The following is a 72,089-nucleotide window of genomic DNA, read 5'->3' on the forward strand; positions in this document are numbered from 1 at the left end:
ATTTTGTAACATTGCTATTCTTAGCCACTTCCATCACTTCTCCTGTGATTAGTCAGTTCCTGCCTTAAACATTATAGACAATAGACAATGGGTGCAGGAGTAGGCCCTTTGGCCCTTCGAGCCAGCAACGCCATTCAATATGATCATGGCTGATCATCCAACTCAGTACCCCGTTCCTGCCTTCTCCCCATATCCCCTGACTCCGCTATCTTATGGTCATATGGCATGTAAAATGTTTAATAATAATAAAACAAAACATATAGCAAATCAGGCAACATCTGTGGAAAGAGAAACAAAGTTGATGCTTCAGATTGAGGATTCTTCATCAGAATTGGTTCTTGTAAAATTATGTATATATAGGAGTAGCATGGTGGTGTAGCGGTAGAGTTGCTGCCTTACAGCGCCAGAGACTCAGATTCGATTCTGACTACGGGTGATATCTGTTCGGAGTTTGTACGTTCTCCATGTGACCACGTAATAATAATAATAATGGATGGGATTTATATAGCGCCTTTCTAATACTCAAGGCGCTTTACATCGCATTATTCATTCACTCCTCAGTCACACTCGGTGGTGGTAAGCTACTTCTGTAGCCACAGCTGCCCTGGGGCAGACTGACGGAAGCGTGGCTGCCAATCTGCGCCTACGGCCCCTCCGACCACCACCAATTACTCACACACATTCACACACATTCACACACAGGCAAAGGTGGGTGAAGTGTCTTGCCCAAGGACACAACGACAGTATGCACTCCAAGCGGGATTCGAACCAGCTACCTTCCGGTTGCCAGCCGAACACTTAGCCCATTGTGCCATCTGTCGTCCCCATGACGTAGGTCATGTACAGGTGCTCCAGTTTCCTCCCACACTCTAAAGACATTCAGGTTTGTACGTTAATTGGCTTCTGTAAATTATCAATTATCCCTAGTGTGTGGGATAGAGCTAGTGTACGGGATAATTGCTGTTCGGCCTGGTCCTGTTTCTCTGCTGCATCTCTAAATCCCAAAGTTTGCCAACCTTAGTTTTAAGTTTAAATATAAACTGTAAACTATAAAGACATTTTCATTTACAAACAAAAATTGTTCTGTTAGATACCTTGACGTTCCTTGTTCACACAGTTTCCAAGATTTTGATGAAAACAAATAAAACTTTGGAATAGCTTTCAGAATGACTCAGAAATGAAAAACATTTTAATTAATTTGAACCTAAAATGTGGAGAGAAACATCTTGTAGTGATTGTCAATGGGGGGAATAGAATCATCATGATTCACCTTCCAGTTTTGTTTAAGTAACTTAAACCTAAACAAACATTTTTTTTTCAATTTATCAGCTAAGATAAACAAATCACTTTTATTTTGAGGCCTCCTAATTGATACCAGGCTACAAACATTAGCTTCTGAGGAAAGTTACATAAACCAGTCACATTTCCTTGATTAGGAATGGCTTCATTGGCACTTTTGAAAAAGTTGGATAGAAAAAACTATTTTCAGTTGAAGAGAGAATTTAGGAGAAAAAGATGTATTGTTCAGCGGAGAGGTGGGAAAGACTTTCTCACATGCAAGATTGCAGATACGTGGAACTCTCTCCCATATGGACCTGTTGATGCTAACTCAGTAGATCATATTAAATGTCATAGAGTCAGAGAGCCTTACAATGTGAAAATAGGCCTTCGGCCCAACTTGCCCACACCGGCCAACATGTCCCATCCACACTAGTCTCACCTGCCTGCGTTTGGCCCATGTACAATACTACCAGTCCCAACTACCTGCACTGGCAGCTTGTTTGATACACCCACCTGTTACCCCTCAGGTACCAATTAAAATTTCCCCCTAACCTTAATCCTATGTTCTCTGGTTTTTTGGGAGGTTGATAGAGTTTTGCCAGCCAAGGCTATTGGGGAAGCAAAGCTGGGTGGATGGAGTTTGGATATAAATGATTCTGATGGAATAGGCTTGAATGGTCGGTCCATATATTACCCTTCATTAATGTTTTGCAACAATGACAAGTCACTTATTATCTCATAGCTACTTTGTTTTAAATATCTATTTTTTGCTTCCACAATTTACAGATTACATTAGCACTATGATTATATCAAGGCATTGTGATCTATGGAATAAAGTCGATTCAGGTTCTAATATATGCCACCTGCAAATAGACAAATATTGTATGTTTTATGGAATAATTGGATTTCTATGCACTGAAAAGAACATTTTCAGCTAGATTGTGTGCGATGAAATTCACATTTTTATTTGTGATCTGCATAAATGTACCTCTTGTCATTAATTTTAATATAGGCGCTACGACTTCTGAGAGAGAATGTGTGGGTTTAAATCCCACTCTGGAGACATGAGCACAAAATATATGTTAACACGTCAGTGCAGAGTTGATGATGCATAGTTGGAGGAATAAGATGTTCAACTCAAGCCCTTCCTTATTGAAAATCGTGTATGTGTATTAAACATCCCAATTAATTTGAAGACCAAGAGAGTTATCCTTGGGTTCCAGGCAAATCTAGCCATCAGAGCATGAGAAAACAAGAAATATATAAGAATGTACAAGGCATGATTAGTAGATGACACTAACATGGGTAGTATTGTAGACAGTGAAGATGGTTATAAAAAATTACAGCAGGATTTGATCAGTTCAATGACAATGATACTTTATTGTCATCTAGCCTAGGTACTGTGAAATTCTTTATTGTTGCATACAATCCGGTGAAATCATACAGTAGACCTCATTTCGGCAGTACACAAAGTGTCACCATGTTTCTGGTGCCAATAAAGTTACAAAATGTTGATTGAACAGTCTGTATTTCATCGCAGGGGCAAACTATGCCTGCCAACGCATAAGACAGCAAGCACCCCTTCGATCACAGCGGCCCCCCAAAATGTGTTGATTTTGAGACGTTAAACCAGGGCAAGACCCTCACAGTGAATGGGCAGTGCTCTGGGGAGTATTGTAGAGCAGCGAGATCTAGGAGTGCAGGTATGTGGATCCTTGAAAGTGGCATCACAGGTAGTTAGGGTGGTTAAAGCAACTTCATTAGTCAGGGTAATGAATATAGAAGTTAGGATGTTATTTAACAGTTGTACAGGATGTTTGAAGCATTGTGTTGGAAGGAACTGCAGATTCTTGTTTCCATCTAAGATAGACACAAAATGCTGGAGTAACTCAGCGGGACAGCCAGCATGTCTGAGTATTGGAGTATTGTGATCAGATTTGGTCACGGTGCTATAAGAAAGACTGGGTTAAGTTAGAAAGAGTGCAGAGACGATTTGCGATGATGTGCTAGGACTTGAGGCCCTGAGCTATAGGGCAGATTTGGACTATTCCTTGGATTGCAGAAAGATGAGAGGTGATCTTATAGAGGTGTATACGATCATGAGGGCAATAGATAGGGTAGATAAACAGTATCTTTTACCCAGAGTCGGGGAATCAAGAACCAGTGGACATTGGTTTAACCTTTTACCCAGTGTCTTTTATCATCACTGATAGTTTTTTGTTTAAAGCGTCTGTTATTCTTCCTGCTGGCAAATAACTTCACATTTGTCCCCCGTTATGTTCCATCTGTCAACTTCTGGCTCAACTTCTTTAATCTAATTAAATCATTCTTCAGAGGCTTTGCAACCTCCTCACGGATTCCTTTCATATCTAACTTTGTGCCATCAGTAAACTTAGACATATTACATTTTTGCCTTTTCATCAGCCATTGTGAATAGCTGATGAAGATTTGTTGTAGCCTTCCAGTTATAGTCTGCCAACCTGAAAAATATATGGTTATTCATTCTTCTGTCTTTTTAAGTAATGATTACCCTCCCAATAAATATATTACTCCCAACTCCAATGGCATTTGCTTTAGGAGATATCTTACACAATACATTTAGATATAGATAACAACATCCGCCAGTTTCAATTAAATACCCTTCTGGCTATGTCCGCAAACAAAACCTCTATTAGATTTGTCAAATCCAATTTCCCGTCTAAAACATTATGTTGACTTTGTATAATAACCATATGATTTTTAAAGAGTACTGTTACCATGGCCTTAATAATACATCTCAGCATTTTGTCAGCAACTGATGTCAGACTATATATATGTTCTATAGTTTCCCATTTTCTTTTTCTCTCCTTCCTTGAACAGTGATTACATTCTGTTTACAATTCACATCACAAAACCAATCATCTTGTTAATATTACATTGCTGTTTGTGGAACATGCTTTCTGTACAACAACAGTGACCACATTTTAAAAAAAACTTTCTTTAACCATAGAGCACATCTAGATGATCCAAGGTCAGGAGTTATAATTGGAAGTCTTTTTGTACCAATTGATAAGACCTGTTGGTATGTTATACCTGCAGATAAATGTGTCAAATGGCAATGGCAGGTAGACCGGACAGCTCTTGAAGATCGAAAGGATTAACTGAAGGAGAGTGAGTTACTAGATATGGTTTCAATTTTCTCTTAGCCAGAGGCATGAAAATAGGTTGGGTTCCTGTTCCGGATCATTTAACAACAGTTAATTCTACCAGGAGATAAAGCAGATGTCTATTGCATGAGATCACGATTAAGCAACACAACAGAATCAAGGAATGAATAACCTACTTGTTTTTATTGTGCAGGAATCTTGAATTTTTTGAAGAGGTTACTCGGGAAATTGATGAGGGTAAAGCAGTGGATGTTGTATATATGGACTTCAGTAAGGCCTTTGACAAGGTTCCTCACGGAAGTTTGGTTAAGAAGGTTCAATTGTTGGGTATTAATGGTGGAGTAGCAAGATGGATTCAACAGTGGCTGAATGGGAGATGCCAGAGAGTAATGGTGGATGGTTGTTTGTCAGGTTGGAGGCCAGTGACTAGTGGGGTGCCACAGGGATCTGTGTTGGGTCCACTGTTGTTTGTCATGTACATCAATGATCTGGATGATGGTGTGGTAAATTGGATTAGTAAGTATGCAGATGATACTAAGATAGGTGGGGTTGTGAATAATGAAGTAGATTTTCAAAGTCTACAGGGAGATTTATGCCAGTTGGAAGAGTGGGCTGAAAGATGGCAGATGGAGTTTAATGCTGATAAGTGTGAGGTGCTACATCTTGGCAGGACAAATCAAAATAGGACGTACATGGTAAATGGTAGGGAATTGATGAATGCAGGTGAACAGAGGGATCTAGGAATAACTGTGCACAGTTCCCTGAAAGTGGAATCTCATGTAGATAGGGTGGTAAAGAAAGCTTTTGGTGTGCTGGCCTTTATAAATCAGAGCATTGAGTATAGAAGTTGGGATGTAATGTTAAAATTGTACAAGGCATTGGTGAGGCCAATTCTGGAGTATGGTGTACAATTTTGGTCACCTAATTATAGGAAGGATGTCAACAAAATAGAGAGAGTACAGAGGAGATTTACTAGAATGTTGCCTGGGTTTCAGCAACTAAGTTACAGAGAAAGGTTGAACAAGTTAGGGCTTTATTCTTTGGAGCGCAGAAGGTTAAGGGGGGACTTGATAGAGGTCTTTAAAATGATGAGAGGGATAGACAGAGTTGACGTGGATAAGCTTTTCCCACTGAGAGTAGGGAAGATTCAAACAAGAGGACATGACTTGAGAATTAAGGGACAGAAGTTTAGGGGGAACTTCTTTACTCAGAGAGTGGTAGCTGTGTGGAATGAGCTTCCAGTGAAGGTGGTGGAGGCAGGTTTGTTTTTATCATTTAAAAATAAATTGGATAGTTATATGGACGGGAAAGGAATGGAGGGTTATGGTCTGAGCGCAGGTATATGGGACTAGGGGAGAATACGTGTTCGGCACGGACTAGAAAGGCCGAGATGGCCTGTTTCCGTGCTGTAATTGTTATATGGTTATATGGTTTATATAGGAAGAAAGGCCAAGTAAACACTAGGACCATCCCCACAACCAAACTCCATCAGGATTCAGATTTGGCTGAGAAGTAAATGCAAGAACATTGTAAGAGAGAAATAGAGTCTGAAGAAGGTTTCCGACGCAAAACATCACCGATACATTTTCTCCAGAGATGTTGCCTGACCCATTGAGTTGTTCTATTGTGTCTATCTTTGGGTATATACAATAGCACATACATTCTATCGCACTGTAAAGAGAAGTAAGCCCGGAAGCGAAACATTTAAAAGTCAACACTGACTGCAGAATTTTAAATATGCAACAGTCAATGTAGTCAATAAATTAACAAGATGGTAATAAGCACAGGCAGCATTGTACATCATAACTACAAACTCCCATTCAGAGCCCTCTATTACAAAAGCTGACATTAATTTACTCAACACTAACCATGAGGAAGCTCCTGAATATTTACTGAATGTCTCTGATACTGGCACTCCATTGTATTGTGTCAGGGAAACAAGGGTAATGTAGGTGAATTATAGCAGGGGCAACATGACATAAGAAGTCATAACATGATGAATGAGTGTTGCAGAGTTACTACTAATGGTCCCAGAAAATATATCTGTGTGGGAATGATGATTAATTCATCATTAGAGGCTCATTTCTTGTCATTCTGCTGTTATCAGATTTCACAATGACCACAATTCAAAGTGGTAATGATTAAAATGTGAACGGCAGATCAAAAAATGCACTTGTAATTTTCTGCAGGTAGGTTTATGTGGAACATCCCTTTTATTAAAAGCTCTTTATTTTGGCTGACTGTTACAACGGAGATGCTAAAGAAGATTTTAATTGTTACTCATTTTATGATGCCAGGGCATTGCTGGAGAAGGTGCAATTTATTGCCTGTCCTTAATTCCCCTTGAGGATCTGTGGTGAGCCATCTTCTTATATTAATACTGAAAGTAATTCAAATTGACGATGAGAGTTGACAGAAATAAAAAATATTTATATAACAATTGCAGATTCAGACATAACTGGGCATTGACTACTGGTGCTTAAAAGGAGTATTTGATTAGAAATTATTAATTTTATCGGGCTGCTCCAAGAAATTGTCCAGAAAGAAGATTCATCATGAATAATAAATAGGACTGACATCAAAGAAATAAAAAATATTTCACTTTGCCGTCAATATGATTTAAAATGTTATCGTTTCTTTGTGGTGCCGAACAAATATGTTAATTTAACTAGAAACACCCAATTCCCAAACTTCTACCAGCTTGGCCAGAGAGGATTTTTAAATTGCTATATGAAGTTTCTGCTGCAAACCAGCAGAAGTCCCAGGGAAACGATGGAAAAGGTCATTTTGTAGCAGAATTGATGTCAGAACTACAGCAGAGAATTAGGCAAAGATCAAGCTATTAATTTTGTGCTGCCCATAAAAAACAAAAAGGAAGTGGGAGCAGGATGGGGGAGAGGGTGAGGAGGAAGAGAGAGGGAAGGGTGGGGCAAACTAGAAAGGAAAAGTACATTTTTGGTAAAAGGTATGCAGCTCAACTATTCCCCAACTATTCCTTCTATACTGGCACGTTACCTTCCCTTTCCCGTTACCCACTTACAGTCATATTGACACCCGATATTCTATTATTTGTTCAGTAATCTCAAATAATAATAAAGCTTTATTTCAGACACAGGTCCATATAACACATCATACAGTATAAGGAGATACAAAAATACATTAAAAATTGCATATTAGCCTATAAAATATATAAGCTATTGCACCAATGCCGTCTTAGCCTAGAAGTGAATCTATAGCAGCTTTTCAGAGGGCTGACTAGGGCTTAAATTATATGGTTCTCTGACTTGTCCAGGCGACACATAAAACTAAACATCAGCTGTCTTAAGAGTGCCTCACAGGTTGGCACTCTAGTGGACACAAACAATTGACTGGCACTATGCCACCTAGGGACACGAAGTAGCAACCTCATTGCATCATTGTATGCAACCTTGAGCCTCTGCATACTCTTTTTCTTATAGTTAGACCACAATTGAGCAGTATATAACGGTGTGATGTAGGTTCTGAACAGGGAACACTTCACAGAGTCAGAGCACATATAAAACTTCCTTATAAGCATGTTAGCTTGAAGATAAATTTTACAGCGCTGTCGGTAGAGGTCTTTGTCATCCGTCCAGTCATCGGATATGACATGACCTAGGTATTTAATTTCCTCACACACAGCAAGAGGACTGTCTGACAAATAAAAGGACGGAAAAGTTGATTTCCTGTCCTCAGCGCTTCTAACTATCATTATGCGGCTTTTCTTAGCGTTATACTTTATGTCATAATCAAGGCCATACTGAGAGCATACCTTCAGCATCTGCTGCAGCCTAGCACTATATGGACAGAGCAGGACCAGGTCATCTGCATACATAAGATGATTAACAATAGTGTTGCCCACAAGACAGCCAGTTTTTAACCTATTTAACTGATTTGATAATTCATCCATATAAACATTAAATAAAATAGGAGACAAAATTCCTCCTTGCCGCACTCCGTTACTAACACAGAATGGAGCAGATGCAACATTGTCCCATTTAACCTGAAACGTTTGATGGGCATACCAAAACACTAAAATTCTCACTAAAAATTTAGGGGCACCTCTATCTAGCAATTTTACAAACAATTGTTCATGATTAATTCTATCAAATGCCTTGGACGCATCAATAAAACATAGGAATACAGATGAATTCAGGCTTGTGTACCTGAACACAATCTCTTTAAGAGCATAGATACACAGGTCAGATCCATGTTTTCTTTTGAACCCAAACTGGTTGTCAGTAGTAAGGACATACATTTCTAGCTTTGTTAACAGTATTCTCTCCAGTACTTTAGACAAGATACTGGCTAATGCAATAGGTCGATAATTGTCAATACTGTTGAGCTTACCAGCCTTGTCTTTAAGCACAGGCACTAACATTACAGACATAATAGCATTTGGCAGGACACCATGAACCAGACAACCATTAAAGCACATGGAAAGCAAAGGGCAGAGCTTATAGCTGGCATATTTTAGATGTTCTGCAGTAATGCAGTCCATACCGCAGGCTTTGTTGTTATCCAACATGTTAATGGCATCATAGACATCTGCTGCCCTAATTATCATATCTGCAGATAGATCAATATGTTCATGATTGATTCTAACTGGGTTACTTTTAACTCAATTAAAAAGAAGCACTTCAAGGAACTTATGCTTTGCATGAAACATTGCCTTCAGAATTCAGAAATCATTTTTTAATTAAGATCCTTTGATTTTGAACTATTTAACAGCGTATTAGGCCAGGAGAATCACAGATCTCCAGGAAGCTTACATCTTGGGAGGCAATGATTTGACCTTTTGAGTCCATGTCAGATCAATTTAGAACCCACACCCAGCCCTCTATCCGTATCTCTGCAAATGTATTCTTCTCAATTTGTTATCCAATTCTCTTTTGATAGATACAATGGATTCTGCCTTCACTGTCAATTACATGTTCCACTTAAGCTCATACACATTCCTGACTTGGAATTGTATCGACAGTCCTTCGCCTTCCTGGTGGAACTGGCACAGAAGAGGAAATGAGGCCCAGATCGGATTAGCAAAAATCAGATTGAATGGCATTGAAATCTCACACGACTGCCTGCTCCTATTTTCTCATGTGTTCTTCTGTGCCACTGGGTTTAAATCTTGAGACTCCGTTCCCAATCACATGGTGGGAGTATCATAATCAGAAGGATTGTTATGGTTCAAGAAGGAAGATCATACAACAACAATACAATACAATACAATACAATACAATACAATACAATACAATACAATACAATACAATACAATACAATACAATACAATACAATACAATACAATTTATTGTCATTTGGACCCCTTGAGGTCCAAACGAAATGTCGTTTCTGCAGCCATACATTACAAACAAATAGACCCAAGACACAACATAATTTACATAAACATCCATCACATTGCTGTGATGGAAGGCCAAAAAAACTTCTCTCTCCACTGCACTCTCCCCCCCCCCCCCCCCCCCCCCCCCCCCCGATGTCAGAGTCAAAGTCAAAGTCAAAGCCCCCGGCGGGCGATGGCGAATTGTCCCGCAGCCATTAAAGCCACGCCGGGTGATGCAATGCCGCACACCGGGTCTTGGTGTTAGAGCCCCCGGCGCGCGCTCGCAGTCCCGCAGCCATTTCAAGCCACGCGGGGCGGTGATGTAAGGCCCCGCTCCAGGAGCTCTTCAACCCCGCAACTCGGGCGGGAGAAGTCGCCGTTGCGGAAGCCCTGAAAAGCGGTCTCCCTCCAGGGACCCGCGGGCTCCCGGTGCCGCCCGCCAAACCCGCAGTTGCAGCCACCGAATCTCCAGGGGTCGGGCCGCAGCAGCGTCCACCACAGCTCCACCCGCTCTGGACTCGGCCAGCTCCGCAACGGTGAGGTGAGTAGTCGGCACCACAGCCCCCGGTCTTCCTGTTGGAGGCCGCTCCTCGTTGCAGCCCCAACGACAACGGAGACCCGACAAAGAAAAGGTCGGGTCTCCCGTGCAGGGAGAGATTTAAAAGTTATCCCCACCCCCCCCCCCCCCCCCCCCCCCCCCCCCCCACACACATACCCCAACAAAAATAACAAAAACTACATAAAAACATAAGACGTAAAATAATAAAAACGCAGACGGACTGCAGAGGCCGCTGCTGACGAAAGTCGCGCCGCCCACCGATCATCAACATCTTCTCAAAGGCAATTAAGAATGGCAATAGATTATGTCCTTGTCCTGATCCAAAAAGGATGTTCATTTTTATCACATCCTCAACATCTACTATATTTGCAGGTACTATCTCAACGTTTAATAAACATTCACAGGTACATGAATAGGACAGGTTTGGAGGGATATGGGCCAAACGCAGGCTGGTGGGACTAGCGGAGATGGGACATGTTGGTTGGCGTCGGCAAGTTGGGCTGAAGCGCCCGTTTCCACGCTGTATGACTCTGACCCTATATCTTCAAGACTCAGTGTCAATTTAGTTCAATAATTAGCCTTTAACATGATTCACATTGATTTTTTATATCCAAACTCTCTTCCGGTGAATGTTAATTTTGTCCTTAATTATTATTTCTGAGAGGTTAGTTTTGCTGTAGGGTTGATCCTTACACATTTATGTAAACAAGAAGGAAACATTTGCAATTATTCAGTCTTCAAGCGCCACACCCATAAAAAATGTTTGGAACCATATTTCCTGAGCCGAGTAATCCATCCATTTTAAGCACAGCGAACCTTTTTAATGACTAATCTTGATCAAGTTTCAGTCCATCCAATATCTCAAGTACATCTTCCTTTACTAAAACTACAGCATCATCTATATAATTAAAAGCCTCATCTTGACCACTTCCTGTCTGCACTGTATTTTGATTTTAGAAAAAACGCTATCATATATCGCTATGATTTTTTGGCCATCTTACTCACAGTCCTCCTCCGCTGCGCGGGCCCTGAGGATTTTTCCCATTGATGAAAAATAAAAAGGTTATGAGTTTTTAAAAATCCTTGAGATCCTCTCGCCTGTCAATCACTGAGATGAAGGTAACGCCCCTTCTGGGGGGGGGGGGGGGTGGGGGCAGGAATATATAACCCTGGAAGCCTGGACGTGACTCAGTCACTCTGCAAGATCACGAGGGAGAGGCCACGACTCTCGTTCTAAGCTGTGAATCAACTGAACTGTGAGTCTGCAATGTACTTGCAATAAATGATTTGTTAGCCCTTAATGACAATGCCATTAGTTCTTTGGTCTGCTGAACTGCCTGTGCTTGAAACTGTAATGCTTTATTAGGTCCAACTGTGTTTGGAAGAAATAAATGCTTTATTAGGCCCGACTGTGTTTGGTTCAAGTCCCGCTCATTTCATGACTTCCCCTTAGTGGACAGGTCGCGCTGATTATGTAATTTCCAGTGAGTGCAGAGGTCACGCTGATTGCAGAAGTGCCGCTGACTGCGGAAGCCCCACAGTGGAGAGGCCGCGCTCAGCCGTGTGAGTATTCCAGAGTTTACTGCCATATATATGGTGTGTGTGTCAGTGAGTGTGTGTGAATGTGTTTATGAGTGTGAGTGTGTGTGAATGTGTTTATGAGTGTGAGTGTGTGTGTGTGTGTGTGTGTGTGTGTGTGTGTGTGTGTGTGTGTGTGTGTGTGTGTGTGTGTGTGTGTGTGTGTGTGTGTGTGTGTGTGTGAGTTTCCATACTAGCCCTCTGGAAACCAGTTCCTTCGGCCCACAACATCATGCTGGTGCTCCAGAAAGCCCCCCCCCCCCCCCCCTCCCCCACCTCACAGGCCAGCAATATTGGAATTGGTGGAGAGGTGGAATTTTGCTTTGGAGGGCCGGCCCTCCCGTGTGTCTAGTCTTCTGTATTGGCAAAGCGAGTCATAGAATCATAGAGTCAAAGGGTCATAGAGTGATACAGTGTGGAAACAGGCCCTTCGGCCCAACTTAACCACAACAGCCAACATGTCCCAGCTACACTAGTTCCACCTGCCTGCGCTTGGTCCATATCCCTCCAAACCTGTCCTATCCATAGACCTGTCTAATTGTTTTTGAACGTTGGGATAGTCCCAGCCTCGACTCCCTCCTCTGACAGCTTGATCCATACACCCACCAACCTTTGTGTGAAAAGGTTACCCCTCTGATTCCAATTCAATCTTTTCCCCTTCACCTTAAACCTATGTTCTCTGGAGCTGAGATGTGGCGTAGATAGTTAGTACCTTGGCTATGCTCCCTGCCACAATGAACAGATATTCTTTTAAAAACGTTTTCACCCAGAGAGTTGTGAATCTGTGGAATTCTCTGCCACAAAGGCAGTGGAGGCCACTTCACTGGATGTTTCAAGAGAGAGTTAAATATAGCTCTGAGGGCTAACGGAATCAAGGGATATGGTGAAAAAGCAGGAACAGGGTACTGATTTTGGATGATCAGCAATGATCATATTGAATGGGCCGAATGGCGTACTTCTGCATCTATTTTCTATGTCTATGTTTCTATGTTTCTAAATCTCTTACCAGCTTTGTCCATTTGCTATCTATTTTCCAAAAGACAGTTTTTAATTTCTCTTTCATGACTCCGACCTACCTTTTCTTGTACTCTCTCCGCACTATTCATATCTTTTTTAAATGTCATCTAAAATGTCTTTAATCACCCTGGTTCTCCTTTGTGTTATCAGGTTGACATCTGTCACATGTCTTATTTTAATTTACATATTACTTATGTAATTCTATCTTCATTACATTTGTCATCTGAGGAGATGTGACTTTAATTGCCCTTCCTCCTTTCGTGGTGGGAATATACCTGAACTGTACCGTACCAAATTATTTCTAAAGGCTGCCCATCACCTAACAACCTCTGAATCTAATTTTGCCTTTTCCAGAATTATTCTAATCCCAGTGAAAGTGCCATTTCTCAAATTGACTACTTTTACCTCAGAATGATCCTTATCCTTTTCATAATTATTCTAAACCTTCCTATATAGCCAGCATATGATCAGATTTTAAATCAGGCTGCATTTTAATGATACAATTGAGTTGTGCTATTCACTGACCATCTAGAAGTACTGGAATCTGTCTTAAGTTAAGAAACTTACAACATTCTTAAGCGGCCTTTTCACGGGGCGACTTGACGCAAGAGTTAACCGGAGTTTAACATCGTGGGAACCTCGTGCGATAACAGTACGGCATTCGTGGACCACCGTGGACCACCGAAGCGCTAACGGCAGGTCATCGTGTAACTTGGTCACTCGGGAGAAAATTCAAGAAAGTTTGAATTTCTCCAAGATTGACTTGTACACTTGTGGTTGAGTATTGCAACATTATATGAACGTAGTGGCCAGTGCGATATCCGTAATAACTCTTGCGGGTACCGTGGGAACTCCTGCGAACGGTGAACCCGGAAGCTGGACAGAGGGAACAGAAGGTGAGTAAAAATTATCTTATGTGGGATTGAATTTAAAAAATAAATAAAAATAAAGATTTGCATCCGCATATGGACATCAACTTATTCATGAGTTATGTTAATGAGATTCAAGAAAATAACTATAATCTTTAAAAGGGACTTTAAAAGGGACTTTACTGAAAGGTTACGCATTTTTATGGTCCGTGAGAATTTTTTCACATGTACTTCTTTGAGAGATACAGGTCGGAGTCCTCGGGTCCAGGGGTCCGGAACGCTACCAATCAATGTTGTACAGAGACCCGTGTAAGGAGTGAACTGTACATGCTGGTTTAAACCGAAGACAGACACAAAAAGCTGGAGTAACTCAGCGAGTCAAGCAGCATCTCTGGAGAAAAAAAGCTGATGTTTCGGGACGAGACACATCTTCAGACTCAATTCCGATTAGGCTGTCTGAAGAAGGGGGTGTTGGGGGAGTCCAGAACCAGGGTCCCAGTTTTACAGTCTACCGTGGGAACTCTTTAACTCAGTAAAGTAAAGTCGCCTTTATTGTCATATCAGCGCACAGGCAGCAGTTGACTGTTGCTCTATTCAGTTTCCCAGGGGGTCGGGACGGGACTGGAGTTGGGAGAGAAAGGTGGGGGAGTCGAGGGAGAGGAGGGGGAGACAGATGGGGGTGTCTTCATTTACTGACGGCGGGTGTCTGTCACTGAAACAGGCAGGTGAGATTTCACATCCACCTTGTGTGTGCCTCTCTCTCTCTCTCTCCCTCCCTCTTACACGGGCTGAGAGACTCTGCCTCTGTGAGTGTACGTCTCTTTCTCCCCCTCTCCCACACACAGTAAGACCGAGGTACTGTGCTCAGTCCATCTGTGTCTCCCACATACACAGTAAAATATGTCTCCAAATGAGCCAATTCAACCAAGGGAGGATATATATAGTGTGTGAAAAAAAAAGTTACATCATTTGTGTCACGTGTAGTTCACGATGTTCATTCAAGATTTAACGGGAACGCTCGGGAAACGGACAAGTCACTCGCACAAATAGCAGAAATGCCGAGTACCGTGGGAACTCTTTATCTACTGCCGTTATATCGTGCGAGACTCGTGCTGGACCACGACCTCTTCACTCTGGTGACATCTTGCGTCAACTCGCCCCGTGAAAAGGCCGCTTTAAGGGGTTGGACAGGCTAGATGCAGGAAGATTATTCCCGATGTTGGGGAAGTCCAGAACAAGGGGTCACAGTTTAAGGATAAGACGGAAATCTTTTAGGACCGAGATGAGAAAAACATTTTTCACACAGAGAGTGCTGAATCTCTGGAATTCTCTGCCACAGAAGGTAGTTGAGGCCAGTTCATTGGCTATATTTAAGAGGGAGTTAGATGTGGCCCTTGTGGCTAAAGGGATCAGGGGGTATGGAGAGAAGGCAGGTACAGGATACTGAGTTGGATGATCAGCCATGATCATATTGAATGGCGGTGCAGGCTCGAAGGGCCGAATGGCCTACTGCACCTATTTTCTATGTTTCTATGTTTCTATGCTAAATTCAAGCAAAATAAAGGAAGGAAAAGCATTTTCCTATCTGACCTTTCCTTCATGTTTCTTTGAGTATTTTACAATTGCTTTGCCCTTTTTACATATTTTATTCATTGTTCCTATTTATATGAATGGTTGTTCATAATGCTCCTTCATTTTTTTTTTTTGCTATATTTTATCCCATTTTTCTTTAATGATGAGACTAAAAATGATCTGGGAAGGGTTGGAAATGTAAGTAATTTAAATATAAATGAAAAGTGTATTTTACGATATTAAATTAGGCAATAATTAACATATATTTTAAACAACTATGCTTTTTTCAATTAGTGTGACTTATCTCTTTGACTGAGTCGTATAAATAAAAAACTCTCATGGTGAATTTCAGCTCCAGTATCAGCGAGTCAATATGTATTCAATTAAGATTTATTAAGAATCAATTTAAAGTCAGGGTAATATCCGTCATGGTAATTTATTTAAATGTTCCACTGTTCCCCATTGATTAAATTGGAACATTGACATTTTCTTTCCTGATCAGGTCAGAAAGATCTCACAGGGAAAGGGCAGCACAATAGTTCCATAGGCTTAGGTAATACAGTTTCCATCTGGATTTAATGAAAGTCAGTATCTCTGCCTTACAGCTATTTGTGTTTTAAGTTCATTCTTAGCCACGTAAACAATGTAATGTGAGTGAAAGTAAGGGTTGTGGGAAGATAATGTTTAGGTTTATAACATTCACTAATAGATGATTGGGGCTCTCTTTTACTTAGTTTATCAAAGCAAATTCTGCAACAAAGGTAAATTAGACCAACTTTGATGGCAATTGGGAAGTTTCTCCTCTGCCCAAGCACTATTTAGTATAAGGTAGACAGAAATGCTGGAGAAACTCGACGGGTGCAGCAGCATCTATGGACTGAAGGAAATAGGCAACGTTTCGGGCCGAAACCCTGAAGTTTAGTTTAGTTTGGTGTTGCTTGTACCAAGGTACGGTAAAAGCTTTTGTTACGTGCTAACCAGCCAATGAAAAGACAATGCATGATTATAATTGAGCCATCCACACTGTACAGATACATGATAAAGGGAATAACATTCAATGCAAGATAAAGTCCAGTAAGGTCTGATTGGAGATAGACCGAGGATCTCCAATGAGGTAGAGTGTAGCTCAGGACTGCGTGTTGATAGAATAGGTCTGTTGCCTGATAATAGAATATTATCAGAATTATATATCAGAATTATCGTAGAGAATCAGAATTATTAAAATAATTATTAATGGAATTATTATATAGAATATTATCAGCACAGCTATAGAAAGAAATCTGTGGAGAAGGGTGCACGTATTCGGTTATAAACTTAAAGACAGAGAAATGCATCTATGGACCCACTACCAGATGTTGTCCTTTATCTGTAATACGCGATGCAGGTGGAGGCCAGGAAGAGACATGTATCATGATTCCAATGGTGATTAGGCATTGCACTCATGTACTAACCCCTTGGTCATCAAGTAACACAATACTCACAGTAATATATCTCAGTAACCTTTCAGCCCCAGCAAATTAAGAACAAATGACTAAATAGGGTAGAATCTTACTTCATGTTCTTCTCAGCAATGTACTACAGATTCTGAGAATAGCTTGTGCAGTGCTGAAAGCAAAGTATGTCAACTCATCATTCTTAAAGGAGGAAAACACCAAAGGGAAATTGGACAACTTAATGAACAGAAAACTGCAATGAACATAACAGCAATTTCAGAGGTCATGCTACCATTAGCTGCTGGTAATGTCCAGGATTCACCCACACGTTAGACAGGGACACAGCTTCAACTGGGCTTTCTGACGTTAAACATACATGATATCTTCACCGTGAAATGTTTTGTTCAGAAATACAACGTAAAATGGGCCCTTCACCGCACCGAGTCCACGCTGACCAACAATCATCCAGACACACAAAATTTCACGTCTAAAAATACAGTGACCATTTTTACTGTTTATACAACTATGCAATAGCTATAAGACCATAAGGCAATATGATAAAGGAGTAGAATTAGGCTCCACAGCCCATCGAGTCTGCTCCGCTATTCGATCATGACTGATCTATTTTTCCCTCTTGACCCCTCTCCTGCCCTCTCCCCATTACCTTTGATACCCTAACTAATCAAGAATCTATCAATGTCCACTCTAAAAACTATCTGGAACTCCATCTACTTATCTTCCACTTGCTTTGGCCCTTGCTCCAGATGTAAAAATTAATATCTTGAATGCTCCCGCCATTTTTCATGTTGTTTTAGTGAATTACTCATTTAAATATTTTTTAAATTCTATTTATTTCAAAGGCATTTTTCATTTTAAGAGTAAATTTCTAACTTAGTTTTAGTTTGGAGATACAGCGCGGAAACAGGCACTTCGGCCTACCGAGTCCGTGTCAACCAGCGATCAACATACACTTGCACTATCCTACCCATTAGGGACAATTTATAATATTTACTGAAGCCTATTAACCTACAAACATGGACATATTTGGAATGTGGGAGAAAACTGGAGCACCTGGAGATAACCTACGTGGTCATGGGGAGAACGTACAAACTCCGTACAGCCAGCACCCGTAGCCAGGATTGAACCCAGGTCTCTGGTGCTGTAAGTCAGCACCGTCGTGCCATCCTGTACATTGTTTCATTCATTCTGCATGTCTGGGCATCTCTGTGAAGGTTATTAGAGTTTACCATATCCATTTCCCTGGCCATATATTAAAACATGTTTTTAATGTAATAAAATAACACAAGGTACTTTACAAGAGCACTATTAAAGAAATAGTTGATGCACAAAAGGAAATATTACCGCAGAAGACCAAATGGTTGGACCAGGAGAGAGTTTTCAGAAAAGACCCATATGTGGAGCAAGTGGTGGAGAAATCTGGAGGGAATAAGCGAGTTCGGCATCTCATTAAACACAAGGAATCATGGGAAATGTCAAAGGTCATTCGGGATTTTAAAAAAAGGGAACGCAGCATTGTACAAACTATGTATAAATTGTTAACTATTCTACCAAGGAATTAATCTAAAATTCTGTCAACTCAATAGCTTCCTTTCTTGTTCTGCTGTTCACACACAATTTACACGGTCCCAGTTTAAAAAAAAATATTTTTTAGTACTAATTCAGTTCATTAATCTGCAATAAAGTTAAAGAATATATTATTTTCATTTAATCCTTAATGTGTTTGCACTGAAAATAAATTATTTGTCCATATTCTCAATGTTTCTTAAGAATACTAACATGTTAGAAAAATATTTATTTATCTTTATTCATAATTTGCGTGTAAAAATATATTTAATCTGAGGCAGGCAGCGACTGTAGCGGCGTGATGTGGGCTGATGCTTTACCTACAGGTGGTGTGAATGTACCGTTAAGGCAAAGATTCATCTCCAAGGAAAACTGATACAGGGTTGGCCCTGTGAAGGAGCTGCCAATTTGATATAAGACATTTAACTGGGATATACCTGCCCTTTAGCATTGGATAGATTGAGTGGAGGGTCTGTGCTGTCCCAGGTTTGCGGTGGTTTCGGTGCGTTTCCCCCAGCCATCTCGCCCAGTGCACGTTGACCAGCATAGTTCGCCAGCTCTTGTTAGCAGAGGCTCTTTGTGCAGGTGTTGCCCAAAGCCCAAAGGTTTTGTGGAGGTCCTGCATTAGGATCGGGAATGCAGTGAGCTAGCGAGAGGGCAGTCGGATCAGATCAGCTGAAGTTGCCGAGTGGCCAAAGTGCGGATTTTAATGGGTCGTTATTAAACTGATCTGTCTGTGCGGCATTGCCACCCCTCCCTCGCCCAGATCCTCCACCCCAATTCTCGACAAAGTCTGACTGAGAAATATCCCACTCATATTACGGGTGGGCTCCGCATTTGCCCACTCGCTGGGGTGGGCGGCACCTCCTTCAAAGAGAACTAGAACAGGCCCCGTCACCTGGGGAACCGCGACCCACTCTTGAGTGAAGCCTCTCGTTTGGCTGCGGTTCAAATGGCTGCAATTCTCATAATTATCACCGCCTGGTCACCCGGACCCGGCTCCCAACTGTGTGCCCTGACTGACTGGAACCAACCCCAGAGGTTAAAGCAACAGCATCTTTATTTAAGCCAACACACCTCGAAAATTTAACCAGCCTGTTCGAACCCAATCTGAACTTTCCAACCTTTATGAGGATGTTGCTAGCACTTGAAGGCCCGAGCTGTAGGAAGAGGTTGGGCAGACTAGGACTTTATTCCTTGTAGTCCAGGAGGCTAGTGGATGATCTTATACAGATGTACAAAATCATGAGGGGAATCGATAGGTAAATGCACAGTCTTTTTCCAAGGACACGGAGATCAAGAACCAGAGGACATAGGTTTAAGGTGCGAGGGGATAGGTTCAATAGGAACCTGAGGGGCAGATTATTCACACAGTGGGTGGTGAGTATAAGGATTGAGCTATCAGAGAAAGTGGCATCGTCATAACACTTAAAAAACATTTGTACATGTTCATGGATATGAATGATTAGAGGGATATGCGCCAAATGCAGTCAATTAGGACTAGCTTGGATAGGATATCTTGGGCGGCATGGACGAGTTGGGCCGAAGAGCTTGTTTCTGTGCTGCATGACTCTTTGATTCTGTGAGAACACCTTTTAAACTTTCCGAACTCGTTTTAGTTTTGGCAGATATGTCAATAATACGAGAGATTTAAATGTGAGGTTTCTAGGATCTAAAAGGGTGAGATAACTTATACAAAAGTGTACTCATGTTTATTTTTCAGAAGGAAATGTGGATCACAACTTGAAAGGAATTGAATGACTTGTCAGATCCACATTGCTATATCAAATTTTGGTTTCTTTGGAGCTATCTGCAGTTGTCAGAAGTGGTTTCCTTTATTGATTTAAATGTGGGGTTTTTTGTGATAGGGGGAGAAATATCACCGTATTCCTTGAAGAACCGTGTTGCCTTAGACATTTTACTAAATGCTTTGTAATTATTTATTATCCCATTCAGTGGTTCTGTCTTTAATAGAGAAATAGTTTTCATAATTTCCTGAACCTTCAAGTCTGCAGTTAATATACATTGCATTGAGCAACAATGTGTTACATCTGCCCAAGGTTACTTGCAAAGGTTATATAATTAAAGGAATGATGTTAAATAAATACCAGCCTGAAGTTTTAACCTTCCACCTGCAAAATGTTCCGTGTTGCTACGTTTGAAAGTTGTACACAAGGAGATGAAGACTTTTAGTTTTGAAAGTGCTGCAATGATGTTAACTGCTTGCCTGCCTAGTATCTGCAAAAATTAAATTCCACAGTGCCTGGAGTCAGAAATGTGCTTCATTTTGCATGCAGAGAAATGCCATTAACCTTTACATAGCTTCTTTCCACCTTGTTAAGCACTTAATGTTCCAAAGATTTTTTTTTACATTTGTGAGGAAACATGTGCTCATATCAGCAGCAGCGGCTCCCAGGCACATCACTCATCTCACACATGTTGAGCCAGTTCCCCTCAAACATTTTAATGATTTGTATTAGATCACCGATGACAGAAATTTGCAATGTGACATAGGAGATAGTACAATAATAAAGGTCAACAAATGGCAATGATCCTCTTCCATTACACATCCATTGTATCTCCATTTACAATCTTTACTGGGAGTCAGTTTTTGCATTAACCTTTCAGGTATAGAAAGGATCTTCAGCATACAAAAATACCCACATCTTAACAACAGAGGCAGAAAATTCTCACAAAAGAAGGTGATGGCATTTTTAAAGTAGAATTGTTGAAATGTACTGAATCCATGACCACGAATGAATTCATGTTATTCGACCAAGTAAATGTTTGGGTTCTGCCGTGCAAGGATTATGACATTTCTTTAAAGCTCAACTTTAACTTTCTTAAAGGAACATCGTCAAAAGCCCGAGGTCTTTATTAAGCCTCTTCCCTATGTTTTTCACTATCTCCAATTTTCACAACCTGTGTCCCAAAACATTCACTTTTGCATCGTAAAAATAGTGCATCTTTACTGGCCACTGTTGGCCCATAAAATGTAAAATGTCTGTCTCCTAATTAAAGTATGTTCCAGATTCTATTAGCCATTGCAAAATAAAACTTTATTTCAGGTCAGTTATACAAATGTTTAATTGTCAGCCAGTTACTTGTCACACAGTAGACTTCCATTATGACTGAGAAGTATATTCTGCATTGTGATTAATAAACTATGTAGAGTCTGTTCCACAGAGGTCATGCAGTCAAAACAGTTTTTTCAATGGTTTAATGTGAATGATTTCCAAGTCCACCTAGGAAAGTCCACCTAAAGTCCACCAAGTCTGGAGAAGGGTCTCGACCCGAAACATCACCCATTCCTTCTGCCCAGAGATGCTGCCTGTCCCGCTGAGTTACTCCAGCATTTTGTGTCTATCTTCATTTTGAACCAGCATCTGCAGTTCTTTCCTACACACTCCACCAATCTAAACATTGAAACGTGGGAAATAGCCCAGTCGTCATTCGACCCTTTGAACCTGCTTCATCATTCAATGCAATCATGGCTGATCATCCAAATTCAATGGCAACTTCATTGGCAAGTTATTTTCCTTATCCTTTGACACCCCTAGCCCTAAGGATCTAACTCTGTCTGAATATATCTAAAGAATTAGTTTGAATGGATTTTCTGATAGACAATTCTACAGGCTAACGTCAAGCCAACATTCTCAGGGTGAAGACATTTCTCCTCACCTCTGTGTTAAACGACTTATAATTAGATTCTGATCCCTGGCCCTGACCTTTCTACCCTCGGGAACATCTTTCCTGCATCTAATCTGTTCAGACCTCTTAGAGTGCAGTTGTATTTATGAGGTCGTCGACAAGTGTTAGGTTTCTATGAAAACTTATCTGTTTTCTTTTTACAAGTTTTTACAAGTCTTTGAAGGCAAATAAGATTTTCTAAAAATCATGGCTGTCCAGATTCTTATGAATAAATCACATCACTCAAATATTATTTAATTGGCATTACAAGCAGATTGAATAGTTTTCATGAATGGCCGTGACTGGAACAAATTCTGTATTACTAGGCACTACAAAAAACCCACTGTAGAATGCAGGCTATCATTCAAGGGCTGGTAAATGGAAATAGTTGAGATGAATAGTTCATCAGTATGAACATAGTGAGTCAAAGAGGCTGTTTCTGTGCTCTTTATGTTTGAAATATTGCTGGAATGTATAGAGAGACTGCAGCAAAATTGAGCATGTTACTTTGCACAGATGTCCGACTTCTTGAAGCCCATCATTGTGATAGCCTCAAAATCTCAAAATGGTCTCGGTGGCCAATGGACCTGTTTCCATGCCGTATCTCTAAAACCTTGCCTACTGGAAGTACCTTTTGGGAATCTTAATCCATTTCTAATTCTAACACGGTCCAATTCTACACGGCCATCGTAGAGTCTGTTCTCACCTTCTCCATCATGGTCTGGTTTGGCTCAGCCACCAAGCACGACACACGGAGGCTGCAGTGAATCGTCCAATCAGCAGAGAAGATTATTGGCTGCAAGGGCCTCCCTCCATTGGTGAACTGTACACTGCAAGGGCCAGGAAGCGAGCGGGCAAGGTCATTTCTGACCCCTCTCACCCTGGCCACAAACTCTTTGAATCACTTCCCTCTGGAAGGCGACTCCGGACTGTCAAAGCTGCCACAGCCAGACATAAAAACAGTTTTTATCCACGAGTAGTTGCTCTACTCAACAGCCAAAAATCTGTAGCCTCCCTTTGATCTGGTATTTTGTTGGTTCGCATGCTTGATCAATAGTGTTTTATCATTAATGTTTTATTATTATTAATGTTTAGTGTTTTCTGAGTCATTTGTAACTGTCACTGTATGTCATGTTGTTACTTGTGGGCGGAGCACCAAGGCAAATTCCTTGTATGTGAATACTTGGCCAATAAAGTTACTTACTTATTTTTTGCTAATTTTCTGTCGTTTAATGAACTGCCACAGCTATCTTGCCCAATATTTCCCAGTGTGAGGTCTGTGTGGGTGAAGGTCAGCATGGAAGAGCACATTCACAAAATAGACCCTGTGCTTTATGTCAAGAATGTCCCAGGGCCGCCACGCTCATGTGGTAGCAGAAGTTTTGAAAAACATTGACAATATTAAAGACATGCACAAAATTGCAAGGTTGCGTGACACTGCATTTCCCACCATCACTGGCTTTTCTAATCCCTACCAACCTTTCAGTCTGAAGAAGGGTCTCGACCCAAACACTGCCTAATTCCTTCGCTCCATAGACGCTGCCTCACCCACTGAGTTTCTCCAGCATTTTTGTCTACTTTCAGTCTGACCTGCTCATCGCTTCACTTCAGAACCACTGTTTATCTCAAGATAACATATGTTCCGCGTTCAAGTGGTCAGAATGTTATCCCAATAAAGGATGGATGGGTTTTGATGAAGGTCACACACAATCCTAACTATGGTATGTTTTTTTCATAACTAAAAATTATATCAAGGACCTTGCTTAACAATGTAGGAATCCAGATACCTCTGCAATGCAGGAAATGGCTCATTGTTTGTTTTATTCAGCTCCGCTGCTTAAATTCCTCGCCACTGTACTTAATTGTGACCTCTGTTTGGAGAAAAAAAATGACTGTGTAATAATATAGTGTGCCTGTTTCAGATTATGTCTGACCACACACATCTGAGAAACTAAAGACCTTCCCTTTTCTGATGATTATTTTGCTTCCTTTGAACATGTCCTGTGGGCTTTTCTACAGCATGTATAATGAGATTCTAAATTCATTAAAAACAATGAATTATTTGATAAGAATCAGCAAGATTTGTAAAGTCTGTATACTTAGTACAACTCAACTTGACTGCCATTGTTCTGTGTCGTTTCCAAATTTCAGTGTTCGAAAATTTAACAGAATTTGGATATATATAGATTCCCATATCAAAGACATTATCGATCTCCTTTGCAACGTGCAGATAACTATACACCATATAAAGTTTAATGATGAGGATTAATTGCTGCCCTTTATCTTTGTTAGTGTTGTCTATAGTTAATCAAAATGAAGTCAGAGAACATAAGAACGCAATAAATAGGATGAAGAGTAGTCCCATCAAACAAGTTCAAATGGATGGTACACAAAATTGCTGGAGGAACTCAGCGGGTGCAGCAGCATCTATGGAGCGAAGGAAATAGGCGACGTTTCGGGCCGAAACCCTTCTTCAGACAAGTTCAAATGGATCATGGCTGTGCCAGCTCCTTGTACCCTGCTTGCTACGCTTCCCTCTATATTCTTATGCCCCTGTCCCATTTAGGAAACCTGAACGGAAACCTCTGGAGACTTTGCGCCTCACCCAAGGTTTCCGTGCGGTTCCCGGAGGTTGCAGGTAGTTGCCGGAGGTTGCAGGTAGTGGAAGCAGGTAGGGAGACTGACAAAAATCTCCTGGAACCGCACGGAAACCTTGGGTGGGACGCAAAGTCGCCAGAGGTTTCCGTTCAGGTTTCCTAAGTGGGACAGGGGCATTAGAGAGACCAAAATTCTAGCACTCTCAGCCCTAAATTTACTTTTCATTTGACCACATCCAGTTGATATTTCCAAAGATTCATGACAGGCTGTTCATCACTCCTCCATTCATATTCATCAATTTTCAACCGCCTTGAAAATGTCCACGTGGAAATGTACCTGAACCAACTATTCTTTTGTTAGTTTAGTTTAGTTTCGAGATACAGTGCGGAAACAGATCCTTCAGCCCACTGAGTCCGCACCGACCAGCGGCCCCCCGCAGATTAACACTATCCTGCACACACTAGGTACAATTTACACTTATACCAAGCCATTTAACCTACAAACCATTATGTCTTTGGAATGTGGGAAAAAAACAAAGATCCCGGAAAAAACCCACGGGTTCACGGGAGAACGTACAAACTCCATACAGACAGCACCCGTAGTCAGGATCGAACCCGGGTCGCTGGCACTGTCTAGAGGCAGCGACTCTACTGCTGCGCCACCGTGCCATTCTGGTTCTTCTCGGTTAAAGTGACTTATTTATTAAAAGTATGTATCATATATACCGGTACTTTATATGTTCAGCATTTGGCACACACATACAAGGAAGAAAACTTCTGCACTGCTGAATGCCTATTTGTTTTACAATTCTACTTGCATTCTTAAGGAAAAATCAAATTGCAGCAAGATGGCTGACAAAGTTGGCTCGGTCAAGATTCAAGTTGTCTCGGTCTCTGTTGGGTGAGTTGTAAGTTCTTACAGTACTCATAATTTGTTCCTCCCAGTGAGCTCCTTCTGCATGCAGTGAAACAGGGTAGAGAGGTGCTACTTCCTAGGCATGTGTGACCTGGGGTGGGAGATTGCAACCTTCACGTGGTCTGCCATGTTTCAACGTATACAATCAACCTGGCGCGCACCATCAAATAAGATCAAATAGAACAAGTTGTCCCACAACTTTAGGCTGCGCACGCCATACGCAAGAAGAAGAAGAAATGTAATCCATTGCAAGTTATACCAGGCAGCTAAAATACCCTGCAGTGCGAAGCAATAGTTGTACCATTTCCAACAAAGACTCAACACTTTCTCAGTAGAGATAAGGGAACTGCACTGGGATGTCAGGACTTTCATATCAAGAAAGACTGGATAGACTCGGCTTGTACTCGCTAGAATTTAGAAGATTGAGGGGGGATCTTATAGAAACTTACAAAATTCTTAAGGGGTTGGACAGGCTAGATGCAGGAAGATTGTTCCCGATGTTGGGGAAGTCCAGGACAAGGGGTCACAGTTTAAGGATAAGGGGGAAATCTTTTAGGACCGAGATGAGAAAAGCATTTTTCACACAGATAGTGGTGAATCTCTGGAACTCTCTGCCACAGAAGGTAGTTGAGGCCAGTTCATTGGCTATATTTAAGAGGGAGTTAGATGTGGCCCTTGTGGCTAAAGGGATCAGGGGGTATGGAGGGAAGGCAGGTACAGGATACTGAGTTGGATGATCAGCCATGATCATATTGAATGGTGGTGCAGGCTCGAAGGGCCGAATGGCCTCCTCCTGCACCTATTTTCTATGTTTCTATGTTTCTATGCACTAAACATTATTCCCTTTAACCTGTATCAGTACTTGCACTAAACATTAATTCCATGATCCTGTATCTGTACACTGTGGATGGTTTGATTGTAATCATAGGTACATGGATAGGATAGGTTTGGAGGGATATGGACCAGTGGGCAGGTGAGACTAGTATAGCTGGGACATGTTCGCTGGTGTGGGCAAGTTGGGCCAAAGGGCTTGTTTCCACACTGTGACTATGACTCTATTTTCTTTCCACTAACTGGATAGCATGCAACAAAAAAGCTTTTCACTGTACCTCCGTACACGTGACACCAAACCAAACAGAACCGAACTGACACCGAGCCGAACATAGTGAAAACAGTGTAAAACACTACAGGAATATTATCAATCAAAAGTGAATACCGATGAAATGAGGAGCCAAAGAGCAGATCATTGGAAGTTTGAACAAACAGGTGGGCTTTAAATGGCAACTTAAAGCCGAAAGGTGGAAAGATTTAGGGAACAAATTCCAGAACTGACACGAAACCATCAACTGAGGGATGGGTTAGAGACAAGAATCAAAGATGATGGAAAGCATTATAAAGTTAGAAAAAATGACAAATACAGCAAGATCATGGAAAACAAGGGAGAGAGCTCTTAAATGCAAGCCTTGCTTAACCAGGAGCAAAATTGTGTAAGCAAGTGCAGGTCTGATGTGTAAATTATACATCATGTTAGTTGAAACATTAAGTCCAGCACAGGTCCCGTTCCGATGGGTATACATTGACTGAACATATTGCTGGGTTGCTTCAAAGCTTGGTTTGGGAATAGCTCTATCCAAGACAGCAAGAATTTGCAGAGAATTGTAGATGTAGCCAAGTCCATCACACAGACCGGATTTCCCATCATTGACTCCATCTGCACTTCACGCTGTTTTGGACAAAGCAGCCAACATAATCAAAGACTTGTCCCAGACCAATCATTCCATCTTCTCCCTGCTCCCATGCAGGACAAGGTACAGAAGCTTGAAAGCACACACCACTAGACTCAGAAACTGCTTTTCCCCCTTATCAGACTTCTAGTGGTCTTTGCATAAACAAGGGTACTTTTTCATTCACCTGTACCCCATTGAGGACATTGGACTTTGTTTAAGGGGCTGATGCGCCTCAATGTACTACAATGCTGAGATCTCTATTCTGCACTCGGTATCTTCCGCTTTGCTCTATCTAATGTACTTGTTTGAACTGGTTGTATCTACGTATGGTATATCGGATTTGATTGGATAGCATGCATTGTGTGCAGTTGTGGTCTCCTAATTTGAGGAAGGCCATTCTTGCTATTGAGAGAGTGCAGCATAGGTTTGCCAGGTTCATTCCCAGGATGCCAGTACTGACATACGATGAAAGAATGGGTTGACTGGGCTTATATTCACTGTAATTTAGAAGAATGAGAGAGAATCTTATAGAAACAAATACTGTAAAATTCTTAAGGAATTGGAAGGCTAGATGCAGGAAAAATGTTCCCGATGTTGGGGGAGTCCAGAACCAGGGGGTCACAGTTTAAGTATAAGGGGTAAGCCATTTCGGGCTGAGATGAGAAAAAAACCTTTTCACCTTGAGAGTTGCGAATCTGTGGAATTCTCTGCCACAGAAGGCAATGGAGGCCATTTCACTGGATGTTTTCAAGAAAGAGTTAGATATACTGGAGCTCTTAGGGCTAATGGAATCAAGGGATATGGGGAGTAGCAGGAATGGGGTACTGAATTTGGATGATTAGCCATGATTATATTGAATGGCGGTGCTGGCTCGAAGGGATGAATGACCTACTCCTGCACCTATATTCTATGTTTCTATCTTTCTAAAACAAAGCTTCTCACTGCACATGTGATGATAATAAACATAAACCAGATTAGACAGGGAGAAGTACGTTAGATGGAAATTGAAATGGTCAACTCAAATGATAACAAATGCATGAATGAGTCTTTTCACATCAGATGAGCTGAGAAAGGAACAGAATTAGGTGATGTTGTGCTGACAGCACACGGAAGTAATCCAAACATCCTGTTTGTGCCAGAATGACAAAGTCTGATTCACTTTCAAACAGTTGCCGCAGAGAAGGAATGATGTCATTTGATTTGCAATTGCAATTCATGACCAGAGGTTGGTAATCAAATTTGTGGAACAACACGATTCGACACAGACTACAATCTGGCCACAATCATGTGCCACTCATGTATAAAATAACTTTCGGATAAGCAGCACCAAAGGAAAAGCAACATGACGTGCCTGAATTTCTAGGCACTGTCATTGCTGTAATGGATTGTGAGATGAAAGTAATTAAGAATGGATGTTAATCTATCTAAATGAGCCTGAGCAGGTGGATTGAATTTGTTGATAGGCTAATCGTGCAATACATTTTAAAGCAATTAGAAATGTAAGTTCCAGGATGAACATCAGATTTCCCTGAAGTGAAAGTGAGAGAAGTTTAAATAAAAGTTAGAATGATCGTCTGCAGAGTTACATCAAAATTACACGTTATTATGTCACAACAAAATGGAACTGTAAAAATGATACAATGATACAATTTATTTGTTGTCATTTGAACCTCATTGAGGTTCAAATGAAATTTGGTTTCTGCAGTCATACACACAAGAAGAAGAACCAAGACACAACACAATTTACACAAACATCCATCGCAGCGAATCTCCTCCTCACTGTGATGGAAGGCAAAGTCTTATCTCTCCCCTGCACTCCTCATTCTTCTCCCGATGTCAAAGTCAAAGCCCCCGGCGGGCGATGGTAAATAAGTCCCGCGGCCATTAAGGCAGCTCCGGGCGATGCAAGGCCGCACTCCAGGTCTTGATGTCGGAGCCCCCGGCGGGCACTAGGAAGTCCCGCGGCCATTAAAGCTGCGCCGGGCGATGTAATGCCCCGCTCCAGGTCATTTTCAACCCCGCAACTCGGGCGGGAGAAGTTGCCGGAAGTAAAACATATTGCAAGAATATCCTTTCATAGTGATCTGTTAAAATTGTGAGAAAGACATTGTTCGTGCCAAATTTGGAAGCATCTGCTGGTCATTCAAATTTTATCCCAGCTAAAGAAGATTCAAGAGTCAGTGGCAAATTGATGCTGTAATTCTGGCTACAAAATTAGTAATATCATAAAAGTACAAAGAGTTTTGTGTAATGGGAGTGGGCAGGTGCTATAGACCTGCACGGGAAGGAAGACGCTCCCGCCCGCATGAGTCTCGGGCAGATGGGGCTCGTCAGCCTGGGAAGGCAGTCCATCTAGGAGAGGGAAAACTCTGATTTAAAACCTCCACTGCCTTGTGGCCATATCCAGTCATGGAATTGGCTCCAGGAGTAATCCTCAAGAAAATCCGGTCGGAGCCCCTAAGGCAGTTCGTCATTGTCTACAACCTCGCTCTGGCAGCTCCTGCGACGGCGCTGGTGCCAAACTGTAACGGCCCTGCTGTTCCTTTGGATCGATCAGTGACGTGGAGAGGGGGGACGTGCTGCATGGGCAACAGCCTGTCCTCCATATGACATCGATCGCCCAGGCTTGCATCCGACCACACATCATCTGCAAACTAGGATGCATCAGTCATGGTCAGTCATGACCGAGGGGGGGCCTACTACTAGACAAAGAATTAAAGAGAACATGATGGCATCAATATAAAACTGATCAAGGAACAGAAAGCAGAAGCTGGAGGTGAACAGTTATCCCTCATATTGCACCATACACTGGTAACTTCCAGCGGTCACAAGGTCATGAGGAATAGGAGTACAATTAGGCCATTTGGCCCATCCAGTCTACTCCGCCATTCAATCATGGCTGATCTATCTCTCCCTCCTAACCCCATTCACCTACATTCTCCACATAACCTCTGACACCTGTCCACCTGAATGTGATTGTACAAAAAACAACTTTACATTTTTAGTCAAAAACATGCAAATAGAACATAGAGCAATACAGCAAAGGAACTGACCCTTCGATTAGATTAGATTAGATTTCCTTTATTGTCATTCAGACCTTTTGGTCTGAACGAAATGCTGTCTGGCCACGAACTGAACTTCACCCCATGTGTTACCTGAGAACTATTTAAACTGCACATCTGCTTGCTCATGGTCTATATCATGTTTAGGTTTTAGATATTAGGTTTGTTATTGTCACATGCACTAAGGTACAGTGAAATATTTGTTTTGCAAGTAAACAGAGCAGATATACCATACATAGGTATAATTCAAACTCCAGTACAATACATAAAGGAGAAGATAGAGAGTGCAGAATTTAGTTCTCGTTAGCATTGTAACATGTCGGTTCATTAAACAAAGTCCAATGTCCTCAATGGAGGAGAGGTAAATCGAACAGTACCTCAGCTTATGGAAAGTGCTTCTTAAAAGATGCAGTAAATACTAGACTAAGTGGGAACCGTTGGGTCCCAGAATCACACGGGAGGGCTGGTCACCAATGCAATATTCCACCTCTCCACCAATTCAAATATTGTTCGCCAGTGGCGGGGGAGGGGGCTTTCTGTTGCGCTGGTATGGGTGTTGCGGGCCGAAGGTACTGGTTTCCAGAGGGCTAGTATAGACATTATTGGCCGAATGGATTCTTGGGCTGGCAGCCAACTGTTGCAATGATTTTAAAAGCCAAGCCAAGGCAAACAATTTGGCTGAAGCCACCCGACAACTAAAATTCATTTTGTGAAACAAACTTTTTTTAAAAGGCGAGGCAAACAATTGGGCAGCAGCCACCTGACAACCAAAATTCATTTTGTGAACACAAACTTTAAATAAAAAGGCAAACAATTTGGCAGCAGCCACATCGAGGGGACTCACCGTGGAGTAGATGTGCGTTCAGTGTTATTCACAGCTCAGAGAGCCGTGACCCTCTCGCTTCCTGTGTCTGGCAGAGACTGAGTGAGGCACGACACTTCCGAGTTTTATAGTCCCTCCCCCCTGCCGCCAGCAGAGAGAATGGGGATTTTTAAAAAAACATTAATATCTCTCTGATTTTTCATCGATGGGAATAATCCTCTGGTCCCAGAAGACGCAGGGGGGCTCTGAACGAGGTGGCCAAAAATGACGGCCGTAGGTGATGGCGTTCTCTCGGAAATCGCAGCACAGTGGGCCAAAATGGGTCAAGATCAGACTTTTAGTAATATAGATATGGCAGACAAAGCTTTACACAGATCGCAAAATTATGTATTTGGAAAGAGGACACCTCACATGTTATAACTTGATTAAATGTAAAATGCTTAAAACATAAAATACGATTTTTTTTAACAAATCTATCTATATATTACTAAAACTCTCATATTGTCTGTTACTATGTGTGTGTCTGAATGTGTGTGTATGTGATCCCGGAACAACGCCAAAACGGTACATGATAGTGCTACAATTTTTGCACCACTTTACTCACAATTGTCCTTTGGTCTGGTGTATCAAATTTCGTTCAGATTGACGTCTTATTTTACAAGTTATTCACATTTTTAACTTAAAAATATTTAAAACAGTGCCCCCATTAGCCGCACTCCTTCTTGTCGTTTTTACTTGACTGGCAAAGGACACCCCATGGGTCCTCAGCGTGACCTTTGCACAATTTCAGACCGCCATCTTTTTTTTTCTCGCCTCATGGACACAACGGCTCCACGGGTAAGTTCCCTTCCATTTCACTGCTGCTCCGGGCCCGCAGCCCTCTCCGCGCCGCTCGGCCCTTCTCCCGACAGCCCCCGCCCAGAGGAGCAGCACCGGGTCCGCGAGGAGGATGAGCGCGGGGTGGAAGAGGAGCGGCACCCAGGACATGGTAGGCTGCAGCCTCAGCCTCTGTGCAGTTGGGGGCAATGTGTGAGTGGTGGAATATGGCGTTGGGGAATAGCTTGCGTTGGGGGAATGGGTGAGTGGTGGAATATTGCGCTGGGTTGGGGGAACGACTTACGTTGGGGGAACGGGTGAGTGGTGGAATATTGCGTTGGGGGACCAGTCCTCCCGTGTGACAGGGACCCAACGGGTCCCAGTTGGCCTAGTGAATTTATAAAACTCTGGAATATATTAACGACATAATGGAGTTTAAATTGGTAGTCAAAGTGAGCATGGTTTTACAGGATTGGAGTGGTTTGAAAGGGAAACATCATAAGGAATTATACACATCATTTTAAATGTGGAGATATAATAACATATTTATTTTTACATGTTTCCCTAGCTCCACCTGAATACTATTAATAGTTGAACATAATAAAATTGAATGCCATAGAGATAATAAAATAAATACATGTTTAAAATGTGCACAGCTGTTTTAATCTTTTTACATACACAATAACATAGAAACATAGAAACATAGAAAATAGGTGCAGGAGTAGGCCCTTCAGCCCTTCGAGCCTACACTGCCATTCAATATGATCATGGCTGATCATCTAACTCAGTATCCTGTACCTGCCTTCTCTCCATACCCCCTGATCCCTTTAGCCACAAGGGCCACATCTAACTCCCTCTTAAATATAGCCAATGAACTGGCCTCAACTACATTCTGTGGCAGAGAGTTCCAGAGATTCACCACTCTCTGTGTGAAAAATGTTGTTCTCATCTTGGTCCTAAAGGATTTCCCCTTTATCCTTAAACCTCTGTATCTCATCAGTAAATGGCCATATTTTAATATATTCTTTATTTCTGATTGCCAGAGTTTAATTGGCATTACTTTAGTAATTCAGAATGCAACTGAATTCAGAATTCAGAATATACGCTGCTGGAGCTCATACACTTTTAGTTTAGTTTAGTTTAGTTTAGAAATATAGCACGGAAACAGGCCCTTTGGCCCACCGGGTCTGCGCCGACCAGCAGTCATATATTAACACTATCCTACACCCACCAGGGACAATTTTTACATTTACCAAGCCAATTTATCTACATACCTGAAAGTCTGAAGTGTGGGAGGAACCCGAAGATCTCAGAAAAACCCCACGCAGGTCATGGGGAGAGCGTACAAAGTCCGTACAGACAGCGGCCATAGTCAGGATCGAACCTGGGCCTACAGTGCTACATTCGCTGTAAGGCAGCAACTCTATCGCTGCACCACTCCCCACCGTACTCTTGCCTATATGTAATGCATTGAAAGAGGTGCCACGTAAGTCCATTGTGTAAAGGGGGAGAGAGTTGGAAGGGATGAGACAGGTGAATTTATAATGGGAAACAAGGAATGGCAGTTAAACGAGTACTTTGGCTCTGTCTTCACTAAGGAAGACACAAACAATCTCCCAGATATACTAGGGGACTGAAGGATCTAGTAGGAGGGAGGAATTGAAGGGAATCCACATTAGTCAGGAAATGGTGTTAGGTAAACAGTTGGGACTGAAGGCAGATAAATCCCCAGGGCCTGATGGTCTGTATCCCATAGTACTCAAGGAGGTGGCCCTAGAAATCGTGGATGCATTGGTGATCATTTTCCAATGTTCTCTCGATTCTGGATAGTTCCCGTGGACTGGAGGGTAGCCAATGTAACTCCACTTTTTAAGAAAGGAGGGTGAGAGAAAACAGGGAATTATAGACCAGTTAGCCTTACATTGGTAGTGGGGAAGTTGCTGGAGTCAATTATTATAGATGTTATAGCAGCGCATTTGGAAAGCAGTGACAGGATCGGTCAAAGTCTGCATGGATTTAGGAAGGGGTAATCATGCTTGACCAAACTTCTGGAATTTTTGGAGTAGACTGGTTAAGAGAGAGCCAGTGGATGTGGTGTATCTGGACTTTCAAAAAGCCTTTGACAAGGTTCCACACAAAAGATTAGTGTACAAAATTAGAAAACATTGGATTGGGGGTAGGATATAGACATGGATAAAGAACAGGTTGGCAGACAGGGAGCAAAGAGTAGGAATTAGCGGGTCCTTTTCAGAATGGCAGGCAGTGACTAGTGGGGTGCCGCAAGGCTCAGTGCTAGGACCCCAGTTATTTATAGTATATATTAACGATTTAGACGTGGGAATTAAATGTGACATCAAGTTAGCGGATGACACAACCCACACTGCTGGGTTGCCGTGTGGGCCATGATGAGGATGTCATGAGGCTGCAGGGTGACTTGGATAGGTTGGGTGAGTGGGCAGATGCATGGCAGAAGCAGTATAATGTGGATAAATGTGAGGTTATCCACTTTGGTGGCAAGAACTGGAGGGTCGTTTATTATCTGAATGGTGTCAGGTTAGGAAATGGGGAGGTGCAACGAGACTTAGGAGTGCTTGTACATCAGTCACTGAAAGTAAGCATGCAGGTACAACATGCAGTGAAGAAAGCTAATGGCATGTTGGCTTTAATTGCGAGAGGATTTGAGTTTAGAAGCAAAGAGGTCCTACTGCAGTTATACAGGGCCCTGGTGAGACTGTAGCTGGAGTACTGTGTGCAATTTTGGTCTCCTAATTTGAGAAAGGACATTATTGCTATTGAGGGAGTGCAGCGTACGTTCACCAGGTTAATTCCCGGGATGACGGGGTGACATATGATGAAAGAATGGGTCGGCTGGGCTTGTATTTACTGGAATTTATAAGGATGAGAGGGAATCTTATAGAAACATAGGACATTCTTAAGGGATTGAACAGGCTAGATAGATGCAGGAAAAATGTTCCCGATGTTGGGGGAGCCCAGAACCAGGGGTTATAGTTAAAACATAAGGGGTAGGCTATTTAGGACTGAGATGAGGAAAAACCTTTTCACCCAAAGAGTAGTGAATCTGTGGAGTTCTCTGCCACAGATGGCAGTGGCCGATTCACTAGATGTTTTCATGAGAGAGTTAGATTTTGCTCTTAGGGCTAAAGGAATCAAGGGATATGGGGAGAAAGCAGGAATGGGGTACTGATTTTAGATGATCAACTATGATCATATTGAATGGCAGTGCTGGCTTGAAGGCCCGAATGGCCTACTCCTGCACGTATATTTTTATGTTTTCTATGTTCAATGTTTTCTAAATCATAAATCCACTCTTAGAAACATAGAAAATAGGTGCAGTAGGCCATTCAGCCCTTCGAGCCTGCACCGCCATTCAATATGATCATGGCTTTATAAAGTGTTGACCGAAACCATGTGTAGGAAGGAACTGCAGATCCTGGTTTAAACCAAAGATAGACACAAAGTGCTGAAGTAATGCTGGAGACCAAAAATGTCTCCCATTCCTTCTCTCCAGAGATGCTGCCGGTCCCGCTGAGTTACCCCAGCATTGTGTGTCTATTGTTGCAGTCATGCCCAGGTTGCTACTATTTTCACAACAACAAAAATAAATTTCACCACAATTTTAGCATTGTGCCACATCAAACAAAAAATTCTCATAAATGTGTCATGAAAATAGTGGGTGTAATTTTCACTATTGAAACAGTGGAAATAATTTTTACAGTGGACATTACCTGTAAGCAGAAATCTGAGAGGTTTAGTTTGGTTGTCTGTTGTAGATGAGACAGATTTTTCTCTGCAACCCCGACAAACGGCCAACCCCAATCACCAACTTACTGAACACGCTCAAAGTAAAAACTTCCCTTGTGTCCTTTCATTATTTTCTTCAAAAACTTCCCAACCAGGTGCTCATTCTTTACAAGTCATATCCTCCCCTGTTTTTTTTTCCACTGTTTAATTTATTGATTGTTTACCTTTCACAACTTGTTCCTCCTTTTGTTAGCTTTGATCCCTTGACACTCACGTTTCCTCACTTACTCAGATCTTCCTTGTTCAAAGTCTTTCAATCATTGCTAATAAGTTCTGTGAGCTGATTGGATCCACAGCACATCACTGTCCCCAATAGTGGGGGAACTGTTCTAACAAACTCTCAGACGTGAATGATGAAACAAGTGAAAAATTGTCATTCTCTTTCATGCTATCATCTCCAACAAGCATCTGCTTCTCACATTACTTCTTGTAGGTTGAAAAATTAAGTAGGTGTTAGTCATCAGTATGTCTCTGTCCTTTAAGAAATACTTCTACATGCAGAAGAGTTTGGAGTAAGAATGTGTTGAAAACACCAAATACATCTGATTCTATTTTCTTTAGTTGTTCAATGAAAGTTAAAATCAAAAGGTTCTCCTTCCAGGCAAAGAGAAGGTGGCATCTAGGTTTTCTTTGTGGAAAAGCACACTTTAGTACAACGCAGCAGGGAGGCTTCTTGACAGTTTTACCCAAAACTAGTGGGAACTGTAGCCTGATATACAGGGCATGCATTGCATCCCGCATGGTTAATTCTGGGTCTCTGCTGGCCATCTGATGTAATTGTGCATTGAATGTGTTAGTAGCACAGTCATCTGAAAAGTTAATGGATATGGGCATCACCTGCGTTAGATTGTTGATGGAACATTGCACCGTTTTAGGTGGGCAGTACAGGCAGTCACTGTTGCTTTTGAGGCCCCTATAAATGCACAGGATATTTCAACGTGGCCAACCTCAGGTTTTGCTTCAGGTTTAGGCTTATTATTGACATATTTATTAAACACACACGCACGCTCAAAGACTGAAATAATGCCCTCTATGTAGGTCAGAGCTTATTTGGAGAATGTAGTGTTAAATAGCCTGATAGTTGTAGGGAATAAGCAGCCCCCGAACATAGACATTACAGTTTTCAGGCTCCTGTACCTCCTTCCTGACGGAAAAAGTGAAATGTGAGTGGGGCCACAATGGTGCGGGTCTCTGACGATGCTGGCTGCCTTTTTGAGGCAGCGACTCCTGAAGATCTCTTCAATACGACACGATACGATATGATATGATAGAACATTATTTATCCCAGGAGAGAAATTGATCTCCTAACAGTCATAAAACGCAAGACGCATGAAACATGAAATTAAAAAGTCACGAGTGGAAAGGATCGGGGATGTGCAAAGATTGGGGGGGGGGAGGGGAGTCAGTCTACCCCATGACAGAAGGGGGAGGAGTTGTACAGTTTGATAGCCACAGGGAAGAAGGATCTCCGGTGGTGTTCTCTACTGCATCTTGGTGGAACCAGTCTGTTGCTGAAGGTATTCCTCAGGTTGACCAGTGTGTCATGGAGGGGGTGGGATGGAAAATACAATGATGGACTGGGCAATGTTCACCACTTTTTGCAATCTTATTCATTCCTGGGCATTTTGAGTTGCCGAACCAGGTAGCTTGTCTTCCAACCGGTAAAATGCTCTCGACTGTATACCTGTAGAAGGTCGAGAGAGCATTCATTGACATACTGAATCGCCTCAATCTTCTAAAAAAGCAGAGGCGTTCATTTCTTTGTGATTGCATCAATGTGCTGGGTCTAGAACAGATCTTTAGTGATATGGTTTTACCCAAACTTTAGTATGTTCCAAAGACCTTGAGCCATGTTAATAATAATAATAATGGATGGGATTTATATAGCGCCTTTCTAATACTCAAGGCGCTTTACATCGCATTATTCATTCACTCCTCAGTCACACTCGGTGGTGGTAAGCTACTTCTGTAGCCACAGCTGCCCTGGGGCAGACTGACGGAAGCGTGGCTGCCAATCTGCGCCTACGGCCCCTCCGACCACCACCAATCACTCACACACATTCACACACATTCACACACAGGCAAAGGTGGGTGAAGTGTCTTGCCCAAGGACACAATGACAGTATGTGTCCAAGCGGGATTCGAACCGGCTACCTTCCGGTTGCCAGCCGAACACTTAGCCCATTGTGCCATCTGTCGTCCCGAATCATGTTCAATCATTCCTGATCCAATGACAATGTAGAAACATCAATATGTTTCTAACGCATGATGGTGTTCATCTTGGAGAGGAATATATGATAGATGGCACAGTAAGTGCAGCTTGTAGAGGTGTGGCAACAATGATTCTAACAACCCATGTGCAATCCTGACCTCCAGAGCTGTTTGTGTGGAGTTTATACATTCTCCCTGTGACTGTGAGGGCTTCCTCCTGATGTCCTGATTTCCTTTAGCATCACATGTGAGTTGGTAGCTTAATTGACAATTTAAAATTGCCCCTACTGACTATACATATCTGCTACCCCTCGTCATATAAACATTAAACATTCCACTTCTGGAATCCAGTGTTTTAGATTATTGTGTCTACCATTAAATTCGAGAATTTATATTTTCTGATTCAATAATTCCATCCAGAAAACTTTGTACAAGAAATTATTTGCTACCAGTCTTCCAGATAACATTTGGATAGCAGTAACAGGCTCGGTCCAAGTCAGCATGGATTTACAAAGGGGAAATCATGCTTGACTAACCTTCTGGAATTTTTTGAGGATATAACCAGGAAAATGGACAAGGTAGAGCCAGTGGATGTAGTGTACCTGGACTTTCAGAAAGCATTTGATAAGGTCCCACATAGGAGATTAGTCGGCAAAATTAGGGCACATGGTATTCGGGATAGAGTGCTGACATGAATAGAAAATTAATTAGCAGACAGGGAACAAAGAGTAGGGATTAACATTTAAGAAGGAACTGCAGATGCTAGAAAATCGAAGGTAGACAAATATGCTGGAGAAATTCAGCGGGTGAAGCAGCATCTATGGAGCGAAGGAAATAGGCAACGTTTTGGGTCGAGACCCTTCTTCAGACTGATGTGAGGGTGGGGGGCGGGGGGCGGGAAGAAGAAAGGAAGATGTGGGGACAGTGGGCTGAGGGTGAGCTGAGAAGGGGAGGAGAAAGCAGGGACTATCTGAAGTTAGAGAGTCTATGTTCATACCGCTGGGGTGTAAACAGCCCAAGTGAAATATGAGGTGCTGCTCCTCCAATTTACGGTGGTCCTCACTCTGGCCATAGAGGAGGCCCAGGACAGAAAGGTCAGGTTCGGAATGGGAGGGGGAGTTGAAGTGCTGAGCCACTGGGACATCAGGTAGGTTATTGCGGACCGAGCGGAGGTGTTGTGCGAAGCGATCGGCAAGCCTACGCTCGGTCTCACCGATGTAGAGCAGCTGAAACCTAGAGCAGCGGATGCAATAGATGAGGTTGGAGGAGGTGCAGGTGAACCTCTGCCGCACCTGGAAAGATGCTTGGGTCCTTGAATGGAGTCAATGGGGGAGGTAAAGCGACAAGTGTAGCATTTCCTGCGGTTGCAAGGGAAAGTGCCCGGGGAGGGGGTGGTTTGGGTGGGAAGCGACGAATTGACCAGGGAGTTACGCAGGGAGCAGTGTCTGTGGAAAGCCGGAAGGGGAGGAGATGGGAAGATGTGGCCAGTGGTGGGATCCCGTTGGAGGTGCGAAAATGGCAGAGGATTATTTGTTGTATGTGATGGCTGGTAGGGTGGAAGGTGAGGACATGGGGGAGTCTGCCCTTGTTACGAGTGGGGGGATAGGGAGTGAGAGCAGAGTCACGGGGTATAGAAGAGACCTGGTGAGAGCCTCATCTATAGTAGAAGATGGGAACCCCCATTCCCTGAAGAATGAGGACATCTCCGATGCCCTGGTGTGGAACACCTCATCCTGGGTGCAGTTGTGCCATAGGCAGAGGAATTGAGAGTAGGGGATGGAGTCCTTACAGGAAGCAGGGTGGGAAGAAGTGGAGTCCAGATAGCCATGGGAGTCAGTGGGTTTATAGTGGATGTTGGTCAGTTCCACAGACAAAGTCCAATGTCCTCAATGGGGTAGAATAGGACATAAACCCTAGTTTATAGAAGGAATGTTCAGAAGCTGAATAACAGAGGAGAAGCTGATCCTGAGTCTGGTGGTGCTCACTTTCAAGCTTCTGTACCTTTTGCTGGATGGGAGATAGACACAAAAGGATATGCTTTTGCTGTTGAGGGAGTGCAGCGTAGGTTCACAAGGTTAATTCCCGGGATGGTGGAACTGTCATAGTGAGAGAATGGAGCGGCTGGGCTTGTATACTGGAATTTAGAAGGATGAGAGGGTATCTTATTGAAACATATAAGATTATTAAGGGTTTGGACACGCTAGAGGCAGGAAACATGATCCCGATGTTGGGGGAGTCTAGAACCAGGGGCCACAGTTTAAGAAAAAGGGGTAAGCCATTTAGAATGGAGGTGAGGAAACACTTTTTCCACACAGAGAGTTGCGAGTCTGTGGAATTCTCCGCCTCAGAGGGCAGCGGAGGTTGGTTCTCTGGATACTTTCAAGAGAGAGCTAGATAGGGCTCTTGAAGATAGCGGAGTCAGGGGATATGGGTAGAAGGCAGGAACGGGGTACTGATTGTGGATGATCAGCCATGATCACATTAAATGGTGGTGCTGGCTCGAAGGGCCAAATGGCCTACTCCTGCACCTATTGTCTACTGTCTATTTGAAATCATGTTTTATATTCTTTTTTAATATTGCAGTTACTGGACTTCCCCAGAAAAGTTGAAGTTTTCCATTACCTTATTTGTTTGTTGGTTCTCATTCCACATACAGTTTCCTTTCTAAAAGCTCACACAGAGATTTATTTCATGAATACAAATTTTACAGCAATGGGATCGATTCATGTTTTACCACAGCCATCAAATTAATCCAGCCAGGAATGATAGACATCCACACCTTGATAGTTTATAAAAGGAAAGGTTTTGAAGCTGAGGTTTCGGGTCACATTAAACCACACTACAAGATTGTTGAGGATAACATACTCATACATGAGTAACTGTAGGAAGAAGCTCTCTGTTGAAGGTATAGCGGAAATAAAAGCAAACGCATGGTACATTATGTACGTCTGGGTTAAACACATTTCACGCTCATAGATCGAAACTTATGCACATTGACATCACTAAGTTTTACCACTGCAGGCCGAGGCATGCAACAAAGTTTTATTCATGTAAAGATTTGACAATCTTGACTCACTGCCAATTCAATTACACTTATGGAAATATTTTCTAGAAATAGGCACCACAAATAAACATTTAATTTATAAACCAACAGCTTTAGGTCATCTTAATATATTGATATTTTTTTGCACATTAATTTATTTATTGCAGAAGAAATTGCATTTCTTAACATAGAAACATAGAAAATAGGTGCAGGAGTAGGCCATTCGGCCCTTCGAGCCTGCACCGCCATTCAATATGATCATGGCTGATCATCCTACTCAGTATCCCGTACCTGCCTTCTCTCCATACCCCCTGATCCCTTTAGACACAAGGGCCACATCTAACTCCCTCTTAAATATAGCCAATGAACCGGCCACAACTACCTTCTGTGGCAGGGAGTTCCAGAGATTCACTGTGTGAAAAATGTTTTTCTCATCTTGGTCCTAAACGATTTCCCCTCTATCCTGTAGCTGTGACCCCTTGTCCTGGACTTCCCCAACATCGGGAACAATCTTCCTGCATCTAGCCTGTCCAACCCCTTAAGAATTTTGTAAGTTTCTATAAGATCCCCCCTCAATCTCCTAAATTCTAGCGAGTACAAGCCGAGTCTATCCAGTCTTTCTTCATATGAAAGTCCTGACATCCCAGGAATCAGTGTGGTGAACCTTCTCTGCACTCCCTCTATGGCAATAATGTCCTTCCTCAGATTTGGAGACCAAAACTATACGCAATACTCCAAGTGTGATCTCATCAAGACCCTGTACAACTGCAGTAGAACCTCCCTGCTCCTATACTCAAATCCTTTTGCTATGAACACTTTCTTGTACACTTACTTACAGTCTACTCGCTAGAATTTAGAAGATTGAGGGGGGATCTTATAGAAATGTACAAAATTCTTAAGGGGTTGGACAGGCTGGATGCAGGAAGATTGTTCCCGATGTTGGGGAAGTCCAGAACAAGGGGTCACAGTTTAAGGATAAGGGGGAAATCTTTTAGGACCGAGATGAGGAAAACTTTTTTCACACAGAGAGTGGTGAATCTCTGGAATTCTCTCCCGCAGAAGGTAGTTGAGACCAGTTCATTGGCTATATTTAAGAGGGAGTTAGATGTGGCCCTTGTGGCTAAAGGGATCAGGGGGTATGGAGAGAAGGCAGGTACAGGATACTGAGTTGGATGATCAGCCATGATCATATTGAATGGCGGTGCAGGCTCGAAGGGCCGAATGGCCTACTCCTGCACCTATTTTCTATGTTTCTATGTCTAGAATCAGATGACTTTCATGGACACTGATATAAGACTTGGGAGGAAAGAATACCTTCACCAAGGTGGCAAATTGTGGGTTAGATTGCTCACCTGTTTTAGAACATGCCTTTTGGACAAATTGTCATTGCCATGCATTTACCTTGCAACTGATGAAGATAACAAGGCCTTCCTCCATATCAGTCATTATCTGATTTCACGGTAAATTACCACCAGGAATAGTGGTCATAATGCTGTTTGTCAAGCCTGTGTGTTCACTTCACGGGGTAAGGTCTTTGCAACAGAGTTGATATGGGTTTATTGAAAACAAACCTTCCATATTTGTGCAGCTGCAGACTTACGTTTGCTTAAAGGTCAAGATTATTGAAATAGTTGAAAAACATTTTTGCAGGCAGGGCAATCTTATTTGATTTAAACATAGCTGGTCATACAAAAGTGTAATGAATTCATAATACCTCTGGTTTCCAGATATAATATTTAATTTGTCTTTCCTGTCACTGTAAAACTACCTACCAGAATTATTTTCTGCATCATTTTGACGATCTTGATGACTTCAAATGAACATTTTGCCTCAGTAAGATGAGTTATATCCTATATGGGGTTTCAATCATTTGCTTTGACTTAGACACAATGGAATTAATGGCGACAATGAGAAAGTGGTGTTTGTATGCACTTTTACGCATATTAAGTGGAAGTGAAATGCTTATAGTAAGTAAGCAGAACAAGCAAAAATGACCCAAATCACAAAAAATAAACCAGATTGCATTTTGGTTCACATACAGTTTTTTACAACTATATTACAAAAAAAATTCAAAGGGGTAGTTTTTCACGTTGTTGGATATCATAAACATAGGTTGCCTTACCAATGTGCGATAAGCTGCAAATCTCCTAATAGCCAGAGATTTTCACATCTGATTCCGACGGGGCTGGCAAAGAAGAGGGCCATTCAATCCGCAAGCATAGCCACAGAAAAAGCCACTAGGTGGCTTTGGATTAAGAGGTTAAGGGGGGACTTGATAGAGGTCTTTAAAATGATGAGAGGGATAGACAGAGTTGACGTGGATAAGCTTTTCCCATCGAGAGTAGGGAAGATTCAAACAAGAGGACATGACTTGAGAATTAAAGGACAGAGTTTAGGGGTAACATGAGGGGGAACTTCTTTACTCAGAGAGTGGTGGCTGTGTGGAATGAGCTTCCAGTGGAAGTAGTGGAGGCAGGTTCGATTTTATCATTTAAAAATAAATTGGATAGGTATATGGATGGGAAAGGAATGGAGGATTATGGTCTGAGCGCAGGTAGATGGGACTAGGTGAGAATAAGTGTTCGGCACGGACTAGAAGGGCCGAGATGGCCTGTTTCCGTGCTGTAATTGTTATATGGTTATATGGTTATATAAGGCTGATCCGTGGGCAGTTGCTGCTGGGATGCAAGTCGGGGCTTGATCAACCCCGGCTGGGTCGCGTGGGCGAGGGTGTCTGATGTTGTGAGACACGAAACACCCGATGACCCCAGGTCACATCACTGAGGATGCATCCCAGCACATCTAGAAAATGTATCTTTCACACTAAGTATCATTGACATTTAAGAGATTGGCAAATGGCTAATGTTAGTTTCTTGCTATGAATGACTGGCTACAATTATCACAGGCAATGTTTGAAGCGAACACTGAACCAGATGAAGTTTCAGTTTGCAGCTTAATAGCCTTTTAATTTATGTTACTGGGGCTGATTTGGAACAACTAATTACTTAAACAAAATGAGATTTATCTACACTTTGCAGTTCAGTAATTATATTTTAAAAGTTCGACATTTTAATAAATTCAAAGCACAAGACTATCATTCATAACCAAGTGGCATCTAAATGAATGACCATAAAACTGTTGGACAGGTAATGCTTTGGTATCTGATATTATTCATGGATAAAATTCCAAAAACTAGCAAAGGGACGATATTCTACGAGTTGTAAATACCCACGTACTGCGGGATAATGTGCCCTTTGCCTTGAAAACCATGGAGCTCGTCATAAATCTCCTCACAAGTGTCCAGAAGCTGCTGCACTTGGGCCGGGTTTTCACTTCACAAGCCATTCTACTAATGACATGATTTATGCTCTGTTCCTGGACCTCGACTTTAAGCCAGAGTCTTGAATGTTAAGTGAATCACAGGAGAGAGCTGCTGGGGGAGAGGATCCGCATGATGGGGCAGGTGCTGGAGTTTAGTTTAGTTTAGTTTAGTTTAGTTTAGTTTGGAGATACAGCGTGGAAACAGGCACTTTGGCCCACCAAGTCTGCACCCACCAGCGATCCCTGCACACTTATGCCCCTGTCCCACTTAGGAAACCTGAACGGAAACCTCTGGAGACTTTGCGCCCCACCCAAGGTTTCCGTGTGGTTCCCGTGCTGTTCCCGGAGGTTTTTGTCAGTCTCCCTACCTGCTTCCACTACCTGCAACCTCCGGCAACCACCTGCAACCTCCGGGAACCGCACGGAAACCTTGGGTGGGGCGCAAAGTCTCCAGAGCTTTCCGTTCAGGTTTCCTAAGTGGGACAGGGGCATAACACTATCCTACACACACCTGGGACAATCTGTTTACACGTATGCCAAGACAATTAACTTACAAACATGTACGTTGGAGTGTGGGAGGAAATCGAAGATCTCGGTGAAAACCCACGCGGTCACGGGGAGAACGTACAAACTCCATGCAGCCAGCACCCATCGTAAGGATCGAACCTGGGTCTCTGGTACTGCAAGCGCTGTAAGGCAGCAACTCTACCGCTGCGCCACTCTGCCTCCTGTTAAGTTTAGTTTAGTTTAGTTTAGTTTATTATTGTCACATGTACTGAGGTGCAGTGAAAGCTTTTATTGTGTGCTATCCAGTCAAACAGAGGCTGGCCATGATTATAATCAAGTCATCCACAGTATACAGATAAAGGATAAAGGGTACAACATTCATGCAAGATAAAGTCCGATTAAAGATAGTTCAAAGGTCTCCAATGAGCTTGATGGGAGGTCACTGCTATATCTTATGTAAGTATATCCAGAAGGAGAAAGTGTGTGAAACTTGGAGCCACATTGCACACTTGCACACACTTGCACACTTGTGCACACACATATATGCAAAATGTGCTGATCGTTTTTGTGGTGACTGCTTACATTTTATTGTCTCTTGCCAGAGATCGGGAGATGGAGATGGCACATCCATTTTTTAACATTGCAGATGGCAATGTGATCCAGAGACATTGCTTATTTTGTGTTCTGTTTTCACTCACCCCTCATCACTTCCAAAGTTGTGTTTAGTTTAGGGATACAACATGGAAGCAGGCCCTTTGGCCCAATGAATCTGCGCTGGCCAGCTATCACCGATACTCCAGTTCTATCTAGGGACAATTTATAGAGCCTAATTGACCTACGAACCTGTATTAATTTGGCATGGGGGAGGAAACTGGAACACCCTGAGAAAACTCATGTGGTCACAGGGAGAATGTGCAAACTCCACACAGACAGTACCCATAGTCAGGATTGAACCTGGGTCTCTAGTGGTGTAAGACAACAATTCTACCACTGCTCCACCGTGTCTCCAAGGTGTTCAGGTGTTCAGGTGGCGTGCAAGCTGAGGCAGAAAAATAACACTGGTATTATCATGGAAGTATCATGTGCTTTCATTTTTGCCAATGAATAAAATCTTTTCTACTGATATATTCATGCAAGAAATTCTGGAAAGATGCCACTAAGATGAACTGTGTTGAGGAGCTGGGGTGGGTGGAGCAGCCAGAAATGCTTACTTATCTCATTATAAATCAGAAATGAGCGTGGATATTGCTATTTTCCATGGTTCCTCTCCTGGCATTTGCCAAGACCTCAGTTATTATTGCTCACATATTTCTGAGTTCCATCACATCATTTGTTTAAAGTCATGCTTATCATCAATTTGCCATTGTAGTCATGCTCTTGTTACAGAGGGAAAGACATGGCAGTGAAGGCCTTGTTATGTTGAAATGCTGCCTGTCCCGTTGTGCCTCGCCAGCATTTTGTGTCTATCTTCGGTATAAACCAGCATCTGCAGTTCCTTCCTACACAAGGCCTTGTTATGTGTTCACAAGTTCACAAGTTATAGGAGTAGAATTAGGCCGTTCGGCCCATCGAGTCTACTCCACCATTCAATCATGGCTAATCTCTCCCACTTTCCTTCCTTCTCCCCATAACTCTTGACACCCGTTCTATTCAAGAATTTGTCTATCTCTGCCTTGTCCACTGTCTTGGCCTCCACAGCCGTCTGTGCCAATGAGTTCTACAGATTAACTACCCTCTGACTAAAGAAGTTCCTACTCACCTCTAAAAAAAGTGCCCTTTAATTCTGAGGCTATGACTTCTGGTCATAGAGTCTCCTACCAGCTGAAACATCCTTTCCACATCCACTCTATCTATGCTTTCATTAGGTGATGGCATTGCCTGTGTTGAGTGTTGCCAGTGTGAGTGTTGCCAGTGTGTAGAGGCTGTGGGATGTGCAACAATGGGATGGTAAAATGATCCGATCAATGCTAGACACAAACCCTGACACAAACTATTCATAGCAAGTGATGAGATGGTGATGGGCAAAGTGAGGGCCGAATGACACAGTCACTGTGATTGGGGTTAAGAGGACCCAAGCAGTCTTTCCAGGTGAGGCAGAGGTTCACCTGCACCTCCTCCAACCTCATCTACTGCATCCGCTGTTCCAGGTGTCAACTGCTTTACATCGGTGAGACCAAGCGCAGGCTTGGTGATCGCTTCGCCCAACACCACCGCTGATCAGCCATGATCACATTGAATGGTGGTGCAGGCTCCATCCCCAGTCAGTAACCAAGTCAAGTCAAGTCAAGTCAAGTTTATTTGTCACATACACATACGAGATGTGCAGTGAAATGAAAGTGGCAATGCTCGCGGACTTTTGTGTAAAAGACAAACAACCAAACAACCAAACAAACTATAAACACAATCATAACACACATATTATTTTACATAATAAATAATGGAAGGAAAAAAGTTCAGTAGAGTTAGTCCCTGGTGAGATAGGCGTTTACAGTCCGAATGGCCCCTGGGAAGAATCTCCTTCTCAACCTCTCCGTTCTCACCGCATGGCAACGGAGGCGTTTGCCTGACCGTAGCAGCTGGAACAGTCCGTTGCAGGGGTGGAAGGGGTCTCTCATGATATTGTTGGCTCTGGAGTTGCACCTCCTGATGTATAGTTCCTGCAGGGGGGCAAGTGAAGTTCCCATAGTGCGTTCGGCCGAACGCACTACTCTCTGCAGAGCCTTCTTGTCCTTGGCAGAGCAATTCCCAAACCAGATGGTAATGTTCCCGGACAAGATGCTTTCCACCGCCGCTGCGTAGAAGCACTGGAGGATCCTCGGAGACACTCTGAATTTCCTCAATTGCCTGAGGTGGTAAAGGCGCTGCCTTGCCTTACTCACGAGTGCTGAGGCGTGTGATGCCCATGTCATATCCTCGGAGATGTGGACTCCCAGATATTTAAAACAGTTCACCCTATCCACAGTTCCTGCCTTCTCCCCATATCCTCTGACTCCGCTATTTTTAAGAGCCCTATCTAGCTCTCTCTTGAAAGCATCCAGAGAACCCGCCTCCACCGCCCTCTGAGGCAGAGAATTCCACAGACTCACCACTCTCTGTGAGAAAAAGTGTTTCCTCGTCTCCGTTTTAAATGGCTTACTCCTTATTCTTAAACTGTGGACCCTGGTTCTGGACTCCCCCAACATCGGGAACATGTTTCCTGCCTCTAGCGTGTCCAAGCCTTTAACAATCTTATATGTTTCAATGAGATGCCCTCTCATCCTTCTAAACTCCAGAGTGTACAAGCCTAGCTGCTCCATCCTCTCAGCATATGACAGTCCCGCCATCCCAGGAATTAACCTTTTAAACCTACGCTGCACTCCCTCAATAGCAAGAATGTCCTTCCTCAAATTAGGGGACCAAAATTGTACACAATACTCCAGGTGTGGTCTCACTAGGGCCCTGTACAACTCATCACCCGGCGCAGGGGAGCTGAGATTCCCCTGATCGCCCGACGCAGAGGGCCCGACTGCTGGCTACGGGAGCCAAGATCATCTGACAATGAGAGGCTCGAGGCCCCCGACTGTGGGAGAACAAAGGAGGGAAGAGATTGAACGTTTTTTTGCCTTCCATCACAGTGAGGAATGTGGAGGAGTCACTGCGGTGGATGCTCATGTTAAAATGTGTTTTGTGTGTTTTGTTGCTTTTTATTTGTATGACTGGATGGCAAAACAAATTCATTGCATGTTGCAAAACATACTTGGCTAATAAAGTATGATTATGATTGATTATAATTGAAATGAGCAGTGTTATACCTCTCGGGAAATTATGCAATTTCCTTTTGAAAGTCACTATTCAATCAGGTTCAACTACCCACCCATTCAGACAGCATATTTCAAGCCAGAACAACTTGTTCACAGAAATGTATTTTACATCATTATGTTCATTATCTTAAAACTTTCCTATTGAACCTCTTGTCAATGGGAACAGTTTATTCCTTTCTATGCCAATAAAATATTCTATCAATTCAAATATCTTTCTGAATGTGTCATTTTTAAAATTTCCCCTTCTTTGAATCAATACCAAGTTTCTTTAAATTTAGTTTAGTTTAGTTTAGAGATACAACATGGAAACAGGCCCTTCAGACCACCGAGTCTACAGCAACCAGCGATCAAGCATGCACTGGTTCTATCATACATGCTGGGGACAATTTACAGAAGTAAATTAACCTACAAACCTGCCCGTCTTTGGAATGTGTGAGGAAAGAAGGATCAATGTTTTTGGAAGGGAATGGGGTGGATTGGGAGTTGAGTTCGTTCAAGGATTGAGAGAAGACTCCAAATGTGCATGAGGAAAAGGTAGGGATAATATCCTGTTAAGATAATACCCTGCATCTAGTTTTGTTCTTCGTATTTACAGAAGTTTAAACCTTCCTTATAGGTTTATAGGCACTCCAGAGATGCCTCTCTTGATTAATTCCTGGGATGAAAGTGTTGACATATAAAATTAGATTGAGCAGGTTGGGTCTATATTCATTGTAGTTTCAAGTGGCAAGAGGCATGTTGAGATGTCTTCCCAAACAAGACCATCTGAAACCAGTCATCAATTCAGAAACAAGGAACTGCATATGTGGTTTACAAAAAAAGGTACAAGGTGCTGGAGTAACTGAGCAGGTCAGGTAGTATCTTTGGAGAGCATGGATAGGTGACGTTTTGGGTCAGGAACCTTCTTCAGATTGAAGAAGGGTCCCGACCCAAAATGTCATCTATCCATTTTCCAGAGATGTTGCCTGACCCGCTCAGTTACTCCAGCACTTTGTGTCATAGATTCAAATAAAGGTTGGACCCTTTACGTGGAGATGCGGAGGACATTCTTCTCTCACAAGTTTGTGAATCTTTAGAATCCTCTACCCCAGAGACCTTTGCGTTGCTAAATATATTTAAGATGGGTATCGACTGGTATCTGAAATACAAAAGAGGCAAGGAGCATGGGGAGAAAATGAGAAAGCTGTGGAGAGGCCAAGCTGTATTAGTTATGATCTTGTTGAATGGTTTTGCTAACGCAAGGGGTGATTGGCCTGTTCCCATTTCTGTTTCTCATCTTTTACAACAAAATAATCTTCAAATAAATGTTCTTTTAATGCTGTCATTCGATTAAAGATTATTTTGCTCCATGTCAGCTGTGGGCTGCGTCGACTCTGTCGGCCATGGGCTCCAACGCGCGAAGCTCCAGCCTCAGCTTCTACACGCCCTCCGGGAGGTGTCTGCCGCTGCGATACACCGGGCGGTAGATAGGGATGTAGGTTGGCTTGAGCCAATTGGGCTGAAGGGCCTGTTTCCACATTGTACGACTCTCTATGAGAGAGAATTAATTCATCTTAAGAGACGAACAAAGTAAGGTATTAACAGAAATATATTGGTTCAGTTATTTACTCATCAAAACCAGTGCAAACGTTTCTGGAGGCATTGATGAACACAAGAGAGCCTTTTCCTCTGGTCAGTCATAATTGCCATACTTTCAAAATAAAACTCAGCGCGCATTACATACGATGACCACCTTTCACGCTTGGGATTGAAACGATCGAATTGCCGAGCTGTTAGTTAGTTTTTTTAAATAAAAAAATAGGCTCTTATCTGGGCCTTTAGACGCAACCGAAGTATCCCACTCTTGACACCACTTTCATGTTCGTTTTCTAGGTCTGGACAAAACTTGAGAGTCTTCAATTTATAACAGAAGTCTTTAATGCTTTACTCAATGCTGGCAGCAAGACAAGTCAAAATGGGTGCACACACACTGTCTACAGACAGGATAAACTATACACAAAACATCTCCCTTTGTCTAGGTATGTTGCAAAGCCTACCTGAAGATCGCTGAAAATCTGTCCCAGCCCGTGTGCGCGATTTTGGCGCCGTTTAGAGGGGGTCGGGTTTAAAACGTGATTTTCCCTAGGCTGTTCAAATCGAGGTTTTTCAGCCTAGTTAATTATTAACGAAAAATCGCTGGAAGATTCCGTAGCTGGAGCTATTTTTAGTTTTAAGGGCTTTCTTTACTTGTTATAGTAGGTTAAAAATTAACCTCTAAACCCGCGACCGCCGACAACGGGTCGGATCTCATACAGGGGAAAACGGAAGGTAGGCTGTTTATTTTTACGTTAAAAAGGGCTTCTTAAGATCCCTTTATACAAAGTTTAATGTTGCGAGTAGCTAATTTGGGCCCCATTATATCCCGCAGTATTTTTCTGGGCATTTGAGGGCACAAATCTACCGCAATGTGAACGTTCTAAACCAGCGCGTTCACAGGATTCCACTAGAAAGCTGATTTAAATGGACTTTAATTTACAGCAAATGAACACTAAATTCCTTCCATTTGGCCTATAAATTAATGTAAATGAGATTTAAAAATCATGTTTTATTGTGAATTATTTGTGAAAATTATTTGGACACTTAGGCTATTTAAAAATGTTAATCATTTATTAACAAATGGATAGATGTTTAGATCTAGTAATTGAAGTTTGAAATTAGCTACACTTGGGTAACTAACTAATTATATGCTTTAATTTCAGGTCATCCAAGTAAGATTATTTTATATTTGTTTCAGAATGCTTCAATCTATGATAACTGAAAATTTCATTCAGTTCTCTTAATTTTTAAGAAGGTTATGGGCTTTTCACTGTCCACAATCACAGCTTTTGTGTTATGTCCATAGAAAATCAATAGGGAACAAGATGCTAATTTCCGAATATGAAAATGGCCATAACTTTTTAAATACCTGAGATATGAAAGTGAATTAGGTGTCAAATTAAACTTCTTTTTGTGCTTTATCTGATGGGATAAATTGCAGACTTGATTTTTTAAATCTCAAAATTTTGTAACATTGCTACTTTGTCCTGTGCAGCGCCACCTGCTGCACGGGGGGAGCAACGGGTCCTCCCAACCCACACAGTCCACCAAATATCACAGTAAGTTGTTTTGGGAGTACAATCTTTCTTGGTACCTGTAGATTGATGATGCATGTGAACCAATCACACATAAGCCAGCATCACTAACTCCACCCCACTATCACACTTATACTAACACTCGTTCCCGGTGCTGCCAGTCTGAGCAGCTAGGATGTACTGACAACCTGTTGTCCTCAACGCTGTTAAGTTTTATTGCTGATTAAAGATGTGTTTAAATCCTACATGGACTCTGGTGCATGGTGTCAGAAGTGGGATGATGTGGGCGCTTAATGGCAGTGTTCAGGTCTTTCGGGTTAATGCACAGACTGATCTTATTTTTTCTCTTCTTGACTGTGGCAATCATGGTTGAGCCCCAGGTGGTGGGGTCGCTGACTGCTTCAATTACGCCTGTGGAGGCCATATCATTCATCATAGAATCAACCCTGTCAGTCATGGCAAATGACAATCGGTGTGGGACTCGGATGACTGACAGGGTTCATTCCACACCATCCTATGAAGACCGTCGAGGATGTTGCGGCAAAGGTCGGAATGCCCTGGACATCACTGGCGGCAGACATTTTCGAATGGTGCGGAAAGCACTACCTCGTTCTGGTCGACTCCTTTCCTAACTGGTTTGAACTTGACCAACTGGCCTCCCTCACATCTGAGATGGTCATCAAGAAGCTGAAAAGACACCTCCGCCTATGGGGCTGTCAGCCTGAGAACTGACAACGGTCGGCAGTTCACCAGCCACATATTCAAGCTTTTCACAGACCGATGGAACTTCCAGCACGTCACGAGCAGTCCCGAGTATCCGCAGAGTAATGGACTCGCTGAAGGCACTGTCAGAAGTGCCAAGCACTTGCTGGAAGGAGCGCGCATTTCAAAGTCAGACGTCTATCTCGATCTCCTGAATCTCAGAAACATTGCCAGGGACGGTACCCTGGATTCGCCGGAACAGCGCCTAATGTCAAGATTGACGAGGTCTCCGGTCCCCACCGCACAACAGCAGCTGGTCCCTCGGGTGTTGAAGCCAGAGACGTCTCCAAGAGAAGCATGACATCCAGAAACGATCATACGACAGTTCCAGCAGACCACTCGAGCCTCTACTGCCGGGCCAGGTCGTCCGTCTACGAACTTCGACTGGACATTCCCGTCTGGGCGCTGTTGTCAGCCCAACTGACGAGCCACGATCCTACATGGTGGACTGTGAGGGAGCGGTTTACTGGAGAAGTCGACAACACCTGCTTGCTGTGAGGGAGCCCCGCCCACCGCCTGCTGGACCCTATGCTCCGCCGCTCCAGTTCCAGACGCCTTCTGCGATGTCTCCCACCCGTCCCCGCATGCCTTACACCCCTCCTTGTCCCTCGGTCTCCACTAACCACGGGTCCTCACCTACCGCATGTTTCCCCTTTCGGTCCCCACAAGCCTCTCCCGCGCCATTCTCGCCTCCAGGCTCTCCGTCTCATCTTTCAGGAGAGGGAGGGGAGGGTTGAGTCCGCACGCGCTCGGGACGTGTTAGCAGACCACCAGACAGATATGGCGAGTATGTTTAACTCCATGGCATGGGTGCCCTTTCCACATTTAATCCTAAGGGGGAAAGATGGAGATTGATGATGCATGTGAACCAATCACACATAAGCCAGCATCACTAACTCCACCCCACTATAACACTTATACTAACACCCGTTCCCAGCGCTGCCAGTCTGAGCAGCTAGGATGCACTGAATACCTGTTGTCCTCAACGCTGTTAAGTTTTGGTGCTGATTAAAGATGTGTTTAAAATCATACACGGTCTCTGGTGCCTGTTTACAATACCATTCTTTCCTCTGCAGTAGTTTTGAAAAATACTCAGACCTTTGACTATTCAATAAAATGAAAAGCTGTGCAGCACACTGCTAATCTGTAATGAGATCTAATACCGTGGAAGAATAATGAAAACCCTGTTATGAAATGGGACCATTGCTCTCTTCTGTTATGTTCAGTCTCCTGAGGTAACCACAGCATTTATGTCAGCATTGTCAATACTTTTGAGAAATCCATTCAAATGAAAATACATTTCATATCATAACTGGGTTTTATAAAAGAAAATAAATTTGTCATAAAATGTTCATTTAAATCAGTTAATCTCAAATATTTGTAGAATTTCAAGACTTCTGCAATCATCAGAATGTTTTTAAACTTTATTTATGCAAGGTGGCTACTGCAAATTAAATATTTTCATGTCTCATAGTTTTGCTGATGTACTTCTGCAATCTATATAATTAGGTCTGGATTGCAACATGCTGCTGTACTAACAGATCAGTTGAGGTTGTAATACCACAAAGTGAAACACACTCAGAAGCATAATACGTCCATAGACTGGTCTGAAAAAGGGTCATGAGATCATAAGATCATAAGTGATAGGAGTAGAGTGAAGGGCCTGTCCCACTTTCACGACCTAATTCACGACCTCTGCCGAGTTTGCCCTTGACTCATATTCGCAGCATGGTCGTCACAAGGTCATAGGCAGGTCGTGATGCTAGTCGTAGGTACTTGTGGCATCAAGTAGTTCGGGACGTTTTTCTCGCCTGATGAAAAATGTCCACGAGTAAAAAAGGTCATGAATTTTCACACCGAGAGTGGTGAATCTGTGGAATTCTCTGCCACAGAAGGTAGTTGAGGCCAGTTCATTGGCTATATTTAAGAGGGAGTTAGATGTGGCCCTTGTGGCTAAAGGTATCAGGGGGTATGGAGAGAAGGCAGGTACAGGATACTGAGTTGGATGATCAGCCATGATCATATTGAATGGCGGTGCAGGCTCGAAGGGCCGAATGGCCTACTCCTGCACCTATTTTCTATGTTTCTATGTTTCTATGAATTAGGTTGTGAAAGTGGGACAAGCCCTTTAGACCATTTGGCACATCAAGTCTACTCTGCCATTCAATCATGGCTGATCTATCTCTCCCTCTTAACCCCATTCTCCTGCCTTCTCCCCATAAACTCTGACACCCGACCTGAAATGTTGTCTATCCATGTCCTCCACAGAGGCTGCCTGACCCTCTATCCACCACATTGTGTTTTGCTGACCAAAATATGATGATGTCAAATAATTGTTTATTATTGTGTTGACTGATTCTAGAGACTCTGTTGATTAAATAAAGAACACAAGTACGATATGAAACAGGAACTGGAAAAGGAGCTATTCGACTCTTTCACCAGCTGTACCATTCAATGAGATTACGGGAGGTCTTTACCTTAGGTGTCACTTTCCTCTCATACCGAGAGTCCATTAAAGCCCAGAAATCCATTGCTTTCTCTTTGAATGCTCAAACCACCACAGCCCTTTAAGGTAGAGTATTCCAAAGATTCACCACCCTCTGATGACGGAAGTTCTCCTCATCACAATTGTAAATGGCTGCATTCTCATACTGCGATTCCTGGTTCCAGACATCCAGGGAAATTATTCTCCTTGCTCTCAGCCTGCTGAGCCCTCTAATATGTTTCTAAGTTTCACCAAGATCTCCTCTTATTCTTCTAAACTCAAAAGAATGCCGGCTTAGTCTAATCATTTTTTCCTCAGAAACTATAGAAACATAGAAACATAGAAATTAGGTGCAGGAGTAGGCCATTCGGCCCTTCGAACCTGCACCGCCATTCAATATGATCATGGCTGATCATCCAACTCAGTATCCCGTACCTGCCTTCTCTCCATACCCTCTGATCCCCTTAGCCACAAGGGCCACATCTAACTCCCTCTTAAATATAGCCAATGAACTGGCCTCGACTACCCTCTGTGGCAGAGAGTTCCAGAGATTCACCACTCTCTGTGTGAAAAATGTTCTTCTCATCTCGGTTTTAAAGGATTTCCCCCTTATCCTTAAGCTGTGACCCCTTGTCCTGGACTTCCCCAACATCGGGAGCAATCTTCCTGCTTCTAGCCTGTCCAACCCCTTAAGAATTTTGTAAGTTTCTATAAGATCCCCTCTCAATCTCCTAAATTCTAGAGAGTATAAACCAAGTCTATCCAGTCTTTCTTCATAAGACAGTCCTGACATCCCAGGAATCAGTCTGGTGAACCTTCTCTGCACTCCCTCTATGGCAATAATGTCCTTCCTCAGATTTGGAGACCAAAACTGTACGCAATACTCCAGGTGTGGTCTCACCAAGACCCTGTACAACTGCAGTAGAACCTCCCTGCTCCTATACTCAAATCCTTTTGCTATGAAAGCTAACATACCATTCGCTTTCTTCACTGCCTGCTGCACCTGCATGCCCACTTTCAATGACTGGTGTACCATGACACCCAGGTCTCGCTGCATCTCCCCTTTTCCTAGTCGGCCACCATTTAGATAATAGTCTGCTTTCCTGTTTTTGCCACCAAAATGGATAACCTCACATTTATCCACATTATACTGCATCTGCCAAACATTTGCCCACTCACCCAGCCTATCCAAGTCACCTTGCAGTCTCCTAGCATCCTCCTCACAGCTAACACTGCCCCCCAGCTTAGTGTCATCCGCAAACTTGGAGATATTGCCTTCAATTCCCTCATCCAGATCATTAATATATATTGTAAATAGCTGGGGTCCCAGCACTGAGCCTTGCGGTACCCCACTAGTCACTGCCTGCCATTGTGAAAAGGACCCGTTTACTCCTACTCTTTGCTTCCTGTTTGCCAGCCAGTTCTCTATCCACATCAATACTGAACCCCCAATGCCGTGTGCTTTAAGTTTGTATACTAATCTCTTATGTGGGACCTTGTCAAAAGCCTTCTGGAAGTCCAGATACACCACATCCACTGGTTCTCCCCTATCCACGCTACTAGTTACATCCTCGAAAAATTCTATAAGATTCGTCAGACATGATTTACCTTTTGTAAATCCATGCTGACTTTGTCCAATGATTTCACCACTTTCCAAATGTGCTGCTATCCCATCTTTAATAACTGACTAGCAGTTTCCCCACTACCGATGTTAGACTAACTGGTCTGTAATTCCCCGTTTTCTCTCTCCCTCCCTTCTTAAAAAGTGGGGTTACGTTTGCTACCCGCCAATCCTCAGGAACTACTCCAGAATCTAAAGAGTTTTGAAAGAGTATTACTAATGCATCCACTATTTCTGGAGCTACTTCCTTAAGTACTCTGGGATGCAGCCTATCTGGCCCTGGGGATTTATCGGCCTTTAATCCATTTAATTTACCCAACACCACTTACCGGCTAACCTGGATTTCACTCAATTCCTCCAACTCCTTTGACCCGCGGTCCCCTGCTATTTCCGGCAGATTATTTATGTCTTCCTTAGTGAAGACGGAACCAAAGTAGTTATTCAATTGGTCCGCCATATCCTTGTTCCCCATGATCAACTCACCTGTTTCTGACTGCAAGGGACCTACATTTGTTTTAACTAATCTCTTTCTTTTCACATATCTATAAAAACTTTTGCAGTCAGTTTTTATGTTCCCTGCCAGTTTTCTTTCATAATCTATTTTTCCTTTCCTAATTAATCCCTTTGTCCTCCTCTGCTGGTCTCTGAATTTCTCCCAGTCCTCCGGTATGCTGCTTTTTCTGGCTAATTTGTACGCATCATCCTTCGCTTTGATACTATCCCTGATTTCCCTTGTTATCCACGGATGCACTACCTTCCCTGATTTATTCTTTTGCCAAACTGGGATGAACAATTTTTGTAGTTCATCCATGCAGTCTTTAAATGTCTTCCATTGCATATCCACCGTCAACCCTTTTAGAATTAATTGCCAGTCAATCTTGGCCAATTCACGTCTCATACCCTCAAGGTTACCTTTCTTTAAGTTCAGAACCATTGTTTCTGAATTAACAATGTCACTCTCCATCCTAATGAAGAACTCAACCATATTATGGTCACTCTTGCCCAAGGGGGCACGTACAACAAGACTGCTAACTAACCCTTCCTCATTACTCAATACCCACTCTAAAATAGCCTGCTCTCTCCATGGATCCTCTACATGTTGATTTAGATAACTATCCCGCATACATTCCAAGAAATCCTCTTCCTCAGCACCCCTGCCAATTTGATTCACCCAATCTATATGTAGATTGAAGTCACCCATTTTTACGGTTTTGCCTTTGTCGCACGCATTTCTAATTTCCTGTTTGAGACCATCTCCAACTTCACTACTACTGTTAGGTGGCCTGTACACAACACCCACCAGCGTTTTCTGCCCCTTAGTGTTTCGCAGCTCTACCCATACCGATTCCACATCCTCCAAACTAATGTCCTTCCTTTCCATTGCGTTAATCTCCTCTCTAATCAGCAACGCTACCCCATCTCCTTTTCCTTTCTCTCTATCCCTCCTGAATATTGAATATCCCTGGATGTTCAGCTCCCAGCCTTGGTCACCTTGGAGCCATGTCTCCGTGATCCCAACTATATCATAGTCATTAATAGCAATCTGCACATTCAACTCATCCACCTTATTACGAATGCTCCTTGCATTGAGACACAAAGCCTTCAGGCTTGTTTTTACAACACTCTTACCCCTTATACAATTATGTTGAAAAGTGGCCCTTTCTGATTTTTGCCCTGGTTTTGTCTGCCTGCCACTTTTACTTTTCACCTTGCTACCTATTGCTTCTACCCTCATTTTACACCCCTCTGCCTCTACGCTCACACATTTAAGAAACCCTTTCCCTTTAACTCCATCCTCCACTATCCCATTCGACACCCCACCCCCCTTATTCAGTTTAAAACCACCCGTGTAGCAGTGGCAAACCTGCCTGCCAGAATGCTGGTCCCACACCTGTTAAGATGCAATCCGTCCCTTTTGTACAGTTCCCCCTTACCCCAAAACAGATCCCAGTGATCTAAGAATCTAAATCCCTGCCCCGTGCACCAGTTCCTCAGCCACACGTTCAGGTCCCGTATCTCCCTGTTCCTGCTCTCGCCAGCACGAGGAACTGGAAGCAAACCGGAGATAACAACCCTGGAGGTCCTGCTTTTCAGCATTTTTCCGAGCTCTCTAAAGTCTCGCTGCAGAATATTCATCCCCTTCTTTCCGACATCGTTTGTGCCGACATGCACTACCACTTCCGGATGTTCACCTTCGCCCTTGAGGATTTTCTGCACTCTGTCCGTGACATCCTGGATCCTGGCACCAGGTAGGCAGCACACCATCCTCGCATCCCGTCTGTTGCCGCAGAAACCCCTGTCCGTACCTCTCACAATGGAGTCTCCCACTACAATGGCGTTGCCTGCCTTAGGCCTTTTTGGTTTTGGCTCAACAGCCCTATTCGCATCACAAGCCAGTCCGCCGCCCAGTGTAAACACCTCTTCTGTCCCGACAGCTTCTAAGTGGGTGAACCTGTTCACAAGAGGTACAACACCCGGGGACGTTGGCATTCCATGCTTCCCTCCCGTTCTCACTGTCTCCCACCTTCTCTCTTCCAGTACCTTAGGTGTAACAATCGTACTGTAGGACTTGTCGAGGAACGACTCAGTTTCTCGGACGAACCGGAGGTCATCCACTTGCTTCTCCAGTTCCCCAACACGGCCCTTCAGGAGCTCTACCTGGATGCACTTCTCGCATTTGTAGCAGCCAGAGGCACTAGCGGTGTCCTTGACCTCCCACATACTGCAAGCATCGCACTGAATCAGCTTCCCTCACAAGGCCGCTCACTCACTGCCGCTCGCTCAGAGCAGTCTTGCTTAAATTGACTGATAAATTGCCTGATTTACCAATTTACAAACCAAATTCCTCAGTTTTCAACTGTTTTCCCAGAACTGACTCACTTCTCTCCTCCCACTTGGGCTAGAGCCAATCAGTCGTATCTCTTGCTAAACTCCTGCTGCTGTTGCTCCCAACACTACAGCAGTTCTGAGTCAAGTCTGCCTGTCCTTGGCCTTTACTTTAACTGTTTTCACTTCTCTCCTCCCACTTGGGCTAGAGCCAATCAGTCGTATCTCTTGCTAACTCCTGTAAAGCCCAAACTAAGGATCCCTGCAAACCGTCCTTTTCAATCTTTGCTGCCCTCCCTCCATGGCAAGTATGTTTGTTTTGGTCAGGAGATCAAGAAAGTTACAAATTGGTCAGAAAAGTAAACTCTAAGGGGTGGAACCAAAATCATATGTGCCAAATCATTAAACGATTTAAACAAGTATCAAAAAAAGCAAACCAATTACTTGGGCTTTACTTCTAGAGAGATAGGACCTCCTTGGTTATTTTCATTAACACAATGCAATACTTGCATTAGCCTTCCTTGAAATGCATTTGCCCCTTGTTTGCTCATTTTGCAAGTACAGGTGCACAACCTTTTATCCGAAGATCCAAATAACGAAAACCTCCGAATAGCAGCCATTTTTTCGGTCCTTGAAGAAAGGTCCTTGAAAACGTTCACCGAGGGCGGCCCGCAGAGGTGACAGCGGAACCTCCGGTCGGTCCTCGAAGAAAGGGGAACTAAATCCCCATTCATAAAAGAGAAGATGAGGGTATATTGCGCGGGAGGGTTAATAATTGACAATATGCTGCTGCCTGCCCGCTGAATTAAAAAGTTCCCACGGTAGACTCACGATACACAGTCTTTCGTGAGTCTTGCGTGGGAACTTTTTAACTCAGCGGGGCAGGCAGCAGCAGATTGTCGCTCGCTTCAGTATCACCCCACCTACACCCCTCTGCTTCCCGGCCATGTGTGTGACCCCTTCCCTCCCCTCTCCAGCTCCACCGGCGCGGGGGCTTTGCACTGTCTTCACGTCGGCGATTTCGCAGGACCGTGTCAGGACCAACGGGACACCGACCACCAGGCCCACCGCAAGCACGGAGATCCCAGAGACCCACAGCCAACAGCAGCCCAGCCCAGCCCCACTCCAACTACAGAGGAACCTGGGTTGCGGATGACGGGGCGTCGTAGGGGCCCATCGGGGAGCGGCCACTCAAAGCCACGCCCGGAGATGTAGCACCCTGCCCCGGTCTTGATGTTGGAGCCCCCGGCGGGCGCTAGCAAGTCCGCGGCAATTTACAGCCGCGCCGGGCGTTGTAAGGCCCCCCTCCAGGTCACTCTCAACCTCTATGATTTTGCTCTCAACCCCGTAATTCGGGCGGGAGAAGTCGCCGCTGCCGGTGCCCCGCAAAGCAGTCTCCCACCGGAGACCCGCGAGCTCCCGGTGTCACCATCCACCGGAGTCGGGTCGCAGCAGCTCGCCCCCGCAGCTCTCCACGCTCCGAAGCTGGCTAGCTCCACGGAGGTAGGTCCGTAGGTCCACAGCTCCCACCGCCGCCCACCGACCCCCAGGCCCACTGCAAGCACGGAGATCCCAGAGACCCACAGCCAGCAGCAACTCCAGCCCAGCCCCGCTCCAACTCCAGAGGAACACGTAGGGGCAGAAGCTGATGGTGTGCAAGGTACGTCTTGTTCTTGGGGTGGCGGATGAGGGGGCGCAGCTCGGGCTGTGGGCGAACTGCCACTTGTCGCTGTAGCGGCCAAAGATCATAGAGGAGCTCCTCTATGATCTTTGGTAGCGGCCCATCGGGGAGCGGATTCCTCTGGAGTTGGAGGGGGAGGGGGGTATTGTGCTGTTTGATCGCCCCCTGCTATCCCAGGGACAGGGAGACACAGCGGCTTTTTAGACTGGTGGGCAATCACTTCCAAAGTTCTGCCCACACAGTCAGTACACTTCTCCTACACTGTATTTCATACAAACATTTATTCTGCAAGAAAAAAACGACATTGAAGACTCAAACTCGCGATCGAGTAACTGCCAGGATCAAGGCGCAAACTCGCGACTTTGCGGATATGAGCCGAGCACCACTGAGCCAGCCATTAAAATCTACGCTAAAAAAATTCCATTCCGAAGACCGACAAATTCTGAATAGCGAAAAGTGTCTGGTCCCAAGGCTTTCGGATAAAAGGTTGTGCACCTGTATATTAATTGGTTCATGTTCAAAGAAACATCTGTGGGCGGACCCTATGGCACTGTGCTGAGCAGCTGGGAGGTGTGTTCCAGCATCTTGTTCCAGGGCTCTTTGGCCAGCAGCACAGTCCCCGTGATGTGAAAAAACTCAACAGTGATTCCCATCCCAAAGAAAGGCACCACCAAGGTCCTGAATGACCTTAGACCGGTGGCTCTCACCTCCTTGGTCATGAAGGCCATGGAGAGGATCATCAAGGAGCACATCACCAAGGCAACTGGCTCGATGATGGATCCATTGCAGTTTGCTTACCAGGCTGGCAGGGGTGTCGATGACGCACAAATATTCATCTTAAACACCATCCATAAGCATCTGGAAATCCCCAAGGCCACAGCCAGACTTCTGTTTGCAGACTTCTCATTAGCATTCAACACCATGCAGCCACATATTTTGGCTGAGAAGCTCATCACCCGCTTCCACCTCAACCACCAACTCACTCTGTGGATTATAGACTTCCTCACCAACAGATCACAGAGGGTGTTGGTGAACCACACCTTGTCCGACACCCTCTTCACCTTCACTGACTCTCCACAAGGCTGTGTCCTCTCCCCACTTCTCTTCATTCTCTACACTGATGACTGCAGATCCACCCAGCCAAACTGCCACTTTGTAAAATTTGCTGATGACACAGTCCTCCTGTCTCTGCTTCCCAGCCATACACAACATCACAGCTCAGCCCTGCAGGACTTTATAGTATGGTGTGAAAAGTCTTGTCTTGAGCTAAATATAAGCAAAACCAAGGACATGATTGTGCCCTTTTCCCCCCAACAGAGACAGATGGCTGAGGCAGCCACCACTATCATCCAGCAGGAGCCAGTGGAGATAGTGGAGGTATACAAATACCTGGGAACAGCCTTCGACAACCTGCTAAGGTTTTCCTCTAACACAGAGGAAATCCTTAAAAAGTGTCATCAGAGACAGTACCTACTCAGGAAGCTGAAGTCATTTGGGATTAACAAAGACATTCTCACCACATTCTACTACGCATTCATTGAAAATGTAATAACCTTCTCTTTCACTAGCTGGTTCCACTCCATCACCCTGCAAAACAGAAACCGCCTGTTGAATGTGGTCAAGGTCTGCTCAAAAATCATTGAGCAGCCCGTCCGAACTCTCACTGCCCTATGCGACCAACAGTCTGTAAAGTTAACACGCAGGATTCTTCACGACCCCTCTCACATCCTGTTTCCTGAGTTTGAGTGGCTCCCCTCAGGACGCAGACTCCGCTGTCCGAGTTGCCGGACACAGAGGAGGAAGGCAACCTTCATCCCCAGGGCTGTCCAGCTTCTTAATGCTGATCACTGACTCATGAACATATGAAATGAAATAAAATAACCTTCTATATGCACTTTTTAATTGAAGCACTAAGGAAGCACTTTAAAAACTATTACTATGTGTTGAATGTGGGGGGCGCTGTCCTGTGTATGGCTGCCCAGCCAGCAGCTGTCCGTCTTTTCATCTCTTTTTTTTATTTTTTAGTTAGTTAAAGTGTTTTTGTTTCTGGAGGTCTAGACTTCTTTATGTGGGGGGTGGGGGGGGGGGGGGGGGGGGGGGAGGGGGAAACTACCTTTCAGGGTCCCTACCTGGTCGGAGAGGCGGCTTTTCTCCGGGCTGCAGTTTCGACCCGTCCTCGCGGCCTACCAGCGGGCCTGGAGCGGCGTTTCCTGTCGGGGACCGCCCAGAACCACGGCTTCGGCGGCGGCACAGCGCTGGAGCGCTAACGCGGAGTGGGCGATGCCTTGCCCGGGTCGCCGCGCTGGAGCTCTGGTGAGCTGAAGACCGCCGAGAAAAACATCGCGGAGCTGCGGGACTGTGGAGCGGCCGGCCGCGGGCAGCGGCGCTGTACTTTACATCGGGAGCCTGGGATCTCTCGATGAGATCGCCAGTAGTGGAGCTCCATCCGGCGCGGCCCTGTTGGCCTCGGAAACTGCGGCCTCCAGTACGGAAGCGGCCGTTCCAGGGTTCCCAAGCCGCTGTGAGGATTCTCCCGACGCCGGAGCAACATCACCCGGCGAGAACGGCCTGGAACATCGGGCCTCCGTAGAGGCAACTGTGGAGGCCTCAATAGGCCCGACTATGGGTGAACTGGGGATGGGGACTGGACTTTGTGCCTTCCCTCATAATGGGAACCATTGTGGGGGGATGTTCTTTATGTTTAAATCTCTTATTAATGTTATGTCTGTATTCCTTCTTTATGTGCTGCAAAATGGCAAGAAGCATTTCACTTCACTACACCTAGGTGTATGTGACCATTAAATAACCTTTGAATCTTTGAATGTTGATGTGCGGGGACAAATAATGTGCTTTGAATTGAATTGAATTGAAACTTAGAAAATAGGTGCAATTTGACCCTTTGAGTCAGCATTGCCATTCAATATGGTTGTTGTGTATTTGGATGCTTGAAACAGACTTTAATAAGGCTCAGACATGGGAGTAATCTAACAAGCTTCTTTATTCCAGGATGCCACCTTGAGTCTCCCCCGCACATGCGTACTCGCACAACACATCACAAGATCACATATACTAATTACATATGCTAATTTATTTCACATACCTAACACTCCTCCCCCTTTAACTTGGAGGCAGGTAACACCATTTCTATTACATACCTAACAATGATCATGGCTGATCATCCAAAATCAGTACCCAGTTCCTGTTTTTCCCCATATCCCTTGATAAACCCACCTGCTTTAAAAGGGCATCAATTATACCGGTGCCCAAGAAGAGTAAGGTGACGTGCCTCAATGACTATCGACCAGTAGCACTAACGCCGGTGGTGATGAAGTGCTTTGAGAGGTTGATCATGGAGCAAATCAACTCCTACATCGACAAAAACCTGGACCCACTGCAGTTCGCGTACCGCCACAACAGATCAACGGTGGATGCGATCTCGCTGGCCCTCCACTCCGCACTGGACCACTTGGACAACAAAAACTCATATGTCAGGCTGTTATTCATTGATTACAGCTCGGCATTTAACACAATCATCCCCTCCAAACTGGTTACCAAACTCGCAGAACTGGGTCTCTGCGCATCCCTCTGCAACTGGATCCTCGACTTCCTCGTCCACAGACCACAGTCTGTTCGTATTGGTGGAAATGTGTCAGCCTCAATAACAATCAGCACGGGAGCACCTCAAGGCTGCGTGCTCAGCCCCCTGCTGTACTCACTCTATACCCATGACTGCGTAGCGAACCACAGTGCAAACTCCATCATCAAGTTCGCTGACGACACCACTATTGTGGGGCGTATCACTGATGGGGATGAGTCAGAGTACAGAAGAGAGATCGAGCAACTGTCCATATGGTGCCAGCGCAATAACCTGGCCCTCAACACCAGCAAAACCAAGGAACTGATTGTGGACTTTGGAAGGAGTAGGATGGGGACCCACAGCCCCATTTATATCAACGGGTCGATGGTTGAAAGGGTCAAGAACTTCAAATTCCTGGGGGTGCACATCTCTGAAGATCTTTCCTGGTCCGAGAACACGAACGCAATTATCAAAAAAGCTCATCAGCGCCTCTACTTCCTGAGAAGATTACGGAGAGTCGGATTGTCAAGGAAGACTCTCTCTAACTTCTACAGGTGCACAGTCGAGAGCATGCTGACCGGTTGCATCGTGGCTTGGTTCGGAAATTTGAGCGCCCTGGAGAGGAAAAGATTACAAAAAGTAGTAAACACTGCCCAGTCCATCATCGGCTCTGACCTTCCTTCCATCGAGGGGATTTATCGCAGTCGCTGCCTCAAAAAGGCTGGCAGTATCATCAAAGACCCACACCATCCTGGCCACACACTGATCTCCCTGCTACCTTCAGGTAGAAGGTACAGGAGCCTGAAGACTGCAACAACCAGGTTCAGGAATAGCTACTTCCCCTCAGCCATCAGGTTATTAAACCTGGCTCGGACAAAACTCTGATTATTAGCAACCACTTTCTGTTATTTGCACTACCAGTTTATTTATTCATGTGTGTATATATTTATATCATGGTATATGGACACATTTATCTGTTTTGTAGTAAATGCCTACTATTTTCTGTGTGCTTAAGCAAAGCAAGAATTTCATTGTCCTATAGAATAGAATAGAATAGAATCTTTAATTGCCACGCAACCAGGGTTGGTGCTATTTGGGTTCGGTACATGATGGTACACTGCTTTTGTTACATACTACTAATAACACAGATCACCGTAATAAAGTGCATCCATACCACATCACAAATCACAAATCTCACCAACAATACATAGTGCAAAAGAACAAACAAAGACCATAGACAAGACACTGTATACATCAAAAGTCATATTATTGTCTGATTATTGGACGGAATTGAGAGTTCTTATTGCTGAGGGGAAGAAACTGTTTTTAAAGCGGGTGGTTTTAGTAGCAAGTGACCTGAGGCGCCTCCCCGAAGGGAGAGACTGAAAAAGGTGATTTGCTGGATGGGAGTGGTCCGAGATGATCTTTTTTGCCCGTTGTGAGGTACGTTGGAGATAACTGGAATGGATTGAGGGGAGGGGGGAGTTGATGATCCTGGAGGCCTTAGAGACAATGCGTTGTATTCTGTGTAGTGAGTGACTATCGGTGTTACCGTACCAGACTGTGATTGAGGAGGTGATGATGCTTTCACTGATTGATTGATAGAAACGGACCAGGAGGTGTTTATCGACTCTGAACTTTTTGAGCTGTCTGAGGAAATATAGGCGTTGTTGACCTTTCTTGAGGGTCACATCAGGGACACATGACAATAAACTCACTTGAACTTGAACTTGAACTTCCGTTCTAAGAGCTCTAAGAGCTATATCTAACCTTCTCTTGAAAACATCCAGTGAATTGGCCTCCACTGCCTTGTGTGGCAGAGAATTCCACAGCTTCACAACTCTCTGGGTGAAAACGTTTTTCCTCATCTCAGTCCTAAATGGTCTATCCCTTATTCTTAAACTGTGACCCCTGGTTCTGACCTCCCCCAACATCAGGAATATTTTTGCTGCATCTAACCTGTCCAATCCCTTAAGAATTTTATATGTTGTTAACTGATCCCCTCTCATCCTAAATTCCAGTGAATATAAGTTCAGTCGATCCATTCTTTCATCTTATGTCGGCCCTGCCATTCCGGGAATTAACCTGGCGAACCTACGGTGCACTCCCTCAAAAGCAAGAATGTCCTTCCTCAAACTAAGAGACCAAAATTGCACACAATACTCCAGGTGTGTACAACTGCAGTAGGTCCCCCTTGCTCCTATACGCAAAGATAAGAACTTAAGATCATAAAATCATAAGCGATGGGAGCAGAATTAGGCCATTCGGCCCATCTAGTCTACTCTGTCATTCAATCATGGCTGATCTAGCTCTCGCTCCTAACCCCATTCTCCTGCCTTCTCCTCATAACCTATGACACCCGTACTAATCAATATTAGTTGTCAGAATGCACCTCAGGAGTGGTTCTCACCCCCACACTATGCATCGTCCTCAGTCCCCAGGATCTTGTCAATGCCATGCCCAGGTGTGTACTCACCATCCCGTCTTCCCCTGTCTTGAACTGGAATCCACAGACCCAAGAGACTGCCTGTGGAGGAACAGAAGTTGTGAATTGAAGGTGGAGAAATAATGCTACATTTGCCTCTATAATTGTAATGCTGTGATGTTGTAACACCATATTCTGCCCTCTGGTATTTTCCTCTTTGTAATACCTGTTGTGATTTTGTATGTGTAAGAAGGAACTGCAGATGCTTGTTTACACTGAAGATAGACAACTGTAGATGCTGGTTTACACTATCGGTGGTTTACAATTTTGTACGGCTTTATTATACTTATGTATAGTATGTGTTAATTGGAAAGCATGCATACAAATAATTTCACTGTATCTGTATAATGAATTAATACCAATACTGTCCACAGCCCTGGTAGCTATTTATTTGAGGCGATGCAAAGAACTTTGTACGGGTCATACTAAAATGCAAAGTTATAATTATCAGGACAGAGTGAACAGGCTGGATCTCTCCTTTTCTTCAATTCATTGCTTTTAAAATTAATGAAATGATTTGATAGAAAGAGCACTGTGAATGTATTTCTACTTGTGGGGAAGAGTAAAACAAGAAGCTATCAATATAACATAGGCGTTGAAAAATCAAATAAGGAATTTGGAAGGAACTCATAGTAATAACCCAGAGAGTGATAAGCATGAGAAAGTTACGACTGCAGGGACTTGCTGTGGCAGGAGACAAATAAACATTTGGAGGAAAAGGAAATAGAGGATCATGCTGATAGCTCGATAAGAAAAGATGAAAGATTATACACTAGTGAGCACAAATGATCTGTTCACTGTCTTTCATGTTTAGTTTTGTTTAGTGATACAGCGTGGAAACAGGCCCTTCAACCCATCGAGTCCGCGCTGACGACCGCTCCCCCGTACACTAGTTCTATCCTACACACAAGGAACAATTTACAGAAATCAATTAAGTAAGTAAGTAAGTAAGTAAGTTTCTTGGCCATAGTATTCACATACAAGGAATTTGCCTTGGTGCTCCGCACGCAAGTAACAACATGACATACAGTGACAGTTACGAATGACTCAGAAAACACTAAACATTAATAATAATAAGACATTAATGATAAAACACCATTGATCAAGCATGCGAACCAACAAAATAACAGATCAAAGGGAGGCTACAGATTTTTGGCTGTTGAGTAGAGCAACTACTCGTGGATAAAAACAGTTTTTATGTCTGGCTGTGGCAGCTTTGACAGCCCGGAGTCGCCTTCCAGAGGGGAGTGATTCAAAGAATTTGTGGCCAGGGTGAGAGGGGTCAGAGATGATCTTGCCCGCTCGCTTCCTGGCCCTTGCAGTGTACAGTTCATCAATGGAGGGAAGGTTGCAGCCAATAACCTTCTCTGCTGATCGGACGATTCGCTGCAGCCTCCAGGTGTCGTGCTTGGTGGCTGAGCCAAACCAGACCATGATGGAGAAGGTGAGAACAGACTCTATGATGGCCGTGTAGAATTGGACCATCATTGCCTGTGACAGATTGTGCTTCCTCAGCTGCCGTAGGAAGTACATCCTCTGTTGTGCCTTTTTGACTGTGGAGTCACAAGCCTGCCTGGCATGCCTAAGCTACAAGCCTGCATGTCTTTGGAATGCGGGAGGAAACATGAGCACTGGAGAAAACCCATGTGTTCACAGGGAGAAGGTGAAAGACAGGGCGTGTGGTCAGGATCAAACCCGGGACTTTTGCGCTGTAAGGCAGCAACTCTATTGCTGTGCCACTGTGCTGCCACTGTGTTCCAAAAAACACTCTGTCATTTTCTGACTCAGAACGTGGATTGAAAATAGTATAACAGATTAGAGACGACTTCAATAAAACCTATGTGCAGCACAATAAAGAGTAGTGGAGATATTGTTTTCAGTTATTTACTTGTGACTGATGAATGTGGATTATGATAGAAGAAGGTATTGAATAAATCAGAAGTACTTATGCATAAATCCATTCTGGAATGGAGGAGAAAACATATGAAGTAAATTGAAACTAATGTGGAGGATGTTGAATGGAATGAACCCATTTTTCTTCGAGAAATATACATAAAACAACTAAGCCGTGGATTGATCTGTGCCCAATCTCTGTGAGTATTCTTCTCAGAATCAATCTGTGAAGACATTTTGTTAGAAACATCAATGACTTGTTAAAGCAAGCCTTTTCAAACCAAGCAGGCAGGCATCGATCTTTCAACTCCCCGACAGATAGCAACAAAAGTTAACTTATGCATGCACGGGTGGTGAGCAGAGAAAGGTCGACCCAGGTGCAATTGCGCATAACTCACTCCAGAATTGTCACTGAGCAATTGAAAATAATTTTAATGCCCAGTTCACATATCTCCTTTATTACCGAGCTCAAGTCTTTGAAATTTTAAAAAATCAGCCCCACTACGTTTTATACTGTTTTTTCAAGTATTCCACATAAATCCTAATAATTGTGTACACATAAGAGTACGCAGGACAATGGAAATAATGCTTCTTCTAGGCACGCTGCCTTCACTACAGCAACCTAGAGAAACTGTTAACATGTTAAAATATAAGTCAGCAAGACATTATTTCCTCTGTGCATTTCTTGAGATACGTTCGCCAAGGCCTGCTGAAGCACATGGTTTTGCCGGCTATTCTACCAACCCTTTCCATTCCCATGTCAATCTCTCTGTCCTCAGCCTCCTCTACTGCCAGAGTTTGGCTGCACACAAACAAGAAGAGGAACAGCACCTCATATTCAACTCACCCCACCGCTCTCTACCAGCTTTCTCCCCTCTACTCCATCAATCTGAAGGATACAGGCCTGAAATGTCACCTGTCCATTTCTCTTCACAGATGCTGCCTGACCCACTGAGTTCCTCCAGCACTGTTTTTTTACACAAGGTGCCAGCATTTTGTCTTTTGTATCTCAATTCTTTCCTTTAATCCTTTTTACAGAATAAAGAGGGGAAACAAAGAATCAAAAAATAATCCCAGCTTTAATGTGCCACCAAATTGTGAACAACAAGCCAAATGTTGCCCTTGTTTTTTAAATGGATGCCAATGTTAAATTTTTCATACAATGTTGTCATTTTTTATTCAAGTCAAGTCAAGTCACATTTATTTATATAGCACATTTAAAAAATAACTCTCGTTGGCCAAAGTGCTTTACATTTGTTATAAGAATAGTATAGACAAACAAACTACATACATATATACATATAGCCCTTGCTCAGTGGACTTCAGGAAAGGCTTGGGAGTATAGATAAGATTTTAGTCTTGTCTTAAAGGAGTCGATGGAGGGGGCAGTTCTGATGGGAAGGGGGATGCTGTTCCACAGTCTAGGAGCTGCAACCGCAAAGGCGCGGTCGCCCCTAAGCTTATGCCTAGACCACGGGATATTCAGCAGCCCCAAGTCGGCCGATCTGAGGGACCTGGAGGTGGAGTGGTGGGTGAGAAGACTTTTAATGTAGGAGGGGGCAAGCCCATTGAGGGCTTTGTAGACATAGAGGAAGGTCTTGAAATGTATACGGAACCGTACAGGGAGCCAGTGGAGAGAGGCCAGGATCGGGGTGATGTGATGTGAAGAGAAAAAGATTAGTTAAAACAAATGTAGGCCCCTTGCAGTCAGAAACAGGTGAATTGATCATGGGGAACAAGGACATGGCAGACCAATTGAATAACTACTTTGGTTCTGTCTTCACTAAGGAAGACATAAATAATCTGCCGGAAATAGCAGGGGACCAGGGGTCAAATGAGATGGAGGAACTGAGTGAAATCCAGGTTAACCGGGAAGTGGTGTTAGGTAAATTGAATGGATTAAAGGCCGATAAATCCCCAGGGCCAGATAGGCTGCATCCCAGAGTACTTAAGGAAGTAGCCCCAGAAATAGTGGATGCATTAGTGATAATTTTTCAAAACTCTTTAGATTCTGGAGTAGTTCCTGAGGATTGGAGGGTAGCTAATGTAACCCCACTTTTTACAAAGGGAGGGAGAGAGAAAATGGGGAATTACAGACCAGTTAGTCTAACGTCGGTAGTGGGGAAACTGCTAGAATCAGTTATTAAAGATGGGATAGCAGCACATTTGGAAAGTGGTGAAATCATTGGACAAAGTCAGCATGGATTTATGAAAGGTAAATCAGGTCTGACGAATCTTATAGAATTTTTCGAGGATGTAACTAGTAGAGTGGATAAGGGAGAACCAGTGGATGTGTTATATCTGGACTTTCAGAAGGCTTTCGACAAGGTCCCACATAAGAGATTAGTATACAAACTTAAAGCACACGGTATTGGGGATCAGTATTGATGTGGATAGAGAACTGGCTGGCAGACAGGAAGCAAAGTGTAGGAGTAAACGGGTCCTTTTCACAATGGCAGGCAGTGACCAGTGGGGTACCGCAAGGCTCAGTGCTGGGACCCCAGCTATTTACGATATATATTAATGATTTGGACGAGGGAATTGAATGCAACATCGCCAGGTTTGCGGATGACACGAAGCTGGGGGGCAGTGTTAGCTGTGAGGAGGATGCTCGGAGGCTGCAAGGTGACTTGGATAGGCTGGGTGAGTGGGCAAATGCATGGCAGATGCGTTATAATGTGGATAAATGTGAGGTTATCCACTTTGGTGGCAAAAACAGGAAAGTAGACTATTATCTGAATGGTGGCCGATTAGGAAAAGGGGAGATGCAGCGAGACCTGGGTGTCATGGTACACCAGTCATTAAAAGTAGGCATGCAGGTGCAGCAGGCAGTGAAGTAGGCGAATGGTATGTTAGTATTCATAGCAAAAGGATTTGAGTATAGGAGCAGGGAGGTTCTACTGCAGTTGTACAGGGCCT

At 43.5% G+C, this 72,089-nt stretch overlaps 1 long non-coding RNA gene across 1 annotated transcript; it reads right to left on the reverse strand.

The window, feature by feature from the left end:
- Window positions 1-12,211: 12,211 nt before the first annotated feature.
- On the reverse strand, window positions 12,212-32,408 carry LOC116970637. Its single transcript, XR_004411223.1, has 3 exons — window positions 32,390-32,408; window positions 29,918-29,920; window positions 12,212-12,268 (listed from the first exon to the last, which is right to left on the reverse strand). It is a non-coding gene; the product is annotated as an uncharacterized LOC116970637 (long non-coding RNA).
- Window positions 32,409-72,089: the final 39,681 nt, after the last annotated feature.

The sequence above is a fragment of the Amblyraja radiata genome, chromosome 3 (genome assembly GCF_010909765.2).
Source record: "Amblyraja radiata isolate CabotCenter1 chromosome 3, sAmbRad1.1.pri, whole genome shotgun sequence".
NCBI lineage: Eukaryota > Metazoa > Chordata > Chondrichthyes > Rajiformes > Rajidae > Amblyraja > Amblyraja radiata.